Source organism: Aegilops tauschii, chromosome 6 (genome assembly GCF_002575655.3).
Source record: "Aegilops tauschii subsp. strangulata cultivar AL8/78 chromosome 6, Aet v6.0, whole genome shotgun sequence".
Classification (NCBI taxonomy): Eukaryota; Viridiplantae; Streptophyta; class Magnoliopsida; order Poales; family Poaceae; genus Aegilops; species Aegilops tauschii.
The window spans coordinates 462,143,787-462,206,377 of NC_053040.3; the positions used below are offsets into that span (position 1 = coordinate 462,143,787).

Below are 62,591 nucleotides of genomic sequence, written 5' to 3' on the forward strand. Positions count from 1 at the left end.
ACTCCGATGAGAGAATCATTGTGATGATTTTACAGTAAATACCAACCCTCCCCCCCCCCCCCTCGACGAAGTGGCAGCGGAGGTGAGAATCCCGCTCGTGTGGTTCTAATTTCTTTTGGAGCTGAGTATTTACAGTAAAATCATCATAATTATGGCCGTAATCATGGAAAACACCAGTATTCATTTTTTTTAGCAAAAACCACTGGATGACTAGTAATGAAACATTGAACGCGCGATTTGCCATGTTTGACACTGGATCTGACAAGGGGGCTTGCTTGTCATGGTGATGTAGCAGGGGATAAATTTGCTGAGTGCAACGGAGGCCGCCGCCGCCATTAATTATGCCTTCCCCATCTCCGAGAACCCCTCTCGCCAGTCGGAGCACCTTGAGGCGGCAGCCGTTGCAGTAGCTCAATCGTGTTGTTGCCATCGGCCGCCGGTGGCAGGGGCAGGGAGGAGGGAGGCGCTAAGGCCTCCCAAGGGGCGGGGGAGGGGGGGGGGGGCGAATGGCCCCTCCATGATACCCAGATCAGGAGGTTTTTTCATCGTCCCCATCCAAGGAGGAAGACGTACATAATACCTCTGAAAATTTCGGTTATAGTTGTTCTACCATTTTTGACAGTGTGCAAAGGCTCATTTGGCGCTACGCGTAACTTGACTTTTTTTTTAGGGTAGCGTAACTTGACTTTCAACAAGGTACTCTTCCTTGTGGAGCACAAGTCCGTTGACTGACCAGCGGCTGAGCGAGCCAATACGTTTGAAGTTTCTCCGACGACCGGAGACTTGTCTCCCTGCCCTGCCTGCCCGTGTACACCGACAGCTGGAGCCACCGCGTGATATATTTACTTTTGAATGATTTCTGAAGAAAATACTGTACACAGATACTCGCTCCTAGCTCCGTTTTATTTCCATGGCTACCTTGGGACGAGAAAATCAATCCACCTGAGGTAAGCTCGGCCGCCGAGCCAAGATGCCGGCAGGAGGATTCTCGGCGTCTTCGGCGCGGCCGTCCGGCATGGAGTTTGAGGCCAAGATCACGCCTATGGTGGTCACCTCCTGCGTCACGGCGGCCACCGGCGGGCTCATGTTCGGCTACGACATCGGCGTCTCTGGTACAACAAAGATCGTTCTACAAAGCAATTAACAAGTACGACCATGGTGTATCTAACAACAAATCATCTGCATAGGCGGGGTGACGTCCATGGAGGATTTCCAGCGTGAGTTCTTCCCGACGGTGCTCCGCAAGAGCCGCAAGAACAAGGGGAGCAACTACTGCCGATACGACAGCCAAGGCCTGCAGCTCTTTACCTCGTCCCTCTACCTCGCCGGCCTCGTCTCCACCTTCTTTGCGTCCTACACCACCCGCCGGCTCGGCCGCCGCGCCACTATGCGCATAGCCGGCGCCTTTTTCATCGTCGGCGTCATTTTCAATGGCGCTGCACGGGACCTCGGTATGCTCATCGTCGGCAGGATCCTGCTTGGCTGCGGCGTTGGCTTCGCCAACCAGGTCAGAAAGTTCCCGGACATCTAATTAGTACTCCCAAGCAAAAATAAAAATAAACAGTTTGTCTAATTCATATCTAGATGTTTTTTAGGATGTCACATCTAAGCTCCCACAAATATATAATGAAGCAACAAGAAATAAAAAAATAGAACAAAAAAATAAATCATAAACAGAATGGACATCAGTTTAGATGTGACATAACTATGTCACATCTAGATGTGTCCTAGACAGACTCAAAAATAAAATGCAAGTGGTCTATCAATCTAACATTTTGTATAGTCCCTCAATTTTTATATATACAAGGCCACAAAATCAAATTACAGGTATCAATGTAAAATTTAATGTCTGCTTTGCAAGTCAATTTTTCTTTTTGTTTACTGCGATCATTAATAAGCCACATGCATGCAAGGAAACTGAGTGGAGGAAGTATGTGTATGTCATTATGACTGCATACATGCAAGTATTAAACATGTTGTTAGTACGAGAAAATATCATTAATTTTGTCTCAATTACTGTTGGTGGCCTTGTAAAGATGCAAAATGTATATTTCATAGTGGCCTTGTACTATGAATTAGCTAGAGCTAAAGCTGATTTGTTTTTTGAAAACTTGGGGTAGCTCAATTGGTGAAAGTTAGAGAGTGATGTACAACCTTGCCATCAGCCTTGCTGCTCGACAGTAGTCACTAATACTCCCTCCGTCCGAAAATACTTGTCTTAGAGATGGTTGTATCTAGACTTATTTTAGTTATAGATACATCCATTTTCAACCATTTCTAAGACAAGTATTTCCAGACAGAGGGAGTACAAATTAAAATGCCAGTGACATGTACAATGGTTTCTCGTATGTTGTAAAAACCCAGCTACGGACACGCAACCTTGCTAAAAGGATTGAGAGCTTGACTGAGGGAGGTGGGGGGAGTGAATAGGAGACTACAAAATTTTGGCTTAATTTTTAACTTTAAGAACAAGGAAGATAAATTAAGTTCTCTAGATATGCAATCTAAGATGAGAACAACCTATGACAAGCAAGCTAATACATTAGGTAAGAAATAGCAACAAGTTACCTAGCAAGCAAACACAACTGGGGGAACGAAAAGGATTAACCACACAAGTTACAGACGCAGATGTATCTTGAAATTCACACTCTTTGGGTTATGTTTGTCTTTGTTGAAGAGGTGACAAAGCCAAAGCTCTGGAACACCACCAAGTGGATCACACTAATCTCCTTTTGAGTCACCCCCCCTCCCCCCCCACACACACACACACACTCAATGGATGAGCCTCAAATCACCCGTGATTGGTTTTGAAGAGGACCACCGTCCTTTACAAACTTTCCGGAGTACACCACAAGGCAAGGAAGCTTCCGGGCCTTGACTCCTACTACCTAGGAGTCCCAAAAGTTCAAGAGCAACAAATGTTGGCAATGAACAAGAATAGGGATCATGAGTTTGGTTTGGTGGAAGTGTATATCACGAATTGGTTCGGTTTTTTTTTGCGCAATCGTAGACATATTAGCAAACTATATGAGTAGGACTTTTCTAGAAACAAAGCGCAAATGCAAAACTTCACATTCACACACACACACACACACACACACACACACACGCACGCACGCATGCATGCACGCACACACACACATCCCTATGAACACATGCACACATATCCTACCCTTATGAGCACCTCCGAGAGACTAGACCTATAGATCTTGATATTGATGAAGTCGTCATAGTCACCTTGTAGTTGATGGACACGTCATACCACTGAACAAATAGCACTGGAAAGCCTAGAATAAATCCAAGAAAATGCGACCGCCCATGCCAAGTCTACAACTTGGGCCCTGGTGGGCAGATTCCACCACACGAAAATAATAGCCTATTATTTCTTGACCTCATGTTCTGATATTACGATGTCGATACTGATATATAGTTATTTGCATGATTGAATGAGAATTGACATGCACATATGCAGGCTATTCCTCTGTTCTTGTCAGAGATCGCACCGACTACAAATCGTGGTGGCCTCAACTCCCTATTCCAGCTAAACATCACGGTCGGCATTTTGTTCGCCAACCTCGTCAACTATGGCACTAACAGGTACCTGCCCATCAGGCGTCTTCCATGCTATGTTTGTTTCCCTACCATATACACCATATACAGAAGTTTTGCATTTCATAAAATGAGTGTATATGCCTATAGACTTATCAGCAAATGGTTTTCGGCCTCATGCAGGATCCACCCTTGGGGATGGCGTCTTTCTTTGTCCCTCGCGGGATTCCCGGTTGTGTTGTTCACCCTAGGTGCATTCTTCATGGTCGATACACCCAATAGCCTCATTGAGCGCGGTCGTCAAGAGGAGGGCAAAGTTGTGCTCAAGAAGATCCGCGGCACCGAAAACGTGGAGCCAGAGTTCAATGAGATCGTGGAGGCCAGTCGCATCGCCCATGACATCAAGAACCCATTTCGCAGCCTCCTACAACGCCGCAACCGTCCCCTTCTCATGATCACCATCCTCCTCCAGATGTTCCAGCAATTGACCGGTATAAACGCCATCATGTTCTACGCCCCGGTGCTGCTCACCACATTGGGATTCAAGACCGAGGCTTCATTCTACTCGGCAGTGATCACGGGGGCAGTGAACGTATTGTCAACGTTTGTATCAATGTACGTTGTAGACCGAGTGGGGAGACGGATGTTGCTGCTGGATGCCTGATACGTCTCCAACGTATCTGTAATTTTTGATTGCTCCATACTATATTATATTCTATTTTGGACATTATTGAGCTTTATTATACACTTTTATATTATTTTTGGGACTAACCTATTAACCGGAGGCCCAGCCCAGAATTGCTGTTTTTTGCCTATTTCAGAGTCTCGCAGAAAAAGAATATCAAACGGAGTCCAAATGGAATGAAACCTTCGGGAACGTGATTTTCAGAACGAACGTGATCCAGAGGACTTGGACCCTACGTCAAGAAAGCTACCAGGAAGCCACGAGGTAGGGGGCGCGCCCTCCACCCTCGTGGGCCCCACGTTGCTCCACCGACGTACTTCTTCCTCCTATATATACCTACGTACCCCCAAACTACCAGATACGGATCTAAAAACCTAATTCCACCGCCGCAACCTTCTGTACCCATGAGATCCCATCTTTGGGCCTTTTTCGGAGCTCCGCCGGAGGGGGCATCGATCACGGAGGGCTTCTACATCAACACCATAGCCTCTCCGATGATGTGTGAGTAGTTTACCTCAGACCTTCGGGTCCATAGTTATTAGCTAGATGACTTCTTCTCTCCTTTTGGATGTCAATACAATGTTCTCCCCCTCTCTTGTGGAGATCTATTCGATGTAATCTTCTTTTGCGGTGTGTTTGTTGAGACCGATGAATTGTGGGTTTATGATCCAGTTTATCTATGAACAATATTTGATTCTTCTCTGGATTCTTTTATGTATGATTGGTTATCTTTGCAAGTCTCTTCGAATTATCAGTTTGGTTTGGCCTACTAGATTGATCTTTCTTGCAATGGGAGAAGTGCTTAGCTTTGGGTTCAATCTTGCGGTGTCCTTTCCCAGTGACAGTAGGGGCAGCAAGGCACGTATTGTATTGTTGCCATCGAGGATAACAAGATGGGGTTTATATCATATTGCATGAGTTTATCCCTCTACATCATGTCATCTTGCTTAAAGCGTTACTCTATTCTTATGAACTTACTACTCTAGATGCATGCTGGATAGCGGTCGATGTGTGGAGTAATAGTGGTAGATGCAGACAGGAGTCGGTCTACTTGTCTCGGACGTGATGCCTATATACATGATCATACCTAGATATTCTCATAACTATGCTCAATTCTATCAATTGCTCAACAGTAATTTGTTCACCCACCGTAATACTTATGCTCTTGAGAGAAGCCACTAGTGAAACCTATGGCCCCCGGGTCTATTTTCCATCATATTAATCTTCCAACACTTAGTTATCTTTATTGCTTTCTATTTTGCTTTGCTTCTTTATCATAAAAATACCAAAAATATTATCTTATCATATCTATCAGATATCACTCTCGTAAGTGACCGTGTAGGGATTGACAACCCCTTATCGCGTTGGTTGCGAGTTTATTTTTTTGTGTAGGTGCGAGGGACTCGTGCGTGGCTTCCTACTGAATTGATACCTTGGTTCTCAAAAACTGAGGGAAATACTTATGCTACTTTGCTGCATCACCCTTTCCTCTTCAAGGGAAAACCAACGCAGTGCTCAAGAGGTAGCAAGAAGGATTTCTGGCGCCGTTGCCGGGGAGTCTATGCAAAAGTCAACACACCAAGTACCCATCACAAACCCTTATCTCCCGCATTACATTATTTGCCATTTGCCTCTCGTTTTCCTCTCCCCCACTTCACCCTTGCCGTTTTATTCGCCCTCTCTTTTCCGTTCGCCTCTTTTTGTTCGCTTCTTGTTTACTCGTGTGTTGGATTGCTTGTTTGTCACGATGGCTCAAGATAATACTAAATTGTGTGACTTCACCAATAACAACAACAATGATTTTCTTAGCACTCCGATTGCTCCTCTTACCGATACCGAATCTTGTGATATCAATGCTGCTTTGATGAATCTTGTCATGAAAGATCAATTCGCCGGCCTTCCTAGAGAAGATGCCGCTACCCATCTAAATAGCTTCGTTGATTTGTGTGATATGCAAAAGAAGAAAGATGTGGACAATGATATTGTTAAATTGAAGCTATTTCCCTGTTCGCTTAGAGATCGTGCTAAAGCTTGGTTTTTGTCTTTGCCTAAAAATAGTATTGATTCTTGGAATAAGTGCAAAGATGCCTTTATCTCTAAATATTTTCCTCCCGCTAAGATCATCTCTCTTAGAAACGATATTATGAATTTTAAGCAACTTGATCATGAACATGTTGCACAAGCTTGGGAGAGGATGAAAGTAATGATACGTAATTGCCCTACACATGGTTTGAATTTGTGGATGATTATACAAAAAAATTATGCCGGATTGAATTTGCTTCTAGAAATCTTTTAGATTCGGCCGCAGGAGGCACTTTTATGGAAATCACTTTAGGAGAAGCTACTAAACTCCTAGATAATATTATGGTTAATTATTCTCAATGGCACACTGAAAGATCTACTAGTAAAAAGGTGCATGCGATAGAAGAAATTAATGTCTTGAGGGGAAAGATGGATGAACTTATAAAATTATTTGCTAATAAAAGTGTTTCTTCTGATCCTAATGATATGCCTTTGTCTACTTTGATTGAGAATAATAATGAATCTATGGATGTGAATAATTTTAGTAACAATGCGTATAGATGAAACTTTAATCCTAGGTCGTATCCTAGTAATTCCTCTAATAATTATGGTAATTCCTACAACAACTCTTATGGAAATTTTAATAAGATGCCCTCTGAATTTGAGACTAGTGTTAAGGAGTTTATGAATTCGCAAAAGAATTTCAATGCCTTGCTTGAAGAAAAATTGCTTAAAGTTGATGAATTGGCTAGGAACGTTGATAGAATTTCTCTTGATGTTGATTCTTTGAAAATTAGATCTATTCCACCTAAGCATGATATCAATGAGTCTCTCAAAGCCATGAGAATTTCCATTGATGAGTGCAAAGAAAGAACCGCTAGGATGCGTGCTAAGAAAGATTGCTTTGTGAAAGCTTGTTCTTCTAATTTCTATGAAAATAAAGATGAAGATCTAAAAGTTATTGATTGTCCCCTATTAAATCTTTGTTTTGCAATATGAATCTTGATAATGATGCGACTGAATATGATCCACCTTTACCTAGAAGGCGTTCCAAAAATTCGGAGTCTTTAGATCTTGATGCTAAAACTGATAAAAGAGAGATTGAAGAACTTAAAACTTTAGATCTCAATGAACCCACTATTTTGGATTTCAAGGAATTTAATTATGATAATTGCTCTTTGATAGATTGTATTTCCTTGTTGCAATCCGTGCTAAATTCTCCTCATGCTTATAGTCAAAATAAAGCTTTTACCAAACATATCGTTGATGCGTTAATGCAATCTTATGAAGAAAAACTTGAGTTGGAAGTTTCTATCCCTAGAAAACTTAAAGATGAGTGGGAACCTACTATTAAAATTAAAATTAAAGATCATGAATTCTATGCTTTGTGTGATTTAGGTGCTAGTGTTTCCACGATTCCAAAAACTTTATGTGATTTGCTAGGTTTTCGTGATTTTGATGATTGCTCTCTAAACTTGCACCTTGCGGATTCCACTATTAAGAAACCTATGGGAAGGATTAATGATGTTCTTATTGTTGCAAATAGGAATTATGTGCCCGTAGATTTTATTGTTCTTGATATAGATTGCAATCCTTCATGTCCTATTATTCTTGGTAGACATTTCCTTACAGCGATTGGTGCAATTATTGATATGAAGGAAGGAAATATTAGATTCCAATTTCCGTTAAGGAAAGGCATGGAACACTTTCCTAGAAATAAAATAAAATTACCATATGAATCTATCATGAGAGCCACTTATGGATTGCCTACCAAAGATGGCAATACCTAGATCTATCCTTGCTTTTATGCCTAGCTAGGGGCGTTAAACAATAGCGCTTGTTGGGAGGCAACCTAATTTTATTTTTAGTTTTTTTCTTTTTTGATTCTGTTTAGGAATAAATCTTTGATCTAGCCTCTGGTTAGATGCCTTTTTATGTTTTAATTAGTGTTTGTGCCAAGTTAAACCTATAGGATCTTCTTGGATGATAGTTATTTGATTTTGCTGAAAATTCCAGAAACTTTCTGTTCACGAAAATAATTTTTAAAAATCACCAGAACGTGATAAAATATTGATTCCAATTTCTGCTGATCAATAAACAAATTGTCTAGGTCTTCCTATTTTGGCTGAATTTTTGGAGTTCCAGAAGTTTGCGTTAGTTACAGATTACTACAGACTGTTCTGTTTTTCGTGTGTTGTTTGCTTATTTTGATGAATCTATGGCTAGTAAAATAGTTTATAAACCATAGAGAAGTTGGAATACAGTAGGTTTAACACCAATATAAATAAATAATGAGTTCATTACAGTACCTTGAAGTGGTGTTTTGTTTTCTTTTGCTAACGGAGCTCATGAGATTTTCTGTTAAGTTTTGTGTTGTGAAGTTTTCAAGTTTTGGGTGAAAGATTTGATGGATTATGGAACAAGGAGTGGCAAGAGCCTAAGATTGGGGATGCCCATGGCACCCCAAGATAATCTAAGGACACCAAAAAGCCAAAGCTTGGGGATGCCCTGGAAGGCATCCCCTCTTTCGTCTACTTCCATCGGTAACTTACTTGGAGCTATATTTTTATTCACCACATGATATGTGTTTTGCTTGGAGCGTCTTGTATGATTTGAGTCTTTGCTTTTTAGTTTACCACAATCATCTTTGCTGTACACACCTTTTGAGAGAGACACACATGATTCGGAAATTATTAGAATACTCTATGTGCTTCACTTATATCTTTTGAGTTATATAGTTTTTGCTCTAGTCCTTCACTTATATCTTTTAGAGCACGGTGGTGGTTTTGTTTTATAGAAACTATTATTCTCTCATGCGTCACTTAGATTATTTTGAGAGTCTTAAACAACATGGTAATTTGCTTAAATAATCCCAATATGCTAGGTATTCAAGATTAGTAAAAACTTTCTTATAAGTGTGTTGAATACTAAGAGAAGTTTGATGCTTGATGATTGTTTTGAGATATGGAAGTAGTGATATTAAAGTTGTGCTAGTTGAGTAGTTGTGAATTTGAGAAATACTTGTGTTGAAGTTTGCAAGTTCCGTAGCATGCACGTATGGTAAACGTTATGTAACAAATTTGAAATATGAGGTGTTCTTTGAGTGTCCTCCTTATGAGTGGCGGTCGGGGACGAGCGATGGTCTTTTCCTACCAATCTATCCCCCTAGGAGCATGCGCGTAGTGCTTGGTTTTTGATGACTTGTAGATTTTTGCAATAAGTATGTGAGTTCTTTATGACTAATGTTGAGTCCATGGATTATACGCACCCTCACCTTTCCATCATTGCTAGCCTCTTCGGTATCGTGCATTGCCCTTTCTCACATTGAGAGTTGGTGCAAACTTCGCCGGTGCATCCAAAACCCATGATATGATACGCTCTTTCACACATAAACCTCCTTATATCTTCCTCAAAACAGCCACCATACCTACCTATTATGGCATTTCCATAGCCATTCCGAGATATATTGCCATGCAACTTTCCACCATTCCGTTCATCATGACACGTTCGTCATTGTCATATTGCTTAGCATGGTCATGTAGTTGACATAGTATTTGTGGAAAAGTCACCATTCATAATTCTTTCATACATGTCACTCTTGGTTCATTGCATATCCCGGTACACCGCCGGAGGCATTCATATAGAGTCATACTTTGTTCTAGTATCGAGTTGTAATCATTGAGTTGTAAATAAATAGAAGTGTGATGATCATCATTTTCTAGAGCATTGTCCCAAGTGAGGAAATAAGAAAAAGGAGAAAGGCCATAAAAAAAGGAAGAAGGCCCAAAAAAATGAGAGAAAAAGAGAGAAGGGACAATGTTACTATCCTTTTTACCACACTTGTGCTTCAAAGTAGCACCATAATCTTCATGATAGAGAGTCTCTTGTTTTGTCACTTTCATGTACTAGTGGGAATTTTTCATTATAGAACTTGGCTTGTATATTCCAACAATGGGCTTCCTTAAAGTGCCCTAGGTCTTCGTGAGCAAGCAAGTTGGATGCACACCCACTTAGTTTATTTTGTTGAGCTTTCATATATTTATAGCTCTAGTGCATCTGTTGCATGGCAATCCCTACTCCTTGCATTAACATCAATCGATGGGCATCTCCATAGCTCATTGATTAGCCTCGTTGATGTGAGACTTTCTCCCTTTTTGTCTTCTCCACATAACCCCCATCATTATATTCTATTCCACCCATAGTGCTATATCCATGGCTCACGCTCATATATTGCGTGAAAGTTGAAAAGGTTTGAGATTACTAAAGTATGAAACAATTGCTTGGCTTGTAATCGGGGTTGTGCATGATGAGAGCATTCTTGTGTGACAAAAATGGAGCATGACTAAACTATATGATTTTGTAGGGATGAACTTTCTTTGGCCATGTTATTTTGAGAGAACATAATTGCTTAGTTAGTATGCTTGAAGTATTATTATTTTTATGTCAATATTGAACTTTTATCTTGAATCTTTCAGATCTGAATATTCATACCACAATTAAGAAGAATTACATTGAAATCATGCCAAGTAGCATTCCACATCAAAAATTCTGTTTTTATCATTTACCTACTCGAGGACGAGCAAGAATTAAGCTTGGGGATGCTTGATACGTCTCCAACATATCTATAATTTTTGATTGCTCCATGCTATATCATATTCTGTTTTGGAAATTATTGGTCTTTATTATACACTTTTATATTATTTTCGGGACTAACCTATTAACCGGAGGCCCAACCCAGAATTGCTGTTTTTTTGCCTATTTCAGAGTTTCGCAGAAAAAGAATATTAAACGGATTCCAAACGGAATGAAACCTTCGGGAATGTGATTTTCGGAACGAACGTGATCCAGATGACTTGGACCCTACGTCAAGAAAGCTACCAGGAAGCCACGAGGTAGGGGGCGCGCCTACCCCCCCTGGGCGCGCCCTCCACCCTCGTGGGCCCCATGTTGCTCCTATATATACATACGTACCCCCAAACTACCAGATACGGAGCCAAAAACCTAATCCCACCGCTGCAACCTTCTGTACCCGTGAGATCCCATTTGGGGCCTTTTCCGGAGCTTCGCCGGAGGGAGCATCGATCACGGAGGGCTTCTACATCAACACCATAGCCTCTCCGATGATGTGTGAGTAGTTTACCTCAGACCTTCGGGTCCATAGTTATTAGCTAGATGGCTTCTTCTCTCTTTTTGGATGTCAATACAATGTTCTCCCTCTCTCTTGTGGAGATCTATTCGATGTAATCTTCTTTTGCGGTGTGTTTGTTGAGACCGATGAATTGTGGGTTTATGATCCAGTTTATCTATGAACAATATTTGATTCTTCTCCGAATTCTTTTATGTATGATTGGTTATCTTTGCAAGTCTCTTCGAATTATCAGTTTGGTTTGGCCTACTAGATTAATCTTTCTTGCAATGGGAGAAGTGCTTAGCTTTGGGTTCAATCTTGCGGTGTCCTTTCCCAGTGACAGTAGGGGCAGCAAGGCACGTATTGTATTGTTGCCATCGAGGATAACAAGATGGGGTTTATATCATATTGCATGAGTTTATCCCTCTACATCATGTCATCTTGCTTAAAGCGTTACTCTGTTCTTATGAACTTAATACTCTAGATGCATGCTGGATAGCGGTCGATGTGTGGAGTAATAGTAGTAGATGCAGGCAGGAGTCGGTCTACTTGTCTCGAACGTGATGCCTATATACATGATCATACCTAGATATTCTCATAACTATGCTCAATTCTGTCAATTGCTCAACAGTAATTTGTTCACCCACCGTAATACTTATGCTCTTGAGAGAAGCCACTAGTGAAACCTATGCCCCCCGGGTCTATTTTCCATCATATTAATCTTCCAACACTTAGTTATCTTTATTGCTTTCTATTTTACTTTGCTTCTTTATCATAAAAATACCAAAAATATTATCTTATCATATCTATCAGATATCACTCTCGTAAGTGACCGTGTAGGGATTGACAACCCCTTATTGCATTGGTTGCGAGAATTTATTTGTTTGTGTAGGTGCGAGGGACTCGTGCGTGGCCTCCTACTGGATTGATACCTTGGTTCTCAAAAACTGAGGGAAATACTTATGCTACTTTGCTGCATCACCCTTTCCTCTTGAAGGGAAAACCAACGCAGTGCTCAAGAGGTAGCAATGTCGGCGTGCAAATGTTCCTCTCGTTAGTGGCCATGGCCGTGGTGATGAGAGCAAGGGTTACCGACCGCTCAGACCACCTCGGCCATGACTGGGCCATCATGGTCATCATCATCATCTGCAATTTTGTATCCTTCTTTGCTTGGTCATGGGGCCCACTCGGGTGGCTCAGCCCGAGCAAGACCTTCCTGCTCGAGACGCGCTCAGCGGGGCAGAGCATCAGTGTCTGCACGAACCTACTCTTCACATTCGTCTTTGCGCAGGTCTTCCTCTCGATGCTCTGCCACCTCAAGTCCTTCATATTTGTGTTTTTTCTCCGTCCGTTTTGCCATCATGTCGCTCTTCGTCCTCTTATTCCTACCCGAAACAAAGAACATTCCCATCGAGGAGATGGCTGAAAGAGTGTGGAAACTACACTGGTTCTGGAAGCAATTTATGAATGATGGAGGTGACAACCACGTCATCAGCGAGGAGGAAACGCCATCGACGGTGTCATTATTTGATTCGTTTGTAGAATGAAGTAACATCAACCAGTGTAGCTTTATTTTGTAAACAAGTCAAAATCAAGATTTCGCAAATCTTGGGTCTTACCTGCAACACAAACATATCTTGGTGCTCCAGCCGTCTGCTCAGTTATGATCGATGATAGTCCATGGAGCGCAAATAGCGGGGAGTACCCCATAGCTTCTTCATTCTCACAGAAAGAAGTACCAGAGCTTGATGTTGCAGCGAAAAGGTCACATCAATGAATCAGAGTTTGTATAGGATTGGGATCTTTATGATTATTAGTTTTGCACTTATATATTAAAATACATTTCAAATACTGTATGGCATCATGTAACACTCAATTTCAGGAGCCCCTTAACAAAATAGGTGCTTCCACTAGATCACAGTGTTAGATATTCTATGCCCGCGGTTAATTGTCCATTTGTCCATAACATGTTGGATATACACTCAGGTGTGTATATGAAAGTAGGTTAACCCGACACTAATTTACTTCCACCATCCGAATTTATTAGCCTCTCTTCTATTTTAGGTCAAAATTTAACTAGCAAAATACAAGTGACATCACAAAGTTTATATTGTAAGATTCTTATTTGAAAGAAGTTTCCAATATATGCTACTATATTTTTACATATAACTTTTTATTAGTTAAATTTATGATCAAAATTTGACGGAAAGCTACGTAGAGGGAGTAGATTGAACCACATTTTCAAAATCACTTTTGGCTACCTCCATAAGAGAGGACAAAAGAAACTTCTGAATATATAAGCAAACTGTTTTGGCTGGTAGGTTTTTCACAGACTCATGGCATTTTCTTCAAGGACGCATAACAGTTACTGGAAAGAAAGAAATTTTGAGGCTAAAACGAGCAGAAATTGTCAATGTTTCATCTCGCGTTGCAACTACAACTGCCATAAAAATGCGGTCACATGTGATCCCCCTCCCATGGAACGGTTGTTAGTTAGTATTTTCGTATTTGTATTGCACTACGGGGAAAATAAATGAAGTCGAGTATGAGAAATACTCTGCGAAGACCAATATAACCTCGGCGAAGTGTAAGAACCAACCTGTGATTGAGATGGTTAGGTGCACACCCACCAAGGTTTAAGTCCTAGTGTTCGTATTTGTCCTGAATTTATTTCAGAATTTCCGATGGTATGGGTTCTCGTCGACTACGAGGCGCCTACGATGACTTCGTAAAATTCGAAGATGATATGTCGGCCCAGTCTCTCGAAGGTACTCATAGGAGGTAGGATATGCGTGGGTGAGTTCATAGAGATGATTATATGCGCGTATATATGAGCGCTTACGTATGTACTGTGTTTACAAAGAAATGTAAGCCGAGGCTTTTAGGTTGGCTTATTATTTTACCTGGTCCAATAGGTAAACCTAATGGAAATTGCTATGGACACCGGGTTGTGTTTTTTTTTTAAATACAGTACAGACGCAAGCGTTCATACATACGCGCATACACTCATCCCTATGAGCGCACACACGAACACCCTACCCTTATGAGTATCTTTGAAAGATTGAGTCGGCATATCATTTTAAGATTTACAAAGTCATCGTAGGCGCCTCATCGTCGACGGGAACGTCTCCTCTCATTGAAAGTGCATCACCGAAAATCCTTAAATAAATTCAAAAATAATGCGAACACCAGGACTTGAATCCTGATGGGCTAGAGATACCACTGTCTCTCTAATCATCCAAATATCCAATCACAAGTTGGTTCGCGACACTGGGCTGTGGTTGGGTGTCGTGCTCCCCGTGCCAGCCATCCGTGTCCAGCTGGGTTGGCCGGTAGGGAAGCCCTGCTCGATCTGAACTCGGAGTCGATCGGGCCTCACCGAAACCAACGTTATAAATAGCTATCACCCTCCGTCCGTCCATTGATCCATCCAACACCTTCGCTCCGCTCGCAACTCACGACGACGACGACATCAACAAGCTCCGTCCCCGCTTTGGCATCCATCGCTCGCCGCCGTCAAGAGAGGTCTCCCGTCTCCCTCGAGAGCAACGAGACCGCTGCGCACTTTGATCCTGGACGATGAAGCTCGTCGGAAAAAGCGGCAAAAGCCTCGCCCGCGACGGGCCCGGCTCCGTCAAGCTGCTGCCGGAGGTGGATGACGACCTGTGGGACGCGTACAACCTCATCGCCGCCGGCGACGCCGTCGAGGCCGTCACGGTCCGGAAGATCACCAAGTCCTGGGGCCGCACCTCGGAGCGCGTCAAGCTGACGCTGGAGATCGCGGTCGAGTCCACGGATTACGACAAGGAAGGGTCCGTCCTGCGCGTCCGCGGCAAGAACCTCTCCAAGAACGAGCACGTCCAGATCGGCCAGTACCACACCCTGGAGATCGAGCTGCGGAGGCCCTTCCTCCTCCGCAAGGAGGCCTGGGACTGGCCGGCGCTCGACACCATCCGCAAATCCTGCGACGAGACCGGGGCCAACGCCGACCTCGCCGTGCTCCTCATGCAGGAAGGGCTCGCCCACCTGTTTCTCGTCGGGAGGAGCGTCACGGCCACCAGAGCCCGCGTCGAGGTGCCCATCCCCAGGAAGCACGGCTCCGGCGCCGTCGCCGCGTACGACACCGCCCTCAAGGACTTCTTCCACCGCGTCCTGGACGCCTTCGTCAAGCACGTCGACTTTGACCTCGTCCAGTGCGTGGTGATCGCGAGCCCGGGCTTCACCAAGGACCAGTTCCGCGACTACATGCTCCTCGAGGCCGCGCGGCGAGGGGAGCTGCGAGCCATCACGGAGCACAAGGCGCGCATCGTGCTCGCGCCCGCTCCCTCGGGTTACCCGCACAGCCTCAAGGACGTCCTGGCCACCCCGGGCGTGATGTCGCTGATAAAGGACACGAGGGCGGCACAAGAGGTACCGGCATTGCAGGAGTTCTTCGCCATGATCACCAAGGACTCGGCGCGGGCTTGCTACGGGCCCAAGCACGTCGAGGTCGCGCATGAACGTTTGGCCATCCAGACTCTCCTGCTCACGGACACTTGGTTCCGGAACCCCGACGTTGCTGCTAGGCGCAACTGCGTCGATTTGGCCGAATAGGTGAAGAAGATCGGTGGCAATGTGCGCGTCCTTTCTTCCATGCATGTCTCCGGCAATCAGCTGGAGCAGCTCACGGGGATAGCTGCTGTTCTTCGTTTTCCCATGCCTGATTTGGACGACATCGAGATGTGATAATTAGGGTCTCTGCTTATTGTTCTTCTACTAGGAACTGGATTCCCTAGGAACTATCGTTTTAGATGTCTCGAATACACAACTTTGATCACTTATTTTTTATTTCTACTATATCATGTTTATTTATATAACCAAGCAAAGTTTATAAATTACTGTGGAGGTGATATTTTCGAAAGATAAACCTAGTGATCACATTTCAAATACTTTGGAGTTCAGTGACCAAAGTGAATATATAGTTCAAGTCGACCACCAATGTAATTCAGTCCATAAGAAACATCTAGCCTAAGGAAAGGCAAGATGCCACAAGGGCGGAAAATCCAATTTAGCATCTACTAGCACACATGCCCGTGGGTTGCAACGGGATGATAAAATTACATGCCTCTAGCTTAATATAAGAATGGATTAAGACCCCCCATGTCTGTATTCTCTAGTTCAACATGACACCCTTTAATTAGAGCCAAACCAATATATTCTTTTTTTATTGGCACGTGCCCATAATTGGTTTTAATTATAATTAACCAGCATATTCTCTTTTATTGGCGCATGGAAGCTACCACTGTCAATAATTTATGGTGTTCCTTATTCTGAATAAGCTGACTTAGCTTGATGCGCCGGATGCGGAGCAGGCCCAGTATGGGAGTGATCGAACACACGACCTCAAAGACCCGACCGCATGTTGCTAGCCACTCAAACAAATGCGTTCTGCTAACCAATGGTTAGCGTGAATATTAAAGAATCTAATGCAACGTCGGATTTGAAACTTTTTTTGAACTTTTCAAATACTAATAACTATGAAATGCCAAATATACTTGGCAACGTGAACAATTTTCCAAATTATGATTTTTTAAATTCCACACATTTAAAAAAGATGAACAAAAAATTTGAACAGAATATTTGTTGAAATTCACAAACATTTCTTAAAAGCATGAACGTTTTATAAATATATGATTTTTTTAAGTTGTGAACAATTTTGGGAAACGGGAACATGTTTTGAACATATGGAAGAAATTTAGAAAATGTGTCTTTTAATGCAAAAATTATTTTCAATTTTTGAACATATCACTAAAACAAGAATATGTTTAAAATTTGTAACATTTGTAAATCTTGATTTTTTTTTGGAAAAACCCAAACATTTTTCAAAAAATGGAAATAATTTGTAAAATTCTGAAAAAAAATCAGAATAACAAAAATTTAAAATTTCAAACATTTCGAAATAGGAATGCAGTTTTGGAATTCATAACATGAACTACCGAATATACTTGGCAACGTGAACAATTTTCCAAATTATGAACAGTTCTTTGAAAATTCCATACATTTTTGGACAACGCAAGAACAAAATTTGAACAGAACATTTCCTGAAATTCACATACATTTCTTAAATACACGAACCTTCTTATAAAAATATGAATATTTTTACGTTGTGAACAATTTTTTTAAATGGGAACATGTGTTAAACATGCAGAAGAATTTCAGAAAATGTGTTTCTTTAATGCAAACATTCTTTTCAATTTTTAAACCTATCACTAAAACAAGAATATTTTCCGAATTTGGAACATTTTTTAAATGCATTTTCTTAAATCTTGAAAGTTTTCAAAAAATACGAACATTTTACTAAAAATGGGAATATTTTTAAAATTTTAAACATATTTTGGCACGACAAAAATCCAAACATTTTTTAGAATAGGAACACATTTTTGTAATTTTGTAACTTTTTACAAATTGTGAATAAAAATTGAAACTACAATTTTTGTTTGAAAATTGTGAATTTCATCAAGACTTTTAAAATATACTTGCACTCGGCAAAATAAAAACAAACAGGAAATACAAAGAGAAAGAAACAGATTTTGTTTTTGAAACAGAACACAAATAAAAATGGGCCGCCGTGTCTTGGTCGCCCTGTGCGTAGCTGAAACTATTTGCCGCATAGAGTGTGAAAGAGGATTTTTTATTGCTGCTTGGGAAGGAAAAAAGGGCTGACTTTACTGGGCCATACGGCGCGCAGCCCACGTACGAAATTCTCCACAAATCATTTTTCCTTTGCTAACAGACGGAGTACGAAAGTTTAGTACCACCTCGGATAGAAACAAAAAATCTTTTAGCGGTGAACGGATGAAAAAAACGGAGAAACGCACCTTGCTTTATTAGTAGGTATAGACTAGTTGTCTATGCAACCCATATTCTCCTCTATTTTCACTTTTTTTTTAGTTTGTAGAAACTGAGAAATTACAAGTCATGATGCCATAATGTGAATCTGTTCAAATTCATAACAAGATATGACTTCATGTGAACTGTACAAAACAAAGATAAAAGTATATCATATCATCAGAATGGACTCGCTCTGGTGAATGATGTAAGAATTTGGATACGTACCTCATATATAGCAAGCATCCAAAAGGAAAAAAAAACAAAGGACGTAAGAAATCAACTGTTATCTGAAACTGAAGGAGTATCTACACAGGTGCTCTCCAGTGATCTACACATTCAGTCTCATTTTACCAAAATAAACCATACTATTGTCTATCCCTAAGTAAAAGGGAAATGATTAGCTTCAACCGACTGATGTTTCATCGCCCATCCGCCTCCTCACGCTTGCGACGCGTGTCCCTGTGGGACCGGCTCCTTCTTATCCTCACACCAACGACCACGCTTCCCATTCCCGAAGCATCTCGCTGAAATGGTTTTACCTTTTGTCCACCCCGTCTTCTTCCATCTCCCCCAATCTCTCTCCTGTGAGCCCACGCTGCTCATCCATTTCTCTCATCTCCCCCTTGGTTACACGGGACAAGTCTGGCAAGACTCAGATCAACGGTAGTCGGCTGCCTCACGCATGGGACATGCCTCGTCGGCCGGATCCATGGCATGCCTACTTCAAGGTTCCGACGTTGTATGCTAGGCCCCAGATGGTACATGCGTGTGTCGGGTTTGGATGAAATTCACGCCATGATACTACAAGTGCTTTAGGCAAACTTTTCGCAACAAAGATCTTGTTGCAGAAATACAGAAAGAGGTTGTAGATGTTGTTGTAATTTTTGCAACAAGGGTCTTGTTGCAGGAATACAAAGATTTTTTTTTTGCAATAATGATCTTGTTGCAGGAATGCAGAGATGAGGTCGGAGATGTTGTTCCAATTTTTGCAACAAGGATCTTGTTGCAGGAATCTGGAGAAGAGTCTGGAGATGTTTTTGCAATTTTTGTAACATAAGTCGTGTTGCAGAAATACATAGAAGAAGCCGGAGATGGTTTTGCAACAAAGATTCTGTTGCAACCAACGTAGCTTTGCAACAAGCGTCTCGTTGCAGAAAATAAAGAGGAACAATCGGATGGCTCGTGGCATATAATCGGATAGCTCACGATCCGGCCGATTTTTAAAAAAAATCAGCCGACGGACGCGTAGCATGACCTAAGTAAAAACATGCAATAATCTAGGGTCAAACTGTAGTGCCTTTTTTCTTCACAACAAAATAAAATCATACTGTACTACGCTAGTGTGTTTCTCATGGTTATGAATGACTTCTTCGGCCGAATATCCTACATGCTGCAAAATCCTGCAACGACTCGGCCAAGGAACACCTTGCCATCCTTGCTAATCTCACCCTTCTGCTTCCTTCGCCACTGCCCTTGTGGTCAGTTTGTGGGTAGAATGTGAAATATCCTCTCATAGAAAAACAATGTACATATCGCACCCACGAGAACTTCGCGGATGTTGTGATTGTACATTCCCACGAGGAAGATCCACTGATCTGCTAAGTGGAGACCAAGGTGCTCAGTGACAGCAACTAGATGAGAGCTGGAGTTACCCTTCAAAAAACAAAATGAACAGAAGCTCTATCAGATGAAAAAAAACACAATGCATCTTTTTTTTTACGGGGTAAAACACAGTGCATCTGAAGTGGCTGATTATGTACTACTCCCTCCATTCCTAAATATTTGTCTTTCTAGAGATTTCAACAAATAATTACATACGGAGCAAAATGAGTGAATCTACACTCTAAAATATGTCTATATACATCCGTATGTGGTATTTCATTTGAAATCTCTAAAAGACAAATATTTAGGAACGGAGGGAGTAGTTGAACTCGTAAGAAATCAGGGGTCGTAGTAGTTTCAGTAGGCCACCGGAAAACTTCCGTACTTTTGTCAAATTTGTGTTTTTTCTTTTTTCAAGGTCCCGTAATTTTTTCAAAAAGAAACATACTTCTTTCAAATCAGTAAACTATTTTGAAACTTCCGTACTTTTGTCAAATTCGTGTATTTTTAATTTGCATACTTTTTTTCAAATCCGCGTATTTTTCCCAAGTTTGTGTAATTTTATAAAATCCAAGTGTGTTTTTCAAATCCATGAACTGTTTTTGAAATTTGCGTACTTGTTTTGAAATGTGTATTTTTTTCACATCCGTGTTCCTTTTCCAATCCAGGAACTTTGTTTGAAATTCACGTACTTGTTTCAAGTTGACATATTTTTTTAAAATCCACATATTTTTGCGTAAAAAATATCCAAATCCACGTACTTTTCTCAAGTTAGCATAAATTTTCAAATTCATGAACTCTTTCCATAAAATGTACGTGAATATGAAAAAGTACGTCAATTTTTAAAAATTACATGAATTTGAAAAAACTACATGAACTTTCAAAAGGTACGCAGATTTGAAAAAAGTACATGAACTTGGAAAAAGTACGCGGATTTGAAAAAATGCACAAATTTTTAAAAAGTTCACGCATTTGAAAAAGTACCAGAATTTGAAATCATTACGCGGACTTAAAAAAAAGTACGCGAATTTGAGTTGGCATGGTCAAAACCGGGGTGGGACAGCATCAAAACCGGTAAAAACTGTGACCAGAGATGAATCTTGTCCGGTTTTAGAAGTTAAGGATGCAAATTGTCCGGTTTTGAAGTTAAGGGATCAAATTTAGACTCCGCCAAAAGTTGAGGGACGAAAAGTATACTTTTTCTCAAAACTTGACGATCCAAACTTTAAACAAAATGAAAATGTTGCCATGTCTATCTGTTCTATTCTATTCTATCGATTTCTGAAGATCTGAATAATAAAGAGAAAAACCATTCCTGATACATAACGATCCAAACTTTAAACAAATGAAAATGTTGTGTTTTACCAAAATCTCAACAGTTTGAACAATTCAGATTCACTGGCTTCGTTCCGATTCACAGGTGGAAAAACTGAGATGATAGTGTTTTTTCACTAATGAACAACACACTACTTTTTCGAAAAGGGGCGCTTTATTACTTAAAAGATTTAAGCATTACACCCGGCCTCTGCATAGTTAAGATGCACACAGCCAAACAATATCCTCTCGTTCAGAAAAAAGGCGAAATACAAGGAAAACATGCAGTATCCGTATAACGCCTAAAGCGGAGGGAGGCTAATCCTAAGATCATGCAGCCACCCATGTTGGGTAAAAGTATCCCTCACCGTAGCCTCCAATCGTGTACACACCTCCATAAACAGGTCTCGATTCTCCACACGAGGACCATAAACGAAGAGTCCCGGTACATCTGTAGATAACCTGCATAAGAGAAGTACTTTTATCGTTAAAAACCTTATCATTTCTATAGAGCCAAAGCGACCAAATAACGGCAAGCGCTCCCACTCTGAGAAGGGTTCTAAACCTGTGATCAATCCCATGTAGCCAGTTGCCAAATACATTAGCAAACACTACAAGGAGGATACAAGCCAGAAGCTATTTGGATGACTGACCATATAAAACGAGCCAATTTGCATTGAAAGAATAAATGTTTTATTGTCTCATCATGGTGACAAAAGACACATTGCGGACTTCCATGCCAATTCCTCTTAATAAGGTTATCTTTAGTAAGAATAACTCCACGACGAAGATACCATGCGAAGATTTTATTCTTAAGCGATATCTTCATCTTCCAGATCTTCTTGTTATTATCAACTGGCACATCAGACTGGATTAACGCTCTATACATAGACTCTACTAAGAACTGTCCATTCCCATGTAGGTTCCATCGGAATACATCAGACCCATGTGACAATTGCACTGTGGACAATCGCTGGAGCAGGATGTTCCACGATTGTAGTCTGGGTCCAAATAAATCCCTTCTGAATGTCACATTTGGCAGAAATGATTCCATTACCGTGGGGATAGTATCACCCTTGTGACGTACAATGTTGTATAGAGCCGGATATTGTTCCCGGAGAGTGGCATTTCCTAGCCACTTATCCTCCCAGAATCTAATTTTCGAGCCATCCTTAATCGAGAAAGATCCATAGCAAAAGAAATATTTCTTCGTAGCTATTAGACCCGCCCAAAAGTGAGAATCCCCAGGCTTCCAATATACTTGGGATACTGCCTTGGAGCCCACATATTTCCGTCTGAGGAGGGTTTGCCATACACCATCTTCCGTCAGTAATTTAAATAACCATTTACCGAGTAGGGACCTATTCTTAACCTCAAGGTCATGAATGCCCAACCCGCCTTGGTCTTTGGGACGGCAAACCACACTCCATTTAGCCAATCGATATTTCTTTTTCTCGCTATCTCCTTGCCAAAAGAATCTTGATCAGAAATAATCCAATATATGTAAAACTCCTTTTGGCAACTGGAAGAAGGAGATCATATATAGTACCATATTAATTAGTATTGAATTTATTAGGACCAATTTTCCTCCTAGAGACAGCAGCTTACCTTTCCAACTGCTAAGTCTTTTTGGCAGCCTCTCCTCGACGTGTTTCCATTCAGCATTTGTGAGTCTCCGATAATGTATCGGTATCCCCAAATATGTGATCGGAAACTAGCCCAACCCACATCCGAACAGTTCGGCGTACAGGTGAGCCTCGTCTTGGGCCTCGCCAAAGCAAAACAATTCACTTTTATGAAAATTGATCTTAAGACCTGAGAGTTGCTCGAATGCTGATAAAATTAATTTCAGATTTCTCGCTTTCTCGAGGTCATGATCCATGAAGAGAATTGTATCGTCGGCATACTGAAGTATGGAGAGGCCACCATCAACTAGATGATTTACTACCCCATCAATTTGTCCATCAGCCTTGGCACGCTCAATCATGACTGCTAGCATATCCGCCACTATATTGAATAGCATGGGCGATATCGAGTCACCTTGTCACAATCCCTTCTTCGTTTGAAAATAGTGGCCAAGGTCATCATTGACCTTAATGGCAACACTGCCTGCTGAAACAAAGCTATGGATCATTGCGCACCACTCTGCAGAAACTCCTTTCATTCTAAGAGTCTGTTGAAGAAAGGGCCATTTGACTTTGTCATAAGCCTTTTCAAAGTAAGTACGACCCCATTCAACTTTTTCGATGTAATTCATGGACAGTTTCATGAAGGATAACAACTCCGTTTAGGATGTGTCTACCTTGCATAAAAGCTGTCTGTGAAGGACGAACCACATGTTCAGCAACCGAATTCAGCCTAATAGTTGCAACCTTCATGAATATTTTAAAACTAACATTAAGGAGGCAAATAGGTCTATATTGTTGTATCCTTTCAGCCTCATTAACCTTAGGTAATAAAATAATCTCACCGAAGTTTAAGCGAAACAAATCTAGTTGGCCAACATGTAGATAGCTAAACAAGAGGAGGAGATCCGGTTTGATGACTTCCCAGAAGTTCTGATAGAACTCTGCGGGAAAACCATCCGGACACGGGGCTTTGTTGTGCTCCATTAGGAAAACTTCCTTTCTAACTTCCTCCTCAGAGTATGGTGCTGTTAGAAGGTTGTTTTCCTCATCAGAGACCTGAGGGATGTCATCTGTTCGAGACTCATCCATCGAGAAATTTCCTTCCTCTGGGGCTCCGAACAAATTTTTATAATAATTAGTGATATAAGATTTAAGTTGCTCATGTCCCTCAATTGTGCCCTCATCCTGTTGAAGTGAATGAATAAGTTTCTTCCGGTGTCTGCCATTGGCGACGCCATGGAAATATCTAGTATTCGAATCACCTTTCAGGATAAATTGAGAGTTAGAGTGTTGGTATCATTTGAGTTCCTCTTCACGCAGCATGCTAGCTATCTGTGCATTCGGTTGACTCTTGATCTCGATTTCATGCTCAGATAATGGTCTAACCTCTGCCAAAACTTCTAATTCATCAATGATAGATGAAAGACGAAGCTTCTCCTTTTTGAGGATACCCACTGTATGCCTAGCCCAACCACCAAGGAATTTACGTAATGCACGCATTTTGTTATTCCATTTGTGTATTGGGGTATGCCCGGCCACCGGCTTCTCCCATACCTTCTTGACCATGTCATGGAAGCCATCCCGGAGCAACCAACCAAGTTCGAACTTGAACTTGCGTCTATGTTGTGGTCGTGGCAAACCAGTAGTTAGGAGAATTGGTGCGTGGTTTGATATGGCCTCGATACGAGGTAGAGCACGAACAGACACCATAGGAAATTTAGATTCTCAGTCGGTATCCATTAAAACGCGATCTAGTTTCTCATATGTCGGTTCCGGAAACCTCTCGCAGATCGAGACTGTCAATGACAGCGTTGAAAAGGAAAGGCCAATGATTATCAAACCTACCACGGCTTTTCTCATTTGGAAAACGAAGCAAATTGAAATCCCCTCCTATAAGAATGGGGTAGGGATTATCTTTTGCCAGATTAACCAATTCACGGAGAAAATCAGTCTTGAGTTCATCCTGGGCTGCCCCATACACGGCGACGAGGGTCCATGTGAAGTTGTCGGCCTTGTTGCGAATATGGAGTTTAACGTGAAACTCACCATCCGAACTAGCCAAAACATCCATAGTCCCCGTGTTTACGCCAAGTAAGATGCCCCCAGAACGACCTCTAGGCGGTCGTGAAACCCAAGTGTATTCTATCCCGCCAGAAAGATGGTTAAGCAGACTTACTGAGAAGTCACGTCTCCCCGTTTCAGAGATAGCCAAAAAATCTAAATTGTATTCCCTATTACACTCCGTAATGAATAAATGCTTAGCCAAGTCACGAAGACCTCTGCTGTTAAAAAACATTCCATTCATGGGGAAACAATAGGAGATTTAGAAAATTTCGCCCTCCTATGGGACTTACTAACTTTTTTCGAACGTGCGACCTTTGATTTACGTCCGGAGGCTGTAAGCTCAATCAAAGAACTAAGCCCAGGTTCATCTAGACCCACGTCCAAAACCGCTCCAACTAAATGAGAGAGTAGCTGACCATCTGATGTGGCATGCAGCTCCTCCTCGTCAGTAGGAGAGGCAAAAGACTTGCTAGAAACATGTGGAACAACTTTTAATCGATCATATTCCAAATGTTTCAGAGCCTTTGTCGAAATAGAAATATCCTTCACATTCTTTCCCAGACTAATACCCACATTATTCAACTTAGAAACGATGCTAGTATTGGAAAAAGCTAAAAAGGATTTGGGTGGCGACGTAGTACCTTGGTGATCGAGGTTCTGCGTTGCTTTACGCCGCATAGCCTTGGCCAAGGAGTCATCATCTGTGACCGAAGTACCATCGTCGGCAACCGTATGCCGACTACTCCGGCGTGAAGGTGTCACCCCCCTCGATGGTGGAGGCGCCAGCTCTACTGACGGTGGAGGGGATGATGATGGAGAAGCAACCCCCTCCCCGATAGTCTCAACAGCAGGATGGAGCGACGAGGTCACCATCTCACGTGTGTCAGGCACCGGACCAGACGTACCAGCGGACGCGGGAAGGGTGGACGTGGCCAGCTCTACCTGCGGCTGGGGCCGAAGCGCAGCCACGGATGCATGCATGCAAGCCTGCACACCCACGGCCGGCCCCTTCAGGACCATGTCCATGCATGCATGCCTGCACACCCACGGCCAGCTTTCTGGATCACGTCCATGAATGCATGTGTGTACACCAGTGGTCGGCCCTTCACGACCACCCCCAGCTGGGGCCAGCGTGCACAGCTCGACCCGAGCAGGTAGCTGGGCGGCCACCTCCAGCACAGCTGGTGGCCGGTGCTTCGAAGCCTCATCCAGGCGCCCAGCCGTGCCGTCGCTGCCCTGCACCGTCATGGAAACAGCCGGCTGCTTCGCTGTCGTCAGTGTTTGCGACGACGGCTGCAACACCTCCCGACCTGCAGGCTGCTTGTGCTTGGAAGATGAGTCCGGGCGCCCCGCCGAGCCGCCGGTGGCCGGCACCGACTTGAGTACCGCGGGATGCGACGCTGCCGTATGAGTTGGTGACGACGGCTGTGATGCAAACTCGACCCGTGGCGTGGACTGTTCAAGACAACCACCTAACGTGGAGTTGGCTCTAAGATGGGCGGCAAGTTCCATGCCTCTCGGTGTCTGTGGTGAAGAGTTGAACGGAGTGACCGCAATAATCATAGGGCCGCCTTCCGGTGCACCACCAAGGCCAGGACTCGCGAGTTCCCGGCGCTGCAGTTGAGGCACCTGAATGTGTGTCGCTGGGGCAGAACTAGAGGACGAATTGATGGATGGATTCCCGTTGTGTTCCGAGGTGTCCATCTCGTCGTCTTTCTCCTTCGCACCACTACCATCGTCAGCATCATCACCCTTGCGTTCCCCATACGGTGCCAAGTGATCTTTCACCACACAATCTGGCAACTGTGCAAAGTAAGTCTCCTCTGCAACAACACACTACTAGCGGATACCATTGCCACAGCCTCAAGTTTTGGGTAATATTCAACGGCCACTATATGAATTACCACATTTCTCACCGTACTAGACGGGCAGTCATTAATTAGAATCTATAGGTTTTGATCTGATAAAGCTCAATCCCGCTCTCAATCCTTATGTCTAGTGCAAATTTTCGATGTTGAACTTGATTAATTACTACGTGTAGTCGCAGAAGCCGTAGCTGCACTTCTTGTTGCACTGGTTAGAGCAGGTGCCACAGTTCTTGTCGGAGAGAAGATCCACACAGCGTCCACCGCAGCATGTCCGGCCGTGCTTGCACGCTTTGTTGCAGCCGCCGCAGTGTTGTCCACACACTGGCCGCTGCACACGCCGTCCCGGCAGCGAGGCATGCTTCAGCCGACTTCTTGGAGCAATCACATGCTGGTAGGGGAGGGTGAACGGTGCCGTCAACAAGCAGGAAACGGCTCCTCCTTGCCATGGGACGAGGGCTTGCGCTGGTGCCGGCCATGGCTGGGACAAGGGCACTGGAAGTGGCCAGCACCATGATGAGGAGAAGCAGCGCGGCGCTCGCCATTGTGGAGACAAGGAGAAGTAATGCAAGTGTTTGGCTTATTGGCTCGTGGCTCTTAATTAAGGGAGCTCAACTGCTCAAGGATGTGTTTGTGCGTGGAGGAATGCCTCTCAAGGCTGAAGCATCACGCTTTATATAGAAGAGAGAATGGGAAGGAAGTCAGCGGGTTAGCTCTGCTCTCTTGGGTTGACTTTTGATGGAAATTCGACTTCAAGACACGCCAAGAAGCTGCTTTTGTCCGGAGCAAAAATGATAGTAGAAAATAAACGAAACACTTCAGGTACACCGTTTGTACCGAGTGTGGAGGTTTCAGAATGATTAAATTAAAGGTTGATCAATCAATACTCCACGTACTTATTAAGCAACCAGTTCACAAGAATAGCCAAGAACAGAGAATGGCTGTGAAATTGTCGCAGGACTAAGTGTAAGCAAAGTAAGCTAAGCTCCACCAAAGCACTAATTCCGCATAACTAACACACGGGATGCAATGAACCACACATAACTAATACAAGGCTTAAAAAAAGTTAACCCACGGGGGTGATCTCGCGCCGCCGCCCCTCGTCGTCACCACGTTCCTCCTTTCCTCGCCGCTGCCAGAGGCTAGCGCCGGGCAGGCCCTGGGCGCAGCCAAGGAAGGTGGCGGCGGGGAGCTTCTCGCGCTCGGGCAGGCGCATGGATCGGATCCGCCAGATCCGTCCGGCCCGGGCCTAGGGTTTGAGGCGGCGGCCTCTGCTGGTGAGGGTGGCGTCGTCCGGGCGGCGGGCGGCGGGCGGCACTCGCCGGAGTTGTGGACCGCGTCTTCTCAGCCGCGCGGGCGGCGAGTTGGCGGTGGATGCGGGCGCCACGTGGAGGGCTCCCCTGCTGCTCTCCTTTGCCAGAGAAGACGGCGCCCCCGTGCTGCTGCTTCCTCCTCGTCAATCCGGCCGGATCCGTTGGCGGACTACGCGGATGTGGCGTGGGATCTCTGGATCGGAGTAATTTTTTGGCCGGCTGCAGAGGCCACGACGCCGGCGGCGCCCCAGGCGCCGTTTCCTTCTTGAAGGCGGCTTCGAGATCCAGCTCCCTCCCCCTCGCCCTCCCCCTGCACCCGGGTGAAAACCTACAACTTTGGTTGGGCGGCGGCGGTGCCCGGCTCCGTCACCTTCTTGAAGGCGCCGCTTTGGGTCCGCGGGGAGGTGGGACAGCTACAGCGCGTTCTTGGCGTTCCTGATGGCGGCGGTTCCCTTTAGTGGTGTCGTTTCGCCATGGCGGTCGGCTGTCCGGCTCTCGTGGTGATTGTGGTGCCCAACTCTTCGCCGTGTCTTCCTGGGGTGCTCCCGTCCCGTTCAGAGAGGCTGGAGGTGGAGCGGCTTCATCTTGCACGGAGCTTCGGTGGAGATGTCAAGTCATGCCTGACCGACAGGTGCTACGCTTTGTCATGCCTGGTCGGCAGGTGCTACGCACGACAGATCTTCCAAAGACTTCAAGCTGTGTTGGCTGGTGGTACTTGGCAGCATGGTGCTGAGGTGTATCAGTGGCGACCGCGACGTCCTCAGATGTTTGCGCGCAGGGAGGAGGTGCCGTTGGGCGCCGTGGTGGCGTCGACGATAGCTGGACCGAGCAAGGTTGATGCATTAGTACAGTTCTGAAGATGGAGCGGTGGAAGTTGGTGGCGGCGGCCTCTGAGTGCACGCCGGACCGGTGAGACCCATGCCCGGCAGGCGTCCTGGATGGGATCTCAGGTCTTAGATGTTAGGTTTGGCTGCGATGCCTGTTTGGTATTAGGCCCAGGCTATCTGCGCCCCTTCATCAACTGGATAGAGTGGCTTAGACGGCGGCTTTAGTCTTACTGTTGTATTACTTTGTAAGGTCTTGTGAGAATAATTAATAAAGGGGCCGTATGCATCGCCCAAATGCAGAGGCCGGGGGTCATCCTCCTTTTCTAAAAAAAAAAAACGAATGCATGGGGCGGTGGCTTTACATGCTACACCCTCAAACTGTGCACAACGGCAAGACCATCAAATCATCCTCTAGCAATGGCTGCAGATTTGCATTTGCAGCATAGCCCAAGGCACAAATGAGAATCGCGTGAGTATTGTGAGGGAGATTAAATCATGTTCTCAAGCTTTCACATAAACATGTTTCGTCCATGAAGGAAGGAAGTCGAACACCGAAGCCCACAATCTAACTCGTTATGCTCTAACTTTGGAATAAGGTCATCATATTTGGCCTCTTATTCCTCATGATGTAATTATGATTCCCACAAACATTATGATGAATCAATAAAACAAGTGGATTTTTCTTTAAAAAAAATCATGAGGTGCCTAAACCCTTCATGAGGGTTGCTCTTACCACAGTGGAGCTAGTTGGTCATTTGGGTCGCAGCAAGGGCCTCCTAGTCGGCTCTTTGGTGTGTGTCATGGATTTTTGTGCTCTATTTTTCTTGTGTCCCCTAGAGTTGGATTTGGAGCTGTTGTGGTGTCGCTTGTGCAGTGACAATGACATTGTAGAGGACATGTGGTTGATCGGATCAACGCAATTTTTGCTATTCCTTCCAAGCTCGTCATCAAAATCAAAACTACATGTCGCTGGCACATGGTCGGGTACGTGGACTGGCGTGCGTGGGCTTGCTGCGTCTGCAGTGAAGAGTTTCGCCGGTGCTCATCGATCGTGATTTCGAAGCAATTGGACCATTTCACAGTGGGTGATGACAATGACGTTTGTGGCATCTCCTTTGAGGTTTCTTCTTTCGATGTGTCAAGTTTGTGGTGTCGTGCTCATGCCGGTTTGTGGTGCCTTGGGTCTAGCTTGGAAAGATCGTGTGCTATTTAATTTTTCCTTTTGCCATGTTTTTTGTAATTAACTGAGAAATATTCTTCTTAATTATATAGGAAAAAATTCCTTATTTTGGAAGAAAAACTTAGTTATCACATTTCAAATACTTTGAAATTCAGTGACAAAAGTGAATATATACAACTCAAGTCAACCACCGATGTAATTTAGGCCATAAGAACTCTCTAAACTGTGCTGAATTAGTAGGTATAGTGAAGCCTAGCCTTTGTGCATCTTGCATTAGGACATTAGGGCCTTAAAGTTGCAGCCATTAATTGGATTAGGTAATAGCTGGAGCACCAATTGTTTTACTTGCAGACTTTTGATGTTTCAGTTTCAACTATATGTACGCTTATGTTCAAAAATTGCTTTTGGAGCTCGGCCTCCATGAAGGCCGGTTTTTGAAAAATTCTAAATTCTAAAAAATACATATTTTTTACATTTAAAAAAAATCTGAAAAAAATATACAGACATACATGGAGGCATAACACACATGTGCGTAAATTTTCAGGACGAAATACGTTGAAATGAGGCCTGTTTAAAAAAGACAAATCTGTGGCTTTTCAACCCATGATACGATTCATCATAAAAGTCCATGAATTTGTTCTTTTTGCACAGATCGCATCTCAAGGTATTTCATCCTGAAATTTTAAACACATACACATCACATCCTTGTATACGTGTACAATTTTTTCAGATTTTTTAAAACCAAAAAATATGAATTTTGAATTTTTCAAAAAAAAAATGGCCTCCATGGAGGCCGAGCCTCAAAATGCCGTGCTCGCTTATGTTGCCTTTGATTCATCGGTGACAGTTGTACTACCATATATTATTGATGTTCCCCGCAAAAAAAATATTATGCAATTAATGATTTTTTATGCTGCATTTCATTGTTGGCATTTTGGTGTTCCTCTCCCTATGTTACTAGTCTTCTTTCCTATAGTAGGTAGGAATGAAAAAAAAACAGCATGTATTTATATCATGGCTACCACTGATTTTCAGATTCCAAATATAAATGCTGTTGCATACTTGCATCTGGAAGGATGTGGTAAAGTAGATTTGCTTATCGTGCTCTTTGGGGCAAGGAGATAACCTGGCAATGTAGGTTCAAAGTTCTAATCCTACTTACTCTACTAGCTTAGTAGAAAATGGTAACCACATGTTCAGTAACTTCCCTGCATCCTCTTTTGCAAGTACTATTTAGTACTTCCTCCATATACTGGAACATCTTAGTTTTCTAACTGATAAAACATGTCACCAGACCTACCAGTATTTACATGCTTATATTGGTAATACATGTGTGTAATTAGTTATCTATGTATAGAACGTTTACGACTGTATCGGCCTTCAAGTTCTTTCCTATATAGTTCTATTACAAGAGCAGCCATACAAGCACCCAGAGGCTCATGCCCACTGCCCACCTTAGTGAAGGAATGACAAATCCAAAGCATCCAATTCTGACGAAGAAGGGCTGGCCATGCCAGCCATGGGCACATCATCAACACCAAGAACAATAGTTGTTGATATAACATGTCCATGATGAAATTAAGGAGTTGATCCACTCAACTACTTGAAATTGCACAATCGTCAGACATAAAATCATTACCACACAATTCATTCCCAGCTGACTAGTTAAACAATTAAGAAAAATTTGTAAAGTTCTGCATCGAAACTCAGGTAAATAAACCTGACTGGCACATGGTAAATTCTGGCAACCATGCGGCAATTTAATCTTAACAAGTCCGGTGTAGAAAAGTTACAGAATATATCACCTATCTACCCAGATGATCTATGCTTTATGTCGCCTCTATAACTTGTCACAGCAATTCAATTCTGCAGAACGGCGATCTATGATTTCGGTCAATTTGATTTGTTCTTTAAGAAGCCTCTCCAGCTGCTGGGTCCAGCTCCTTTCTTGGGTACTCTACCCAGTATACATGTATTTGCAACACATATGTTGTATGGCAATATCAGTTATATATCTGGGGTAAATCCACTTGTCCCAAATATACAAGTTCATGTGTGTTTGTCGTGGCCCTTCAACGATTTGACGATGCTCATCAAGAACTGCTTTTCACCACGATATCTGCTCAAGAAACAAGCCGTGTCAGGATGATTAATAATACTCCCTCCATGACACAGTGCACATTGGTTTTCTCAAAAATCAAGCTTCATAAACTTTGACCAAGTTTATGGAGAAAATCATCTATATCTAGCATATGAAAACATATTTCATGATGAATCTAATGGTATGGATTTGGTATTCTAATTGTTGATAAATTTCATGTAAATTTGGTCAAAGCTTAGCAAGTTTGTTTAAAAAAAAATCACTATGCACTACATTTTGGAACGAAGGGAGCATCTGAACAGAGCAAAGTATCATTCTGTGGTGATGTAGAGCTTACATCTCAAGCAATGAGAAGCCCAGGCACATGATGCCTATCACCATGTGAATGGGAAGGGTCTGCTTGAACCTATTTCTATTCAGAAACATCCTCTCGGAGAAAGCTGTGGTCAGACCAGAAATGAGCAGAACGCCCCAGCCCGCTGGCAAGCAGCGGTAGAAGGAGAATGAGCCCTGTAAATATGTCATCAGTTTTTTTTTACAAATGCAATCCTTATACAAGGAAAAAATCCCAAGGTGGAACATTCAAGAAACTTTACCTTAAAATACTCGTTGATGAATACTGCAGAATATGAGATTCGCAGTAGCATATCTTTACAGACAGTCAAGGCGCAAAGAAAGTGCTCCCAGGAAAAGATTGATTTTGAAGGAAACAAGGATAGCAGAGTCATTACCAAAGGATACTGACAGAATTTGCAGCGATCAACCCAACAGCTCCGGCGGATTTAATAAAAGCAACATTTAGAACAGTATAAATTGCTGAGAAAAGGAGCAACATATTGTTTGACTGCTTAAGCTGGTTTTCATTGGCAACAGAATGAAGGAAAGCTTCAGAAGTGCCTGAAAATATCGAAGGGCATAAGTCATTTGTGCAGAACTTAATTAATATGCACATTTAACCAAATACTAAATAGCTCAGGTATATCTAACGATCAGCACCACCAGTAACATATTTCTTGTTTGAAAAATATTAATCCAGAAAAGGTCAAAATCTTGTCGAGAGAATGCATGGTATAGTTAGTTTTCATTCAATAAAGATTTTCTTCAGCTACATTGTTGTGCAGGATGAGATATCGAAGAACAACTGATAGCTTTCAAAGGAGAGATCAAGTCATAACTTGGCTGAACGTAACTGCTAATTAAATGGCTGGAAAGAAATTATAACTGTTCCTCGTATCAAGTTGGATATATTACTGTGCTACATGCATCATAACTGAAGACAAATCTAAAAACAGAAAGGGCGAAACTGGGGCTGTTATGCCCAATGTTCCAAATTATGGGTTTGCAAAAACTAGTTTAAAATCAAATACATAATTTAGGTTTGACAGGTACAGTGCAGAGTTACTATTCATCAGTGAAATATTCTTAACATTATTAAAAAAAATCTACTTTGCAATATTATAGAATGAATATACGCAGAGCTGCTGCATATAAGTACTAAATACAAACCATTCATTGCTAAGAAGATTATGTAAACACAATAGTAACGGAGGACAGCTGTAGCTTCGCCATCACTATATCTTCTTCCATATAGTAGATTCAGAAGGGTGTATGAATAACTTGGACCAAAAGAAATGACCACGAGACCTGCATTGTTAGAGGATGATTATATTCAAGGGCTGTTAACGCATCTAATATCCACAGAAAACTAGGAGGTTGAAGTTGACAGCAACTAAAACATGTAGATAAATAGATTAATATACACATTCAATCATTCAGTATTGGACAGCATACCTATCAGCGTAATAAGTTTAAGAGCTCCGAGCAAAGAACCTTCCAGATTGGATACATTCTCAGGAGTTTGCCCTGTGGATAAGGATCCATCATTAGCTCTTTCAGAGAAATATAAATCCAAAGATAATGCACACAACATATTGTTTTAGTAATTTTGCTAAGAGTTCAATAATATTGGCCAACTATAATTGTAAGGACAAGTTATTAAACAGCAGCAGCAAACTGAAAATATGCCAAAACTTCTAATTTCAGATGGCTTGAGATATAGGAATGGTCATATCTAAACTCTAACAACTGGACAGCAGCAGCATTATAAGCCAGAATTGTGTTAAACATTACAATCTAAGATAGCAAGGAATATGCGGAAGGTAATCTAGTTTTGTTGCATTGGCAGCAATACTTATCTTAGCAATAATAATAATTCATAGTACTTGCAAGAGGCTTACTTCCTGTGAGCAGGTCATGAGTAATTCAAATACTGAACAATGAGAATAGCAAACATGCCAAAAGTGGGCAGAAATATCAAACGACCAGTAGCCAACACACAAAGCAGTCGCTTCACAAGAACATAATCAATTCAGCTGACCAAATGGATTTGAAAGGAAAATTATATCTCATGGGTGTTTTTGTTTAGCTGATACCAGCACAACATAGGTTAACCTCCTTTGACTAATCAAGTACAGAAATGCTCAATAAGCAAATCTTACAGACAGATTCTCCAGATCAGTAGACCGCAATGATGCAAATGCATGAAATTCAATCTTTCAGGCCAAACAGATGATAAGCAATTGTACTTAGCTATCATAGCAAAATGAAACTTTATATTCATGCAAAAGAGAAACCTGATGCTAACTGGGTGAATGTAGCATAAGAACTCTCCTCAAATGGCAGGAAAACTATTCTAACAACCAGACTTCCTGCAAACAATTAGAAGATCATTAGAGATTTTTTAGAAGGTGGTTAGTCAGTATTTTGGGTAGCTTCGTCGTATTTTTAGTTACTTAATTTGTTATTTTTTTTGGAGATATTCTAGCAAGGTGAGAAAGGGAGGATGCAGGCATTGATGAACCATGCCTCGCCAACTCCCATTTATCTTAAGAAAAGCACTTGAAACAGAAGGTGCTTGACATACTTGCCTAATTTATCCACAAGACCATATGCAGCCTGGTTAAATGGAGTATCAAACCAAACAAGAACAAATTTTTCGCCTTCTTGGAGGATCAGCTTCCTGATAGTCTGGCCTGTAAACAATATGCACATGTGCAATAACTGTTTATCATAGACCATCAGGGTTGACAACCTGACAATGTGCATGTTTTGGCATCAACAAGGAAATATAATTAACTTGTGATAACTCATGCCCAATTAGACAATTAACAGGACAAATAAAGAAGAAACCTGAATGGAAGGAGATCAAAAGTTCTGATATTAGCAAATAAAAGAAAATATGTCCAATATCCAATGAAAATGCAGGCTGCATAAACGACCTGAGACAAAGCAAATACTACCAGCTTCTCCTGCAAAAAAAAAATCACTATTATAGTACTGTATTGATCAACAAATGTAATACAAATTAAAATGCCATGGGAAAGCATGAATGGGTATGTGAACAGAAGAGAATATTATCAATTGGATACGTTACTTGGCAAAATTATACTGTTTGTCCTGGAAAGCTCTATTATGTTTTAAGATATAAACTTAAAATGGATGAGTACAACAAAGGACAAAAGAATGCGAAGGGAAGTGTTCCCGATATTTTATCTTATTATAATTAGGGCAGTTGTATTTGTTAACCAACCACAAAAATACATTAGTTGAAATCTTCTAATATATAGAAATATTATCCTTGGTACACATACCAAAATAATACAATATACAGTATGGACTGGCTATTGGAACGTCCTGGATTATTAGTTTGTCACAAAGTTGGACCATCTAGATGGTTGCACTAATTATATTTTATTTTGTGATGATAATGAGATGGTTTCACTGCAAAAAAAAAAAGATAATGAGATTGAGATAGTTGCACTAAATGGTCACTTTTTTCAGAATGGTTTGTGATCCTTTCAAGTATAATTACAAGGCAATTGTGTGCAACGTAGATTCCCAAATATCAGGTGTAAACAATGAGAACATTGTGGGTGTATGCATTTTATGTGATCGGTAATAAACTGGAGTAGAAGGCTAATGTGGCATTACCACTTTAATTTGTCCTTTTATGAAGATATAAGTTGTTAGGCAACGTAGCAGAGTAGCTGTAGGTTCGGTATACACTCTTATTATGTAGTATTTCTTTGTTTGGGAAAGAATATACAAAGGTTCTGCCAGTAGCTCCAACATACATGCAAATCCTGCCATTTTGGACCAGATAAATACATCAGATCTCAATGTGAGGGAAGTGGACAAAACATTTAAATGAGAAGGCACTCTAGTGTAGGAGTAATAGCAGGATATCTATACGGGATGTATTGAAGTATAAATGCATATAGCCCACCTTTTCCCATCAGCTTGAGCTTTTGGGAGAACTGGTTAGTGCATGCAATTCTACAAGATGCTCCATTTAGCTGCATGACAGCATGAAATGCTTGTCCATTTTATAGATAAAGAGCTCGGTGGTCAGCATTTACATTTAATCTAAGACAGAAAAAAAAAACACTCTCAACCCTGAACTAAAAAACCATTTGAGTTGCAACCTTGAACAATTGAAACAATCCACTTTTCACCCACAGGTGGCTTCACAAGTGACTTTAAATGACATGTATGCAACTATGCATGTGTCCACCATGTCACTGCCATTAACAAACAAACATGACAAGAAGAAACCCTGCCATTCAGATCATTTTTTATGTTGGAAACAGACAAAAAAGTCAAATTTGGTGGCACAGCAGAGACGTGGCACACACATCACCCTAAACTACTTGGGAGATCACAGCAGGTGAAACTGGATGGTCTTCAGTACTTCAAAGTTGCAGTTCAAATGGTATTAGAGTTCACAGTTGAAAAGTGAACTTTTGCAATAGATCAGGGTTCAAAACTGGACTTTTTTGTATAAGACATAATATTGCAGTGGCTCTAACAATTTAATGAGGCTTGTTATTTTCCCCTACTCAATCAAACTGAATCAACTAACAGACAAATTAACTCTTGGAGAGGTGTCCTTAATGAAATATCAATTATCTTGCTCGGGACAAATATACAAATAACTTATTAGTAAATTATGGTTCATGGAAGACTTACCGATGATCAATGTAGCTTTTGCATAAGGGTCAGATAACTTCAGTTTCTTTATTCTCAACACAAATAGACTGCCGATAAAAGTCACAAACAAGCCAAACGGGATGATCATCCAAGCTACCTTCAGTATCTCTTCGTCACTTAACACATCACCACTGTAATATAAGTATTAAATCATCAGTTGAGAAATACTCCAACGAGCAAGTATAAGGAAAAATATTACAAGATCAGAGAAAGTTTTCCTAAAACTTCACATGGTTCAGAACTGGCATAAATTTTAATGCGAATATAACAACAGAGTCTAACAGACACAAAAAATGAGAATGCAGTGACGACTGAGGAACGGCACACATCATCACAAAAGATTTTTTTTCTTTTGCATGTACCCCACTTCAAGTTGGTGATGATGAACTATGAGGACTTGAGAAGTATCCAAGAATTATTGCTTCAGAGTTCAGACAGTGAAGCTGTCACACAATTCGTCAATGCCCATCCCCTAGATGTGGCTGTGCTCACACGTAGCAGCTCACTTGGGCTTATGTCCCCACTTCTCCTAAAGGGTTAATCCAAAGTTATCCATTTGCATCCAAAAGCATTAAATGCTAGCTCTATTCACCTTCAACTTACAATGTATGACTATCATACCACTATTAAACACATGAACTACTTCGGAGGTGGCCCATGTGGCCTGTATGTGTAGTGGTGGTGCCATAGTACAACATTTTGTTTTTAAACTAAATAGTGCTAACACATTATACACAAGGGTTCAAAACTAATAACTCTGGATTAACCCTCTTGGATGAAGTGAGGATGGCCCAGGCGAGTGCTAAGCATGTACTCCCTCCGTTCCAAATTACTCGTCGTGGTTTTAGTTGGAACGGAGGGAGTATAAGACTGTCCCCAAATAGGTGTTGGGTGCTCCAAAAGCATCAGATGAAATATTTACCTAATAATTTTAAACTTGCATATTTTAGTTTGTTGGGCAATTGTGGCATCAAAATTCAACATAACCTTTTCTCTTCTTCTTGCCCTATAAACTTCATGAGAAATATACCACATCTATTAGAGGGCACATTTTCCCTCGCTATCTTTACTATTTATGTTCCTTAATACCCCTCTGCATCGTCCTGCCAGATGATATAATCATTTTTCTCTCGGTATTTTTTTTCTAGCCAAAAAAGCATGCACGAGTGCCACTAGAGGTCAAGTTTTTCATGTAACAAATGGACATCATGCTTCTTGCCATGTAGTACTCCGTAGATCTATGTTGTAGTGCATTAAGAAAAAAAACTGTGGGAGGAGCTTTTGCACTTCGCAATTTGCAGTGTCTTTCTTTCGGTGGCTCATTGACAAAGAAAAACTCCAAATAAACATGTGCTGTGTATTCTATATAACTGCAGTGTTGTTGATTAATCAAAGTACATGGATGAAGCTCAAAAGTTTGTAAATTTTGCAATACCTCCCAGAATTATTACGCAAGCAAGCACGCCGAAACCCCTCCCGGCTTAAAAATAAGACACAATTGATGAAAAGTGGAAGCTGCAATGCATATGCCTGCCAGATAATGATAAACATATTAGAAACCATTAACAACGAGAAACATCTGTAAGCATAGATGCAGGGTACTGAGGAAATCTTTTCTTTTTAGCAAAAAACGGAGGGTTTGCGATTCTCAGAGAAGACCGGTTAAGACCAGTCAGTTTTCCATGTTTTATTTATGAACTTCGCATTTTTCCTATTCGGCGTATGGATCATAAATCATGCCACTATACTCTTATCCGTATAACACACAGATTTAAAAGAGGGGTCGGTTGGGCTGTGGGGGAGAGAACTAACTGAACCAATACTGCGCACCAAAAAGAAATACCCAGTCCGGTTGTGGTTTACCAAACGATAGCCGCTGGTTTTCCAAACCCTGAACAGAGGGATAATTATTCAATGTGTTCGTGTTTACTGAATCAGTCATGCTTAATTACTAATGGAGAAGATGCACGTCCCCAAAGCAGTCTGCCTTAAAACCTTAATCACCAAGTAAAGATATCTATCCAAAAAAAACTAAGTCCGTTTAGCACAATCATCATTTGATAACTATACTGAGCCTGTTACACAAACAACGAAGGATCAACCGGGATCTGTCTTAAATAATAACATGGGAATTCAATGTTCACCAAAATGAAAAGATCCCGCAACTCCTAGCAAGTAAAGAAACCAAAAAATAGCAAGGGAGCCATTACAATGCACGTACATGAATGACTCAAATAACTGAAAGCAACCACTATGATTATGGCAGTATGCGGTCGAACAGATGCATCATTTTTCTTCTGTAGCTCAAAGAACAAAGTTTGGGGTGCCGTCAGTTATCACGAATTCACAGAGAAACAAACACACGCTGCAACTAGAATTAGAACTTGACTTCACACAGATCCCATCCCACACATCCACACTTTAGGACAGACATCCAACTTTTGCACTCCCAGAAGAGCTCCAGTCCCACCCAACCATGTCATGGCCAGGATCCAAAACTGCAGGCATGAACTGAGGACACTGTCATACTTAACCACAATAAAGACTAGAATTCACATGGAATGCGCACTAATGCTTACTAAGCTTGACACTGCATTTCAACTCCAAAGCACCAAATGTCATCATGGAACTAGCTAGCTCCACATCGAGGAATGAAATCAAACAAATCGATTGCTCGCTGCACTGAACTGAGAAGGGGGGAAGGAGGGAGCAGGGGAGATCCGCACCGCGCAGTCGTCGGCGTTGAGCTGGCGCACGAACCAGCCGTTGTACAGGAAGGGGATGATCCTCGAAAGGAACTGCGCCGCTACAAACACGAGCACTGAGCTTTAGATCCCCAAAACCAAGCACCCAGAGCCAGAAGTAACCCTCGAAGGAAAGGGAGGCGAGAGAGGCGCACCAAAGTTGTACTTGAATACAGCCATCACAGCCCCTGCGTCGGAGTCAGGCTGAGGGGACACAGCTCCGGCAGTCCCCACGGCGCCGGCGAGCAGCGTCATGGCCATCATCACCAGTGGCAGATCTAGGATTTGGAAACAGGGTGGTCCACCCTGAAAAAGATCACCAATAGCACAATAGAAATTGATCAATATGGTCTCACGAACATATGAAAAATTCTCAAATAAGTCTTAATTTTGCATAAACTAAGCCTACATGCCTTGAAAAGTTCAAAGAAGACAGCCCATGTGTTCAGTCTTCCACATTTGATGCATATAATATGTAGTCGTGTGGTCCTGATTGACATTATGTTCTTCAATATGACACTGACATTTATTGATTCGAAAAATGAGAACAGTGTATCAATTGTTTGACCCAAACTGAAACAATTGATTCAGTAGTAAGTAGTGACATTCCTGGAGAGAATTCAGCAGTGGTACATTACAATCTACTGTACAAAGGAGCACGGCAAGCAAATGTCATGGCCGGCAGCCCTGACGAAGGGAATGTGCATCAAGATTCAGAGGCTGCCCACGGCTGTAACAGGTGAGGATAGCTGATGAAATTGTGTAGTACTCTGAATTCCTCATGCAGGCTATTACACCTGAATTCGTAAGAGAGGAACCGGCAGCTGGTAGCACGACGAGCAATGAGTGATGAGTAGACAGAAATTGGGGAACAGGCAGAAACCCCATCAAACGTACCTCAAATCGGGCTGGGCGGCTGGCTGCTGGCCTGCTGCAGGTGCACAACGCCGCGCGCCGGCCGCCTACCGCCGAGTGCGGGCTGGGCGCGGTGGCGCCGGGCAGGGGCGGGGCGTGTCGGGTAGAGTCGCCGGCGAGATCTGCGGGAGTGCAGTCAGAGCAGTCGCGAGGGGAATCGGGGGCGGGAGGCAGCGGCGCGAGGGCGAAGTAGTCCAGCGGCGGCAGCGGCTGCCTTGTACGCCATGCCTTGTATTCGTTTTGGGTTGGGTGAGCTGCCAGACTTTCAACCGTTAGATCTAGATCGTGCGCCTCTGAGTGAGTGGCCTAGTCGCTTTCGGTATACTTGTTTGAGTTGCTTCGTCTTTAGCTCAAAAAGGGCTCCGTTTCTTTTTCAGGTAATACGTATCACCAAAGAGAAACGTTCAGGTAATACATATCACTAAAGAGAAATAAGCCATGTAGACATCCACATGGCAAATTAGACGGACAATAGAATTCTAATAATAGCTCGAAAAACTCTCCGTCAAGGAAAAAATTACAATCAAGACCGATGAATTCCTTGAGCTCTGTCACACGCCTCCGACACCACCATAATAGTCACCTAAATGAAAAGAGGACAGACCGCCTCTTTACCCGAGATTTAACGTGGCTCCAATACTGATATACAGCTTTTCGAACCTTCAAAGTAGCTCGTAAAAAACAAAGCCATTGCCATTAAAAGAATCCGATGGGGGCAGCACCCTGAACACGCCATCGAACTTCATATCTGACAACCCCATGCAACGACATTGGAGGAGGAAACCTGACCCACCAGCCTTCAACCATGAATCCATCGTCTTCCGGCTAGCTGCCACTGACATAGATAACCGTCGACACCCACTCCTGAACTACTTTCCACGCTCCACTTCGACGCCAGAGTGCACGTCGTCGCAACGGCGGAGTCCGAGGACACAAGTTAACCACAAAAATGTCGTCGCCGCCACGCCATCCTTGCCTGAAAAGACTAGTTTCCAAATCCATCAGCAACCATAAAAAAGCAGAACGCCTCGTCGAGAAAGGATATGGAGCTGCTTTATTCAGCACCGTGTAGCCGAAGCCAAGACGTCGAGCGACCCAAAACTTAAGCTACCTAAAGCTACAGATCCGCGCATTTAGGATCCGGCGACCCCGCTCCCCCTCACCACCGACGACCGAGAGGTTGTCGGTGGAGGGGAGCCGCCAAAGGACGGCGTCAGAAATTTGGTCTCTCTTGGCGAGATCACCTTTCCTTTCTTTCTCAGGAAGGAAGAAAACTCGCAATGTTATGGATATCAACTTACCCGCTCAGTACTTTTAATACATGGGAACAATTGTGCGTAGCCTTTTTTAACTTATCTTTGTTTGGACGAAAATCACTTGAATAGAAAACGTTTCATTTGTGATCTAAGACGAAAACCAGGTGAGAGTTTGACGAGAGCTTATAAAAGATACCGATGCACCGAGTTGTATAGAAAAATAGTGAGGAACGAGTTTAGTAAAGGATCAATAGGAGTAAAAGGATTAATAGTTTTTAGGTTTTTCGTAAAGTATCCGGATCTATTATAAAATTTCACCAAAATCACAAAGCACATTACCGTCACGGTCGTCAACGCGCTGCTGTTGCCGCTCTCCTATCGGAGAGCCGGCTTCACTTTGTCGGTGACAGCTGAGAAGTCCTCGTGCACTTGCCGTACTAGCGCCTTGCAGCCGCAATCGTCGTCGTTGAACCCTTGAATAGATTTAATGAAGTAGATAACACCAAATCTCGCCATTACACACGCGCAACCCGAAATCTTAAGACCTAACCTCGCCAACCCTAGGAGACAACAACGTTTTCCACATTTTGCGAACAAATTCGTATAAGACTAGCGTTTTTTTTTTCTTTTGCGGATGACTAGCAAGTAGCAACTCATACGACACCACACGAGAACCAGCTCGAGCTAATAAAACAACCGAAAAACGTTGGCGAGGGGAAATGGATGAATGTTCGTTTAGACTAGTTGGTCGGTGTCGATGGACTCATGCACAAAGCGTGAGCGCATGACCTTTTGTGTCCTTTTTTCTTTTCTTTTGACAACACAACCAAAATAGCAGATGGTGATGGGCAAAGCTGGCGCGAAATGGACGTGGAACAAACCGTGGTGTCGTGTGCACCAGAGTAGCCCGGCAAGGATGAAAGAGCGTCTAACTTCCTCTCCTCGAATTGGCGGATCTACATGCGAATCAGCATCGGCCAACAGACCAGCCGTCGCCGAGATCTGGTTTGCCGGTTCCGTCTGCCGGCCGTCCCCGGCAAGGAGAGCCGTGTTTCCTGCTTCTTGTCGGCGTACGACGACAGTTCCCAGGAGTTGGCCAGGCATGCTTCGGGAGGGGACGGCGCGCTGCAGCGGCCGGTGCGTGGACACTGTCGCCACCGCCCAACACTGCGTCGGCTGCAACAGAGCGTGCAAGCACGGCCGGACCTGCTGCCGCGGGCGCTGCATGGACCTGCTCTCCGGCAAGACGAACTGCGGCACCTGCCCTAACCAGTGCAAAGCTTCTGCCACCGCGCGCGGGTAATTAATTAAATTGAACAGTACCATGCGTCGACGGCAGCTGAGTTAATTGCAAGGAAGTACCACACTTGCGACAGTTGTAATAAATCAGTATCACTATTCAGATTTTTTGCAAGTCAGTACCACGTTTGAGGCTAATCGTTGCAAAACGAGCTAAACGCCGTATTGACGCAGTATCTGACCACGCGGCCCCACCTGTCAGGTGACACGTGGCATATTGTTTTTGCAGATAAGACCCCGCATTGCACTTAATGACGCAAATGCCCTCGCGATGTTAAAAAAAGGAAGTTGTAGAAGTATAGTAGGTTCATATATTATGTGACCGTTAAATAAATGAAACTAACGGAAAAAACTCGCGTTTGCGCTGATTCGAACCTGCGCCTGCGACTGAAAGAAAGAACGCGCCAGCCACTGCAGTAGAAAGATGTCTGCATTAGGCTAGTGGCATTCTTACATTTATCTAGTTTGGACACGTCCTGGTCATTTTTCATTTTTAATTATGTTTTTTGTTTCGCATTTCTTTTTATATAGGTTTAGTATGCAATATTTTTTGTAAATACAAACTAAACATTATTATATAAATAAACACTGAACATTCTTGTATAATGTACGATGAACAATTTTGTTATACACACTGAACATAAATATACGATGAACTTTTTTAAAAATGCATAAATTCCTTTTTTTGTACGTGTTTTTTTGTTTCTGATTTCTTTTATCTTTTTCAGATCTTTGGTATTCTTTGGATTTTCATGTTTTCAATTTTTTTACAGTTTTTTATATAGGTTTAGTATGCAAAAAAGGTTTTAAATACACACTGAACATTATTCCATAAAAATACATTGAAAATTATTGTATAATATAAATGAACAATTTTGTTATATACATTGAACATTTTTTTACTATACAATGTACTTTTTAAAATTTATAAATTACATTTTTTGTATACAATGTAATTTTTTAACAATATACAATACACACACTATGTACGGCGCGCGCTATTTATCTTTTTTGTTACCATATGAAAAAGAGAACGAAGCACAGTATAAAATATTTACGCGTGCTACGTAAACAGAGGAACACTCGCGGCGCAGCGGTAGTGAGCGCGCACTGCGTCGCCCTTGTCGCTGGTTTGAACCCCGTCTGCGGCGCGCCCTCTCTACGATCGCTACTTTTTGGGTTCGTTTTATTTATTTAACAGTCTAATAATATAAGAACTTAATATCCTTATTAAGCAACTCACTGGGCCTAGCGTAGTGGCAGGGCCTCTCCATCAAAACAGGGAGGGTGCGGGTTCGAATCCCTGCTTGCACAATTTCATTTTTTTAACTTTGCGGCAGCATTTGTGTGATTAAGTGCAATGCGGGGGTCTTATCTGCAAAAACAATATGCCACCTGACAGGTGGGGCCGCGCTGTCAGATACAGTGTCAATACATCGTTCTATGGCGCTTAGCCCGTTTTGCAACGATTAGCCTCAAACGTGGTACTGACTTGAAAAAAATCTGAATAGTGATACTGTTCCGTTACAACCGCCCCAAGTGTGGTACTTCCTTGCAATTAACTCACAACAGCTGTATTCGAAGATTTGCACTCGATATGGCAACTGCATGCGCATGAACAGGCCAGAGTTTTTTTTTTTTTTTGCGCAGAGGCCGGAGTTGGATTGAGATATACTATCATGTCAAATTATAGTTAATGAATGCCCATCTAGTACGGCAGGAAATTGTGCTAATTGATATTCACGAACATTTTCTCAAATTCATGAATATTTTAAATTTACAAGCATTTTCTATATTTGTGACCATTTTAAAAACTGTTTTACAATTTTCAAATTGATGAAATTTTTCTAAATTCATTAGCGTTCTTTCATACTCCTGAACATTTTCTCAAATTCAAGAGAATTTTTAAATCCGTGAAGATTTCAGATCAGGAGTGAGGAGTTGGTGCTTGTTTGGAGGCAAGCGATGTACTGGGCTCGGCCCACAGCGCGATTTAGTGGCAATTCGCAATTCGCGCGTGAGGCTACGCAAGACGCCCATACAAGCACACCCTCAACCCCCCCCCCCCCCCCCCCATCCGTCCCACGCGGGCGCTTTTGAACTGCCCATATATGGAGTGGACGCCCCTATTTTTTTTTTGTATTTTCATTTTGTTGCTTCTTTAAAAAAATTAAGATATAAACATATTCACTAATTTTAAACTTTCAGAAAATGTTCTCGAGTTTTAAAAAATCAAAATTTCAAAAAAGGTGTTTACTAATTAGAAAAATGTTCCTAGATTTCAAAAGTAGTTCATGTTTTTAAAATCACAATTTTAAAAATATTCTTAATTATAAAAAATATTCATGAATTGAAAATATGTTCCAAATTTTAAAACTGTCCATAAATCTAAAAATGTTTACAATTTTAAAAGTAATACCAAATTCAAAAAATGATCGCCGATACAAAAAAGTTTGCCGAATCAAATTATTTTCTTAAAAGTCAGAAAAGTATTTACGAATTTCAAAAAATATCCATCGGTTCAAAAAATGTTCGCCGATACCAAAATGTTTCCATGGATTTAAGAAATATTGCAAAAAATCAAAAAACATTGATGAATTCAAAAACAAGCTCATGAATTTAAAAAATTATTCCAAATTTTGGAACGGAAAAACAAAAATGAAAAGGAAAAGAAAAGTAAGAAGAAGAAAGAAAAAAATAAAAAAATAAAAACACAAATAAAAAACCCGATTCAAGGAAGGTTCTAGAACCTTGTGAAAAACGGTGGGAGGAAGGCACGGGTATTTGCGAATATGGGTTAGCTATCGGGGTGAGTGCATGTTTGCTCACTATTCCTCGACTGTCTCGATAACAATATCACGACATCGCCCACGACACTTTTTTAAAAAATTGTTTGGATTGCTTACCACATGTGTCATGTGGTAGATCGCCCACAACACTTTGCAATTGGGCAGACCATTTTCATCGGTTGTCACTGCGTCCGTTTCTTTTTGGTTTTCCTAGTAGTTTCATTGAGGATAACGTGCACCTATTTTTGTGTCTTTATATGGTGCGTTTACACGTTGTGTCTTTGTTGTGGACCAGTGGCGTGTGCGCGCATTCCTCTGAGTGTGTGTTTACCTGACATGTGATGTTGCCGTGCGTCACTAGGTTTAAAGGACCAAAGTCCATACAGCCACAACACTTTTTTTTTCGCGAATACGCAAAAGTGCGTATCATTTCATTGATAGGAAGGGGGTACAGGAGAGCCTTTTTGAGGGTGGGATGCTCAGCCCACAATATTACATACATACACGCTTATGCCAGCAAAAGGTTGAGTCCGCGAGCACCAGCTCAAGCCCAGGTCCGGATGGAGGGGGTATCGCCGTCGAACACGCAGCGGTTGCGGTGCTTCCATATGCACCATGCGGTAAGCGTGGCTAGCGTGGCAAGGCCCTTGCGAAGGCCATGGGGGGATCCAGCGATGGCCGTCGTGCACCAGGTGAGGAAGTCTTCGTCTCCAGACGGAGGGTGGGTAGTCGCACGCACCCAGGCGAGCACATCGTGCCAGATTTGCCGCGAGAAAGGGCAGCCAATGATGATGTGCTGCATGGTCTCCTCGGCCTGATAGCAAAGGACGCAGCGGTCGTTGTGCGGCAGGCCATGCCGGGCAAGTCTGGCTGCGGTCCAGCACCGGTCGAGGTCGGCGAGCCAAGTGAAGATTTTGACTCGCAGGGGAGCCCAGCATTTCCATGTCAGGCGCCAGAAGGGGGCCGGGGTGGAGCCAGCGTACAAGGCCAGGTAGCAAGACTTGGCCGAGTACTTGGCATTCGCAGTCCACCTCCATTTCAAGCAGTCGGGGGAACTGGATAGTGCAACCGGCTGTAGCATTCTCCACAGGTTCATAGTCGGCGAGTGCACCAGGGGTCAGGGCGCCGCGGAGATCGGCGATCCAGCTGCGATCGTGGAGCGCCTCCGCGACCGTGCGTTTCCGTCGGCGTCGTGGGACAAGGGGTAGGAGGGAAGGGGCCACGTCAAACACAGTCTGGCCATTGATCCAGTGGTCTGTCCAGAACCGGCAGGTCCGGCCGTCGCCGACTTCCCAGGAAGTCGAGGCCTGGAAGATAGCGGAGGCGTCGGGGTCGCTCGGGAGATGAAGATGTGCCCAAGGTCTGAAGGGGTCGGTGCGTTGGAGCCACAACCAGCGCACACGCAGTGCAATGCCTTGGCGGTATAGGTCTTTGATGCCGAGGCCGTCGAGCTCGAGAGGGCGGCAGACGCGCTGCCAGTTGACGGGGCCATGCCCACTCTGGGTGTCCTTCCTGCCGTGCCAGAGGAACTCTCTGATGATGCGATTGACCTGCTTGAGCACCGGAGAGCAGATGGCGATGGCGACCATGATGTGTGAGGGGATTGCACATAGCACATGGCGAACTAGGGCAAGGCGTTCACCACAGGAGAGGAGAGTTGCGCGCCATGTTGAAAGCTTCTTGGACAGCTTTTCGACGATGGGTAGCAAGGAAGACGACGACGGCTTCCACACGGAAAGGAGGATGCCGAGGTAGATGATGGGGAAGCTCACCACGGCGCAGGTCAGCTCGCTCTGGATGTGTGCGATCTCCTCTTCCCCACAGTGAATGGGCGTGGCCGAGCACTTCGAGAAGTTAGTGCAAAGCCCGGATGCCGCCCCAAAGACTCGCAGTAGCTCACGGATGACCCGTAGGTCACGGGGGGAGGGGTGGCAAAACACGACGACGTCGTCGGCGTAGAGAGAAATGCTCGATGCAGCGTGGCGGGCGGTGAGACTGCCACAACACTAGGTTTACCAAGCCATGAGTCAGCAATTCTTGGGAGCTTACTAACTTGGTAGATTTCTGCATTGATATTTTCCATGGAAAAAACACCTCCACAATGTATAAACTTTGCCTGGTTACATAAATATTTATATGGCATAACAGAAATAAGTGGTCAAAATTGTGTATTCGAGACATCTAAAACCATAGTTCAAGTAAAAGTGAAACAGAGAGCGTAGTACACCCTAGTGGTAGTAGAAGAAAAATAAGCATAGCCCTCAATTATCATCACATCTCTATGTCGTCGAGATCAGGCATGGGAAAACGAAGGACCGCTGCTATCCCAAGGTGTGGTACTGACCGATCTGGACGTGCTCGTTCTTGGAGAGGTTCTTGCCGCGGACGCGCAGGACGGAGCCGTCCTTGTCGTAGTCCGTGGACTCCACCGCCACCTCCAGCGTCAGCTTGATGCGCTCCGCGTCGCGGCCTCCGGACCTCGTGATCTTCCGGACCGTGACGGCGTCGCCGGCGGCGATGAGGTTGTACGCGTCCCACAGGTCGTCATCCACCTCCGGCAATAGCTTGACGGAGCCGGGCCCGTCGCGGGCGAGGCTTTTTCCGACGAGCTTCATCGTTCAGGATCAAAGTGCGCGGCGGTCTCGTTGTTGTCGAGAGAGACGGGAGACCTGTCTTGACGGCGGCGGCGGCGACGGCGAGCGATGGATGCGAAGGCGGCGACCGAAGCATACAATCTGTGCTTGCAGTTGTTTTCGTGAGTTGCGAGCGGAGCCGGAGCGAACGTGTTGGATCAATGGACGGACGGAGGAGGGTGGTGGCTATTTAACGTTGGTTTCGGCGGAGGCCCGATCGACTCCGAGTTCAGATCGAGCAGAGAAGATAGAGTTTGTTTCCCTAACCCTAAACGGCGACCCAGCTGCACACGGATAGCACAACGCCCAACGAGCCTGGTGTCCATTGCAATTTCTTTTCTGTCCATAGCAATTTCTCTTCTTTTCTTTTTTGCGGGAAGGTGTCCATAATAATTTGCCTCTACTACAAGTCCGTCTATAAATCAACGGAGAATCCAATATAACTTTAGCTTGCACTTCCTTCTTTATCACTTTTGTTTTACTAGGAAAATTGCCCGTGCGTTGTAACGGGAGAAAATAGCATCCCTGCATTATCCTTCCTTCAACTAAAGTAACATAGCTTGCAGGGCACGAGCATCAGGTTGTGCAGTGTGGTAGACATGAAACTTTTTTCTTTTGAATTCTCGAGTGTGGAAGTTCGTCGGCTTGTTTTTGAGCGCCCTCATATTGAGTTGGCGCCTACGTGATGTAATCTTTAATGGGGTCCAGTTAACATGGAAACCGTTGAAGAGGAGGTAAATATGTGCCACAAAGAGATAATGTTTTTTCAAAGGCCTTTGAAAAAACAGAGAAATTGACAGTATCTTCATGGCTTGATTTTTGAAGGCGCAACTCTGAAATATTCTTTTACCGAGCAGTTTCGTGTTGTTGATGGACCCTACCCAACTTAGGCAGATGAATAATCCACCTCGTCTTGACCTAGACCTATACATAGTTTGTTCCATGACCAGTAAAATAGTAAGTTACTAACCAGTCAAGCTGTGAAATTGGACAAGACAAAACCATGTGTGGAGGCAAATTAGGCCTTTAGTTTCTGCTATCTCCATGATGCACTCTCATTGTGCACACATCCATCCTGTAACATCAACAATCAGAACTAAATAGTTGTTTGAGATCATCAACATTGACATGCAGAACCAACAAACCAAGGTACATGAAACTATGTTGTGTTCAGTTTTGCACAACTTTACACATGTACACAGTTCTAGGATAAATCGATCCAGTGTTGCTTTCCTATAAGATCTGCATGCAGATCAAGCTGGCATATGCAGAACCTAGCTCGTGTACCTAGCTATAGGAAACTTAATGAGATTGAGCTTTTCACAGCAACACACATGTACACACCAAGGAGGAAACTGAAAAGACTACAAAAGAGTCGTTCTTCATCAGACTACTATGTTAGTTGGGAGAACATGAGCGTTCTCAGAGCTCAGCGACTCTCGGCCGTCGGATCGTTTTCTTGATGCGATCTGGACCGTTGGATGTTGCCCTCGGATTGCCTCAGCCGTCGAATCGAGCCCGCGACACTGCTACAATGAACAGTTTCACCCCCCGCTGTAAAGATCTCGTGCCACCGCCGTTATTCCCATGCCCCGCCGAGGGCATTTCCGTCTTTTCACCTGTGTGGTCGTGCGTGGCGTGGTGTGGATGGCTGGGTCTCACGTATGGGCGAGGAGAGTGCCCGATTGGTTCAGACCCCTAGCCTCCACCCCCACTCGCGCCCCTCTCCTTCGCTCCTGTCCTCCCCCGTCGCGCCGCCATCTTCCCCGCACTCGTCGCCGCCGCTCCCGCGTGCTCCGCCTCCTCCCCTTCCCTCGTTCTCGTGCAGCCGCCGCGACGCTCCCGCATCTCCTCCCCTTCATCTCCCACCGCCATGTTCGCGGAGGCGCTGCAGATCCCCGCCGACCAGGCCGCGCTGGCGCTCGGGGCGTTCGCCGCCGTGCTCCCCGGTGACGACGACGCCCCCGCAGCGGACGGCGCATCGGAGGCCGACCTTCATGCAAACTCTAGCGAAGCTCGTGGCGCCGGGGCCGGGCACGTGGGTGGCGCGGTGCTCGCGGAGGCGCTATAGATCCCCGCCGAGCAGGTCGCGCTGGCGCTCGGGGTGCTCGCCGCGTGCTCCCCGGCGACGACGACGACCCCGCAACGGACGGTGCTGGAGCCTCCCCGCCCCCATCTATCCACTCCGTCCAGGTCTTTCTCTCTCTCTCTCTCTCTCTCTCTCTCTCTCTCTCTCCCAGTTCCCGTTCTTATCAGTTTATCTGATTTATTTGTACCAAAATGAGTAATTTTGTCTGAATATGCTTATGGGGAGTTTATCCCAGTTCCTGCAGAAGCATTCTAGAATCAGCAACTGAAATAGGCAAAGTTAGCAACTAGAATCTGGGGTGGGAAATAGGCAAATACATGAAGCATAATGGGGAGTTTGTCTTCGCGACAATTATGGAGCGGGTGCTCTGCTTTGAATATATGCATGGCGGAAGCCTTGATAAACACATTGAAGGTAGGACTATCAGTGTGGATTTAAGTATCTTATATGTAGTGGGAGTTCAACTCTTCTGTAGTTGTTTCTGAAGGAAATACGCCCTAGAGGCAATAATAAAGTTATTATTTATTTCCTTATATCATGATAAATGTTTATTATTCATGCTAGAATTGTATTAACCGGAAACATGATACATGTTTGAATACATAGACAAACAGAGTGTCACTAGTATGCCTCTACTTGACTAGCTCGTTTGTCAAAGATGGTTATGTTTCCTAACCATAGATATGAGTTGTCATTTGATAAACGGGATCACATCATTAGGAGAATGATGTGATTGAATTGACCCATTCCGTTAGCTTAGCACTTGATCGTTTAGTATGTTGCTATTGCTTTCTTCATGACTTATACATGTTCCTATGACTATGAGATTATGCAACTCCCGTTTACCGGAGGAACACTTTGTGTGCTACCAAACGTCACAACGTAACTGGGTGATTATAAAGGTGCTCTACAGGTGTCTCCGAAGGTACTTGTTGGGTTGGCGTATTTCGAGATTAGGATTTGTCACTCCGATTGTCGGAGAGGTATCTCTGGGCCCACTCGGTAATGCACATCACTTAAGCCTTGCAAGCATTGCAATTAATGAGTTAGTTGCAGGATGATGTATTACGCAACGAGTAAAGAGACTTGCCGGTAACAAGATTGAACTAGGTATTGAGATACCGACGATCGAATCTCGGGCAAGTAACATACCGATAACAAAGGGAACAACGTATGTTGTTATGCGGTTTGACCGATAAAGATCTTCGTAGAATATGTGGGAGCCAATATGAGCATCCAGGTTCCGCTATTGGTTATTGACCGGAGACGTGTCTCGGTCATGTCTACATAGTTCTCGAACCCGTAGGGTCCGCACGCTTAAAGTTCGATGACGATTGTATTATGAGTTTATGTGATTTGATGTACCGAAGGTAGTTCGGAGCCCGGATGAGATCGTGGACATGACGAGGAGTCTCGAAATGGTCGAGACGTAAAGATCGATATATTGGACGACTATATTCGGACATCGGAAAGGTTCCGACTGGTTCGGGTATTTTTCGGATTACCGGGGACTTACGGGAATACGGGGGAAGAAGTATATGGGCCTTATTGGGCTTTAGGGGAGAGGGAGAGGCAGGCCGCCCCCCCCATTGATTAGTCCGAATTGGACTAGGGGAGGGGCGGCGCCCCCTCCTTCCTTCTCTTCCCTCTTCCCTTTCCTTGACTCCTACTCCTACTACTTGGAATGGGGGGAATCCTACTCCCGATGGGAGTAGGACTCCTCCAGGGCGCGCCATAGGGGCCGGCCCTCTCCCCCCTCCTCCACTCCTTTATATAAGGGGGAAAGGGGGCACCCCATAGACACAACAATTGATCGTTTGATCTTTTAGCCGTGTGCGGTGCCCCCCTCCATCATAGTCCACCTCGATAATACTGTAGCGGTGCTTAGGCGAAGCCCTGCGTCAGTAGAACATCATCATCGTCACCACGCCGTCGTGCTGACGAAACTCTCCCTCAACACTCGGCTGGATCGGAGTTCGAGGGACGTCATCGGGTTGAACGTGTGCTGAACTCGGAGGTGCCGTGCGTTCGGTACTTGATCGGTCGGATCGTGAAGACGTACGACTACATCAACCGCGTTGTGCTAACGCTTCCGCTTTCGGTCTACGAGGGTACGTGGACAACACTCTCCCCTCTTGTTGCTATGCATCACCATGATCTTGCGTGTGCGTAGGAATTTTTTGAAATTACTACGTTCCCCAGCAGTGGTATCAGAGCCAGGTTTTATGCGTTGATGTTATATGCACGAGTAGAACACAAGTGAGTTGTGGGCGATATAAGTCATACTGCTTACCAGCATGTCATATTTTGGTTCGGCCGTATTGTTGGATGAAGCGGCCCGGACCGACATTACGCGTACGCTTACGCGAGACTGGTTCTACCGACGTGCTTTGCACACAGGTGGCTGGCGGGTGTCAATTTCTCCAACTTTAGTTGAACCGAGTGTGGCTACGCCCGGTCCTTGCGAAGGTTAAAACAGCACCAACTTGACAAACTATCGTTGTGGTTTTGATAAGTAGGTAAGAACGGTTCTTGCTAAGCCTGTAGCAGTCACGTAAAACTTGCAACAACAAAGTAGAGGACGTCTAACTTGTTTTTGCAGGGCATGTTGTGATGTGATATGGTCAAGACATGATGCTAAATTTTATTGTATGAGATGATCATGTTTTGTAACCTAGTTATCGGCAACTGGCAGGAGCCATATGGTTGTCGCTTTATTGTATGCAATGCAACGCCCTGTAATGCTTTACTTTATCACTAAGCGGTAGCGATAGTCGTAGAAGCATAAGATTGGTGAGACGACAACGATGCTACGATGAAGATCAAGGTGTCGCACCGGTGACGATGGTGATCATGACGGTGCTTCGGAGATGGAGATCACAAGCACAAGATGATGATGGCCATATCATATCACTTATATTAATTGCATGTGATGTTTATCTTTTATGCATCTTATCTTGCTTTGATTGACGGTAGCATTATAAGATGATCCCTCACTAAATTACCAAAGTATAAGTGTTCTCCCTGAGTATGCACCGTTGCGAAAGTTCTTCGTGCTGAGACACCACGTGATGATCGGGTGTGATAGGCTCTACGTTCAAATACAACGGGTGCAAAACAGTTGCACACGCGGAATACTCAGGTTAAACTTGACGAGCCTAGCATATAACAGATATGGCCTCGGAACACTGAGACCGAAAGGTCGAGCGTGAATCATATAGTAGATATGATCAACATAGTGATGTTCACCATTGAAACTACTCCATCTCACGTGATGATCGGACATGGTTTAATTGATTTGGATCACGTGATCACTTAGAGGATTAGAGGGATGTCTATCTAAGTGGGAGTTCTTAAGTAATATGATTAATTGAACTTTAATTTATCATGAACTTAGTCTTGGTAGTATTAGCATATCTATGTTGTAGATCAATAGCTCGCGTTGTTGCTTCCCTATGTTTTATATATGTTCCTAGAGAAAACTAAGTTGAAAGATGTTAGTAGCAATGATGCGGATTGGATCCGTGATCTGAGGTTTATCCTCATTGCTGCACAGAAGAATTATGTCCTTAATGCACCGCTAGGTGACAGACCTATTGCAGGAGCAGATGCAGACGTTATGAACGTTTGGCTAGCTCAATATGATGACTACTTGATAGTTTAGTGCATCATGCTTAATGTCTTAGAATCGGGACTTCAAAGACGTTTTGAACATCATGGACCATATGAGATGTTCCAGGAGTTGAAGTTAATATTTCAAGCAAATACCCGAGTTGAGAGATATGAAGTCTCCAAAAAGTTCTATAGCTAAAAGATGGAGGAGAATAACTCAAGCAGTGAGCATGTGCTCAGATTGTCTGGGTACTACAATCGCTTGAATCAAGTGGGAGTTAATCTTCCAGATAAAATAGTGATTGACATAATTCTCTAGTCACCATCACCAAGTTAGTAGAACTTCGTGATGAACTATAATATGCAAGGGATGACGAAAGTAATTCCCAAGCTCTTCGTGATGCTGAAATCGACGAAGGTAGAAATCAAGAAAAACATCAAGTGTTGATGGTTAACAAGACCACTAGTTTCAAGAAAAGGGCAAAGGGAAGAAGGGGAACTTCAAGAAGAACGGCAAGTAAGTTGCTGCTCAAGTGAAGAAGCCCAAATCTGGACCTAAGCCTGAGACTAATTGCTTCTACTGCAAAGGGACTGGTCACTAGAAGCGGGACCACCCCAAGTATGTGGTGGATAAGAAGGATGGCAAAGTGAACAAGCTATATTTGATATACATTATTGATGTGTATTTTACTAGTGTTCGTAGCAACCCCTCGGTATTTGATACTGGTGCACTTGCTAAGAGTAGTAACTCGAAACGGGAATTGCAGAATGAACAGAAACTAGTTAAGGGCAAGGTGACGATGTGTGTTGGAAGTAGTTCCAAGATTGATATGATCATCATCGCACACTCCCTGTAAGTGTTATTTGGTGTTTGCGTTGAGCATGAATATGATTTGATCATGTTTATTGCAACACGGTTATTCATTTAAGTTAGAGAATAATTGTTGTTCTGTTTACATGAATAAAACCTTCTATGGTCATACACCCAATGAAAATGGTTTGTTGGATCTCGATCGCAGTGATACACATATTCATAATATTGAAGCCTAAAGATGCAAAGTTAATAATGATAGTGCAACTTATTTGTGGCACTGCCGTTTAAGTCATATTGGAGTAAAGCGCATGAAGAAACTCCATACTGATGGACTTTTGGAACCACTTGATTATGAATCACTTGGTACTTGCGAACCGTGCCTCATGGACAAGATGACTAAAATGACGTTCTCCGGAACTATGGAGAGAGCAACAGATTTGTTGGAAATCATACATACAGATGTATGTGGTCCGATGAATGTTGAGGCTCGTGGCGGATATCGTTATTTTCTCACCTTCACAGATGATTTAAGCAGATATGGGTATATCTACTTAATGAAACATAAGTCTGAAACATTTGAAAAGTTCAAAGAATTTCAGAGTGAAGTTGAAAATCATCATAACAAGAAAAATAAAGTTTCTACGATCTGATCGTGGAGGAGAATATTTGAGTTATGAGTTTGGTCTTCATTTGAAACAATGCGGAATAGTTTCGCCACTCACGCCACCCGGAACACCACAGCGTAATGGTGTGTCCGAACTCGTAATCGTACTCTACTAGATATGGTGCGATCTATGATGTCTCTTACTGATTTACCGCTATTGTTTTGGGGTTATGTTTTAGAGACGGCCGCATTCACGTTAAATAGGGCACCATCAAAATCCGTTGAGACGACACCTTATGAACTGTGGTTTGGCAAGAAACCAAAGTTGTCGTTTCTTAAAGTTTGGGGCTGCGATGCTTATGTGAAAAAACTTCAACCTGATAAGCTCGAACCCAAATCGGAGAAATGTGTCTTCATAGGATACCCAAAGGAGACTGTTGGGTACACCTTCTATCACAGATCCGAAGGCAAGACTTTTGTTGCTAAATTCGGAATCTTTCTGGAGAAGGAGTTTCTCTCGAAAGAAGTGAGTGGGAGGAAAGTAGAACTTGATGAGGTAATTGTACCTGCTCCCTTATTGGAAAGTAGTTCATCGCAGAAACCGGTTTCTGCGATGCCTACACCAATTAGTGAGGAAGTTAATGATGATGATCATGGAACTTCAGATCAAGTTGTTACTGAACCTCGTAGGTCAACCAGAGTAAGATCCGCACCAGAGTGGTACGGTAATCCTGTTCTGGAGGTTATGTTACTAGACCATGACGAACCTACGAACTATGAAGAAGCGATGGTGAGCCCAGATTCCGCAAAATGGCTTGAGGCCATGAAATCCGAGATGGGATCCATGTATGAGAACAAAGTGTGGACTTTGGTTGACTTGCCCGATGATCGGCAAGCCATTGAGAATAAATGGATCTTCAAGAAGAAGACTGACGCTGATGGTAATGTTACTGTCTATAAAGCTCGACTTGTTGCAAAAGGTTTTTGACAAGTTCAAGGGATTGACTACGATGAGACCTTCTCACCCGTAGCAATGCTTAAGTCTGTCCGAATCATGTTAGCAATTGCCGCATTCTATGATTATGAAATTTGGCAAATGGATGTCAAAACTGCATTCCTGAATGGATTTCTGGAAGAAGAGTTGTATATGATGCAATCGGAAGGTTTTGTCGATCCAAAGGGAGCTAACAAAAGTGTGCAAGCTCCAGCGATCCATTTATGGACTGGTGCAAGCCTCTCGGAGTTGGAATAAACATTTTGATAGTGTGATCAAAGCATATGGTTTTATACAGACTTTTGGAGAAGCCTGTATTTACAAGAAAGTGAGTGGGAGCTCTGTAGCATTTCTGATATTATATGTGGATGACATATTGTTGATTGGAAATGATATAGAATTTCTATATAGCATAAAAGGATATTTGAATAAGAGTTTTTCAAAGAAAGACCTCGATGAAGCTGCTTACATTTTGAGCATCAAGATCTATAGAGATAGATCAAAACGCTTGATAAGATTTTCAATGAGTATGTACCTTGACAAGTTTTTGAATTAGTTCAAGATGAAACAGTCAAAGAAGGAGTTCTTGCCTGTGTTGCAAAGGTATGAAATTGAGTAAAGACTCAAAACCCGACCACAGAAGAAGATAGAAAGAGAATGAAAGTCATTCCCTATGCCTCAGCCATAGGTTCTATAAAGTATGCCATGCTGTGTACCAGATCTATTGTATACCCTACACTGAGTTTTGCAAGGGAGTACAATAGTGATCTAGGAGTAGATCACTGGACAGCGGTCAAAATTATCCTTAGTGGAATAAGGATATATTTCTCGATTATGGAGGTGATAAAGAGTTCGTCGTAAAGAGTTACGTCGATGCAAGCTTTTACATCGATCTAGATGACTCTAAGTCTCGATCTAAATACATATTGAAAGTGGGAGCTATTAGCTAGAGTAGCTCCGTGCAGAGCATTGTAGACATAGAAATTTGCAAAATACTTACGGATCTGAATGTGACAGACCCGTTGAAAGGATCGATATAGTTGACTATAGGGGGGGTGAATAGGCAACTAACAATTTTTAGCTTTTCTTTACCAAATTAAAGTTTGCATCAAAATAGGTTGTCTAGATATGCAACTAAGTGAGCAACCTATATGATGCAACGACAACAAGCACGCAAGCAAGTACGAGATATAACACAAGTAAACTAGCTAAAGTAAAGGAACGAGATAACCAAGAGTGGAGCCGGTGAAGACGAGGATGTGTTACCGAAGTTCCTTCCTTTTGAGGGGAAGTACGTCTCCGTTGGAGCGGTGTGGAGGCACAATGCTCCCCAAGAAGCCACAAGGGCCACCGTATTCTCCTCATGCCCTCACACAATGCGAGATGCCGTGATTCCACTATTGGTGCCCTTGAAGGCGGCGACCGGACCTTTACAAACAAGGTTGGGGCAATCTCCACAACTTAATTGGAGGCTCCCAACGACACCACAAAGCTTCACCACAATGGACTATGGCTCCGCGGTGACCTCAACCGTCTAGGGTGCTCAAACACCCAAGAGTAACAAGATCCGCTAGGGATAAGTGGGGGGAATCAAATTTCTCTTGGTGGAAGTGTAGATCGTGGCCTTCTCAACCAATCCCGAGCAAATCAACAAGTTTGATTGGCTAGGGAGAGAGATCGGGCGAAAATGGAGCTTGGAGCAACAATGGAGCTTTTTGGGGAAGAGGTAAGGTCAACTTTGGGGAAGAAGACCCCTTTATATAGTGGGGGGAACAAACCAACCGTTACCCCCCTTCTGCCCCGAAGAGAGCGGTAGTACCGCTGTGCCAGCGGTACTACCGCTTGCCACTATAAGCGGTACTACCGCTACACAACGCGGTACTACCGCTTGGCCCACAGCGGTACTACCACGGAGGGAGGGCGGTACTACCGCACAGGAGCGGTACTACGGCCCCCACAGCCGCGGCCAGTACCGTAAAACCCGACATGAAAAAGGAGCCCTCGAATCGAGGCGGTACTAGCACAAGACCACCGCGGTACTACGGCTTGGGGCCACTAGCGGTACTACTGCTCTGGAGCGGTACTACCGCTTGTGGCACCCAAGCGGTACTACCGCTCCGTCCCGCGGTACTACCGCTGGGACCAGAGTTAGTACACACATGGGGGCTACTAGCGGTACTACTACTCTGGGCGGTACTACCGCTTGTAGCACCCAAGCGGTACTACCGCTCTGGCCCGCGGTACTACCGCAGGGACCAGAGAGGGCACAAAGAGAGGAGAACCAAGCCCATCATCGAAACGGAAAGGCTCGGAGGGAGGGGCAAAGGAAGTGTACGTGATGATTCCGCCCTAGCCTTTCCAAAACGGACCCCCTCTTGATAGTACGGTGATACCTATGAAACTAGTCCACCAAACTAATCCGAAAGGACTACACCGTCTTCGCTTTAAGCTCCGAGGGGAGGAAATCGTCTCGTGCCAAAAGGATGAATCTCTGAAAAACACTCAACGCACACGATTAGTCCGCAAAAGCATTGTCATCAATCACCAAAACATCTTAGGGATAAATATGCCCTTACAATCTCCCCCTTTTTGGTGGATTGATGACAATACGGGATTTGCACAACTGGAAAAAAAACAAAGGACATAAGCAAACCCCAAATCTCTAAAATATAGACGGGCTGCCCCTAGATGTGTGCCATCAAGATAAGTGCTTTGAACTGCACGACACACATACTAGGATCAACACTCCCCCTGTATTTTAGAGACCAATAACCTAAGCGAGAGACCATATGACTAGAGACCATAATGAAGCATATAACTCATGAGATATCAAATGACTAGAGACAAAGATGAAGATATGATAATGATAGGGTAGCATATGTCTCACACCATATGACTCGAACTAAAGTCTCACTGAACACAAAACCAAGCAAAGCACAAGGTCCAAGCAAAGCACACAGTAGCACATAACGAAAGCACAAAGGCAAAGACACACTCGCAACACAACGACGCAAATCCCTAAACTCTCTCCCCCTTTGGCATCGAGACACCAAAAGGGCAAAGAGCTACCCTACGGCTCCAGGTGAGAGCATGCTGCGGATCTCGAACATCAGGACTCTGCGTGATCATCTGCACTGCCGTCCTCGCCCGGAAACTGCTCGGCATCTGAGTCGGTCCATGGACAGTGCTGCTGGACCCACTCCTCCTCCTCAGTAATCTGACCCTCAGAGCCGCTGGTGACTGTCGCACCCATCTGACGCATCAGCTCCTTGTGACGTCCTCTTGCCTTCTTCTCAGCCACATGAGTCATGTACTGACCATGAGACTCCATGCAAAACAGTTTCTTCATCTTGCGTTTGAGCTTCTTTGCCCAAGAGGGCTCTGCTGCAGAAGGCTCTGTCCCTGGAGGCACATAGTCCTCATCATCATCACCGGCATCAGCCTCGTCCTCGGTCTCCATGGCAGCAGCAGAAGATGGAGCTCCAGATCTACCCCAATTATCCTTCTTCCTCAGACGCTTGATCTCATGAGAGACCAACTCTCCAGTTTCCAGCTGCTCCTCAGGATAGGTATGTCTCCAGGCCCTCTCAATAAGCAACATGATGAACGGACCATAAATTGGGCACTTGCGCTCAGAAACAGCCGCCAGAAGCTCAGACCACATGACGTGAGAGATGTCCAGGGACTCGCCGGTGTTTGCGTCCTTCTCATGCTGGCAGAAGAGAAGCATGTCCACAAGGTAAGAGTGTACCATGTCCAGATTCCCAATACGAGGGAAGAGAGTCTCGCGGAAGACACGGTGAAGGATGTCCAGATAGGTAGACAACTCATAGGTTTCCTTCCTGGTCTCAGGGTGGACCTTCCGAGTACAGTAGGGCCAGAGGGCTTGCTTGTGAGTGGAGGTGACATTTTGGTGAGGACGAAAACCAACTGGAGTCTCGAGCCCTTGATCTTCCACCTCAAGCAGCCCCATGAAGGCCTGCCACTTGACAGCTAGCACCTTTCCATTTGTCATCCAAGTCAGAGTCCTGTCTGCGTCAGTTCCTAGGTGAACAGTGGCAAAGAACTGTGCCAGCAAATCTGCATCAAAGTCCTTGTTGAACTGCATGATCCTGAGAATGTTCAACTGAGAGCACATCTGTAGGGCATCACCAAAGTACTCAAGGTCCTTCTCCATAGCATCCGTGTTGATGGAATGAACATTGACAAAGAGATTCTTCTTAGCCTTGATCACATCAAAGTATGTGGCATACTGAAACCGGTTCCAGAACGGGCGGTTGACAAGATTGGGTTCTTGGTCTTCCTCATAGGGGTTGCGCCGACGCCTGTCCCAGAATTCCTTGCTAGACATCTCAGTCACTTTCTTGCCACTTGGCTTTGGTCGGCTGGCAATCTTCTTCTTGCGAGGAGGATTAGCACTTGAGGAAGCACCCCCTGCCGGCTGTGGAGCACTGGAAGAACCACCTGCAGTCTCAGATGAGCGGTACCGCTTCGACGTTGAACGCCCGGGGTTGACACGGCGGACTTGCTGCTCAGGATGTTCATCACCTGGAACCAAACACACGGACACAAGAAACAACCAGAAGGAACGATCAAAACCAAATAAACACAACAAAGATGGATCAACATGTGGTAGGAAACAATGGAACTGGGCATCCAGCGGTAGTACCGTGCCTACTCAGCGGTAGTACCGCTTAGCCACATAAGCGGTAGTACCGCTCCGTGGAGCGGTAGTACCGCTCCAGCGGTAGTACCGCTTAGCCACATAAGCGGTAGTACCGCTCCGGTCATATGATTTGTAGCTCCACTATCGAGCAACCATGATCCCCCACCGGAAGCAAACACCTACAAGAGATCAATGCTTGGTTTTAGGTTCCCATTTTGTAATGGGTCCTTTGATGTTAGCAACAAGGGTCTTAGGAACCCAAATAGACCATTCAATGTACTCATGAGGAGAACCAACGAATTTGGCATAAACATGCCCATCACTAGCACGGCATAACACATAAGAAGGATTAAAGTCGCCGGCTTTGTTGGAAGGAGTGACATTGCTCTTCTTGACACCGCCACCCTTCGCATTGTTCTTCTTCTCCTTGGAAGCACCCTCTCCCTCCTTCACAAAAGTTTGCTTGAGAGGAGGAGGTCGCTTGGTCTTGTCATTCTTCTTCTTGTTCTTAGGATTGGGTGCGAACCCAATCCCCTCCTTGGCCACAACTTCCTTTTGATTGCTCAAGAGGTCGTTGAGGTTCTTCTCACCTTGTATGCATGACACAAGGCCTTTCTCAAGTTGCTCCTTCAACTTAGCATTCTCCTCAACAAGATGCACATGCTCACCACACGGGTTAGTAGCATTTGCATTATCAATTAACACCATATGAGGAAAGGTGGCTTTCTCCTTTGTTAGCTTCACTTGGAGTTGATCATGAGACTCCTTGAGGCTAGCATGAACACCCTTCAAGACTTTGTGAGCCTTGTCGAGAATGCCAAACTCCTCTTTGAGTCTAGCAAGATCAACCCCAAGTTTTGCCTTCTCGGAGTTTAGCACACGAGACACAACAAGAGCATGATCAAGATCTTTCTTTAACTTAGCATGATCATCGTTGTATGACTCCTCAAGAGCCAAACGAAGACCACGCTCTTCGTCA

The 62,591-nt window shown here is 43.8% G+C and overlaps 2 protein-coding genes and 1 pseudogene across 7 annotated transcripts; 2 read left to right on the forward strand and 1 right to left on the reverse strand.

Annotated features, from left to right (window-relative positions):
- The first annotated feature begins 873 nt into the window (after positions 1–873).
- Positions 874–4,938, forward strand: LOC109780846 (sugar transport protein MST4-like). Its single transcript, XM_020339435.4, has 4 exons — positions 874–1,112; positions 1,188–1,507; positions 3,473–3,597; positions 3,733–4,938. The coding sequence occupies exons 1-4, from the start codon at positions 971–973 to the stop codon at positions 4,211–4,213; spliced, it is 1,068 nt and encodes a 355-aa protein (XP_020195024.1). The 5' UTR covers positions 874–970; the 3' UTR covers positions 4,214–4,938.
- Positions 4,939–14,775: 9,837 nt separating this feature from the next.
- LOC109769017 (protein PELOTA 1-like) lies at positions 14,776–16,417 on the forward strand (annotated as a pseudogene).
- Positions 16,418–31,597: 15,180 nt separating this feature from the next.
- Positions 31,598–41,100, reverse strand: LOC109773361 (uncharacterized). Of its 6 annotated transcripts, XM_040392952.3 has the most exons (18): positions 40,839–40,920; positions 40,580–40,765; positions 40,355–40,460; positions 40,097–40,247; positions 39,924–40,003; positions 38,633–38,727; positions 37,177–37,328; positions 36,434–36,523; positions 36,139–36,290; positions 35,338–35,456; positions 35,076–35,239; positions 34,782–34,856; positions 33,940–34,011; positions 33,655–33,792; positions 32,890–33,045; positions 32,745–32,797; positions 32,486–32,658; positions 31,598–32,166 (listed from the first exon to the last, which is right to left on the reverse strand). In XM_040392952.3, exons 2-18 carry the CDS (start codon positions 40,615–40,617, stop codon positions 32,097–32,099), a joined length of 1,884 nt encoding a protein of 627 aa, XP_040248886.1. In that variant the 5' UTR covers positions 40,618–40,765; positions 40,839–40,920; the 3' UTR covers positions 31,598–32,096. The 6 variants fall into 6 exon arrangements, with proteins under 6 accessions (XP_040248886.1, XP_073358569.1, XP_040248887.1 ...); XM_073502468.1 differs by lacking the exon at positions 36,434–36,523 and having other exon boundaries at positions 40,575–40,765; positions 40,839–41,058; XM_040392953.3 differs by lacking the exon at positions 36,434–36,523 and having other exon boundaries at positions 40,839–40,917.
- Between the last annotated feature and the right edge of the window lie 21,491 nt (positions 41,101–62,591).

Coding starts and splice junctions, on each gene's coding strand:
- LOC109780846 (XM_020339435.4), top strand. CDS start 971: ATGCCGGCAGGAGGATTCTCGGCGTCTTCGGCGCGGCCGTCCGGCATG. Junction 1,113..1,187: donor CTACGACATCGGCGTCTCTG/GTACAACAAAGA, acceptor TCATCTGCATAG/GCGGGGTGACGTCCATGGAG. Junction 1,508..3,472: donor GCGTTGGCTTCGCCAACCAG/GTCAGAAAGTTC, acceptor GCACATATGCAG/GCTATTCCTCTGTTCTTGTC.
- LOC109773361 (XM_040392952.3), bottom strand. CDS start 40,617: ATGACATTTGCTTGCCGTGCTCCTTTGTACAGTAGATT. Junction 33,793..33,939: donor TAAACTTATTACGCTGATAG/GTATGCTGTCCA, acceptor CTAACAATGCAG/GTCTCGTGGTCATTTCTTTT. Junction 33,046..33,654: donor AATCTTCTTAGCAATGAATG/GTTTGTATTTAG, acceptor CGATATTTTCAG/GCACTTCTGAAGCTTTCCTT.